Source organism: Ascaphus truei, chromosome 15 (genome assembly GCF_040206685.1).
Source record: "Ascaphus truei isolate aAscTru1 chromosome 15, aAscTru1.hap1, whole genome shotgun sequence".
Classification (NCBI taxonomy): Eukaryota; Metazoa; Chordata; class Amphibia; order Anura; family Ascaphidae; genus Ascaphus; species Ascaphus truei.
In genome coordinates, this window is record NC_134497.1 from 39,484,074 (window position 1) to 39,555,533 (window position 71,460).

Consider the following 71,460-nt stretch of genomic DNA (forward strand, 5'->3'; position numbering starts at 1 on the left):
CCTGTGTCTAGAGGGCAGGCCCGAGGGTCCCATACTCCTGCAGAGACAGGGCCTGTAAGCCAAGTGGTTCATAAGATGAACCCCACCATATACATCAATGCAAAAGGTAGACGCATTTGCTCGCGCTCTACAGAGGCGATCACGTCCGGTGTCTCATCACAAGCGGAGTCAGAGACAGGTACTTCTAGCCCCCTATCAGAGTACGAGCACCGTGACAAGTGGTGGGCACCCCTGTTCACTGGGTACCACGCAGGTATGGACCGCACGAGGTTCCTGTTAATCAGGAACAACATAGTTGATTATTGGTGGGCGGTAGGTGCCTATACTCCCCAGGAGGTGGCAGATGAGTTAGAGCACAGATACCAGGAAATAGAGCAAACACTTCTTCTGCCAAAGGGGTCTAGTATTTTGTATGACGACATTGCTCCTGTAGAACCAGAGTTTTGGGTACTGCCAAGCAGGGCGGGTCATAAGAAGTTGACCAAGTTGAGCCGAGCAGACAGGGCCATAGTGTTCAGGTATAGGCAGTCCCACGGGTACGAATACCCCTATGTGCCTGAGCCTATAATGAGGGAAGTAGAAGAGAACAGAGATAGTTGGCTCAGGGAGGCAGTACAAGAGTACTTGAGAACGAATGCCTTCTTTCAAGAGTTCATGAACGACATCTTCCGGGATGTGTTGGGGACATTTGTCATAATATATCTGGATGACATTCTCATTTTTTCTAAAAATCTCGAGGAACAAATTCAACATACCAAACTGGTTCTGTCTAGGCTCTGTTCTAACCGCCTATACGCCAAGATGGAGAAATGTTTGTTCCACCAGACCTCTACGGCCTTCCTAGGCTACATTATCTCCAACCAAGGTTTCTCTATGGATCCAGACAAATTAAAATCTGTTCTCGAGAGAGGCGCATGCGCGACGGCAAGGAGCATGGCTGCTTAAGATAAGTGCTCCGTGCCTCGCTAGAAGATACTGATAGCTGAAACCTACCGAAACTCATTAAAATTGCCCACACAACACTCCAGAGGACACATAAAGCCCCACTGTACCCCGCAATGTCGCGAAAAACCCCCAAAACAAGCAAAAAAAAGGTGCTGCCAGAATACTTTGGCCGCGCGAGACCCGGCGGTGCAGGAGGAGAAATGGCGCCACATTCAAACGCCGGCTCGGAAACGGAGCCAGACGGAGAAGGAGAGGATAACCCTGCACCGAGGCCGTTGAGACAAGGTGACCTGGACAAATTATATGACAACCTTAAAGCACTGCTACAAGCCGAGCTTAAGGACATTAAGAGAGAGGTTACCGGGCTGGGGGAGAGGACGAATGTCCTAGAAACGAAAATGGACCAGACAATCAGATCCATAAAGAAACAGGACCGCAAATACAGCAATCTCCAGGAGCAAATAAACGAACTGCGGGACCGCCAGGAGGATGCAGAGAACAGGGACAGACGGAATAACCTTCGGGTGAGGGGGGTCCCTGAAACAATCCTGGACTGTGAGGAATTCATCATGAAATGGTTGGAGTCTCTGATGCCTGACACCCCTAAAGAATTATTAGCCCTCGACAGGTGCCACAGAGCCCTGAGATCTAAGCCTCTAATGCACGAGCAGCCAAGGGACATTGTGATCAGAATGCATTATTACCGCTCAAAGGAAGCAGTGCTGCACAAAACAAGACCCCTGCCGATCGTTGAATTTGAGGACGTGCGTATGTCTGTCTACCAGGATCTATCCCCAGAGACACTTGCCCGCCGTAGAGCCCTGTTACCGTTCACAAGGACCCTGAGAGATAAGGGGGTGAGATACAGATGGATCTACCCCTTTGGCCTCCAAGTAACAAGAGGCGGCAAGACGAGCACCCTGCGAGGACCGGATGAGGGGCCAGCCTTCCTTCACAAGTTAGGCCTAGGGGAGGCCCCGGCAGCGGACACCCCCAACAATGCCCTCCCAGAACCGATATGGGACCAACAAGCTACATCCCCGAGAGAGCAGAGGGGTGCAGTACCAACATAATGGTCCCAGAGAAGTAATAAACAGATTCAGTTTAAGGTTCAAAGTTGGTGAAGTTCCATCACCTAAGATGTTTGAGTTACGGGCTACTTGGCTTACGTTAATTACACCACCCCAGAAAAAAAAAAAGAGAAACAGTAACGCACTCCTGAGGGAAAGAACGGAGATCCCCGACACTCCATCAACAGAGGTCCGGTGTCCAGGCAGCCTGCAACGCACTAGAACTCCTGTTGGAAAATAAAAAAAATGCGGCCTGCCTGGCAGACAATGGAGGCCCCAGACACAAGATGGCGAAGCAGACCCAGAAGGAGGGAATCCATCCTGGAACGCAGAAGCCGGAAGAGAGTGGTGAGCGGGAAACAGGAGCAGAGGCGCGCACCTCCGCACTGATCGAAGACGTCTTCCAAAATGGCCGCCCCCCGGATACGCGTCACAGAGGTGGACCGGAAGGTGAGATGCCATCTTGGAGGGGGCGTGAGACGGGCCTTCACTCGTGCAGCCAGATGACGCTACCACCAGAGGCTGAGGCCCGCAGAAGGACCCCAAAGCTGGCCAGACGCTACCGACCGACCCGCGCAGGCCTAAAGTGGCCACCTCACCGGCCCGCCGCGGGCAATTTGAAAATTGAAGCGAAAATGCGCTGATAGACGGCAGGGAAAAGGAAAAAGCGGTAGGATAGCGCCGCAGCGGCGATCCTAGAGAGCGAGCAAGGGCAGGGTAAGTAGAAAAGAGGGAGCTAGGACAGAAGGGGAAAGCAAGTGAAGGCAAGGAAATAAGGCGATAAGGAGACATCTTAGGAGATAAGTACATAAGAAGGAGTAGGGAAGTAGACTTGAATTAAGAGGAATATGAGGGGAAGCCAGCAAGTAAGGTAAAGGAGAAGATGAGCAAGGAGGGCACCAGAAAGATATAGAAAGATGCAAGAGGGACAGGAGGAGTGGTGACTGGAAATAGAGGGTAGGGGGATGTGACGTAAGATGAGAGGAGCAAGGTAGCAAGTGAAATAGGGTCGGATCAGAAGGTTGAGGAAGACAGGGGGAGGGAGAGGAACAAGAAAGCGAGTAGTAAGAAGCAATACGGTTTAGATTGACAGCAGGGGCCAAGAGGGAAGATTGAGAGCAAAAAGAAGGAGCAAAGAAACGAACATAAAGATTCGCAGGCTGTTGAGGACAAGACGCAGAGGGCACAATCGGACATACTAAAGGGGTGTACAAAGCCAGGGCGGATGCTAGTTATACAGAATGGATGATAGGTTTCATTAATCCGAGTTTAGGGAGAACGAGGCAGGAAAGGGAGAGAGAGTGACCTGCTTCTAAACTCCGCATGAGCCAGGCACTAGGGGGGAAGAGGGAGGACCTCCTGGACCCTAGTGAAGTCCTCGGGGACTGGGCGCGGGGGGTGAATAAACCTCATCCCACGTTTCCTCCGGACATTTGGAGAGGAACCCAGTTTCCCAAGGGCGATGATCTCGTCAAGGATGCGGCGGTGCCGAGACGACGAGAATGTTACTGTTTGTTGTCTTGTTTAAATGTTTATGTGTCCCCCCATGTGTTCCCTTTTGTGTGCTCCCCTTTGTGTTTCCCTGTAGGTGGCGAACTGAGTCATCACAACTTGAGAAGGAGAGAAAGTCGGAAAACCGGTCCAGGGACTTCTACTCGGAGCAGAACTCAGCGGCACAGTCGCTGTATAATCGCAAATGAGTAAGGAACTCAGGCTTGTATCACATAACATTAAGGGGTTTAACAGCCCGGCCAAGCGACGTATCGCCTTCCGGGATTATAAACGCAAAGGGGCAGAAATCCTATTTCTGCAAGAAACACACTTCTCCCAGGGTAACAACCCCAAATTTATAGATAGGGACTACCCGACACACTTTTTGTCTTCCGCAAAAGTAAAAAAAAAGGGGGTGGCCATACTAATTCATAGAAGAATACCATTCGTACTCGATAGGTCCTTCAAAGATACAGAAGGAAGATTCCTCATAGTTAGAGGGACAATCCAAGGGTTCCCAATTACTTTAGCAACAATATATGCCCCTAACGAGACAGCCCCAGGCTTTTTCTCTACCTTCTTTGGAAAACTTAATAGAGTGGCCAGAGGCAATATCATTGTCGCCGGGGACCTGAACAGGGCGCTACGAGAGGACCTTGACCGATGCACATCCACTAACATTACACACAGATCCGACATACTAACAATTAAACAAGGCCTACGCGACTGCCAGCTACTCGACATCTGGAGGGAACAACACCAGAGACAGAAAGAATACACCTTCTACTCACACCCACATGACACATATAGTAGGATAGATTACTTCCTTGTATCAAATAGAATGGTCCCTGGGGTCTCTCACACTGAGATCCATGATATTTCATGGTCTGACCACGCATCTATTGAGCTGCGATGCACACTAATCCCACTAGACAGACCTAGAGCGAACTGGAAACTAAACGAAATTCTGCTGAAAATCCCGGCCCTACAGCTAGAAATTGGGGAAAAGATTACACAATACTTCAAAGAAAACGAGGGGAGTGTTGCGACACATTCCACGCTGTGGGAGGCCCATAAGGCTACCCTCAGGGGGGTCATAATGAATCTGGCCGCTAAACGGAAACGAGAGCGGGAGGGAAAAATCTCTAAGCTAGAGGAAAAGTTAGCAGAACTCTCCTCCCTACACAAAAAGAACAAAAATGCCCACACGCTGACTCAAATACTATCCACAAAAACGAGTCTTAACCTCCTCCTCTCCGCCCAGGCTGAAAAGGAATTGACATGGTCCAAGCGGAAATTTTTTGAAAAGGCCAACAAGCCTGACACACTACTTGCCAACAAGCTAAAAAATAAGCTTCCAAACTATCACATTCACGCGATTCGAAACCAAGATGGGGACCTTACCTCCATCCCAGCAACCATTGCAGGGGAATTTAAAAAGTATTATGAAGTACTATACAATGGAGATAAGGTAACCCATAACCCAAAAACAAAGGAAGACTTACGGTCCTTCCTAAAAGAGGCACATTTACCCATCCTGAAGAGATGTGAAAGGGAAGCACTCCAGTCGGATTTCACGATGGAGGAACTCTCTGGGGTCGTTAAAGCACTAAAACCGGCTAAAGCCCCAGGGCCAGATGGCTTTTCAAACTTATATTATAAGAAATACTTAAAAATTCTAGCCCCCCACATGTTGAAATTATTTAACGAAATCTTAGCAGGGGCCTCATTCCCAGCACAAATGCTCCAAGCCTCAATCTCAGTGATCCACAAACCCGGAAAGGACCCGGCAGACTGCAAGAGCTACCGGCCCATTTCACTGATTAACTCGGACCTTAAAATATACTCTAAACTCATAGCCAACAGGGTGGGTAGCGTCCTCCCCGGGTTGATACATACGGATCAAGTAGGGTTTATCGGAGGTAGACAAGCGGCAGATAACACCAGGAGAATTATAGACTTGATTGATCTGGCTCAAAAAGAAAAAATACAATCCATGGTGTTAAGTCTGGACGCTGAGAAAGCCTTCGATAGAATAGACTGGCCCTACCTTTCGGAAACACTGAGAGCATTTGGCTTCGAGGGACGCCTCCTGCAGGCCATCCTGGCACTGTATAAAAACCCAACAGCAAGAGTGAGATATCAAGGCTTCCCCTCAGAACAGTTTGAAATCAAAAGCGGAACACGTCAAGGATGCCCGCTGTCGCCGTTACTGTTCGCCTTATGCATAGAGCCTTTGGCGGCACACATCAGACTTAACCCATATATCTCGGGGATCCCATTAGGAGACCAAATGCACAAAGCCGCGCTATATGCGGACGATGTCATTCTCACAATAACCAAACCTCTCACATCTCTCCCAAATATATTCAACACTCTGGGCAAATTTAACCAAATTTCGGGATTTAAGATCAATCAGTCTAAATCAGAAGCCCTCAATATTAATTTACCAAAAGAAGTTGAAAAACTGATTGACCTCAATTTTCAGTTTAAATGGCAACCCTCTGCGATCAAATATTTAGGGGTGTATCTCACAAGGGAATATAAAACTTTGTATAAAGCAAATTTCCCCAAGATCATAAAGACACTGGGGGAGGCTCTCCGAACCTGGATGAGGGGAAATATCTCTTGGATTGGGAGGATACATAGCGTGAAAATGAATCTCCTCCCAAAGATGCTATATCTTTTCCAGAGTCTCCCTATCCCATTAGTACAGGCGGACATCCTCTCCCTACAGTCAAAAATTATGAAATTTATTTGGAATGGGAAAAACCCACGTATTACTAAAGGGATTTTAAAACGCCCCACACTACGTGGAGGGTTAGCGGTGCCTTGCTTGCAGGCCTACTACAAAGCAGCCCAATTAGGGCAGATTTTCCAATGGCACACAGACCCAAGCCTACGGAGATGGGTCGAGTTGGAAAAGAGATGTTGTGCACCAATTGAAATCCGAAATTTAATCTGGCTACCCAGAGAAGGGGTACGCAAGATGAACAAGCCGCTACAGACCATGGTCAATTCGTTAAAGGTTTGGGAGGCCACGAAGTTTAAATGTAACCTGACAACCAAAGCGTCATTAATGACACCAATAGTGGGCAACACAGACTTCGCTCCGGGCCTGAATAGTAAAAATTTCCTAATTTGGACCCAGAAGGGATTCTCCCGCCTAAAGGATCTGAAGGGCATAACGACTATACAAACATTTGAACAAATTAAATCCTCTAAGAATATCCCAAACAGCGAATTTTTTAGGTACCTTCAGATCAGGGATTTCTACAACAAAACGCCAATACGACCGGCACGAACAAATTTTGAGCAGCTGTGTTCTAGAGATACGGACACTAGGGGACTCACGTCTAGAATGTACAGGGAAGTGATCTGCCAGAAGTCGCCCAATGACAATAGACTGAGTTACATGAGACAGTGGGAATCTGACCTAGGAGAGACTTTAGAGGACGACGATTGGGACAGAATTATTCAGGCGGCGGCAAAAAGCTCAATCTGCACCACATTAAAGGAAAACGCATATAAAGTCCTAATGAGGTGGTATTACACTCCGACGCGCTTAGCGAAATTTGTAAAAGGCTACTCTCCTCTCTGCCCTAAACAGTGCGGAGAGGCAGCAGATCTCCGACATATGCTGTGGTCTTGCACTAAAGTGGCCCCTATTTGGGAACAAATCAGAGATTGGATTCAGCGGATTCTCGATTTGGAGATCCCCCTGGACCCGTGGCTGTTCCTCCTGGGCAGACGGATCAAGGGTTTTTCAAATGCGTCGCATAAATTGATCGCGCATTTTGCCACTGCCACGAGATGTGAGATCGCAGCATTATGGAAACAGCAGGAGACACCCATTATCCCTAAGATCAGAAACAGAATTTGGCATGTTTGCCGGATGGAACAATTAACGAGTTTAGTTAATGACTCCGGCACAAATTTTCTAAAAGTTTGGGATCCATGGTTATCCCAAGAAAAAATCCCAGGAGTGGACGCCTCCTCAATCCTGCATTAACTAAATCAAATGCGTTCTCCTTTAAGGACAGATTAGACAAAAAGACATAGTGACGCACAGCCAACGGACATCCCGATAGCCATAGCCAAAGGGAGACTGGGGGTGAGAAGGGTGAAAGAACCTATGTAAAGCTAGTCAAAACTAAAATTCGTAGCGAGGGCCGAGAAATCAGCAGACAACAAGCCTCCACATCCGCTCCAGAACATGGAAATAGACCACCTCCCCCCCACCCACCACCTCCCCCCTCCCCCCCTCTATCCCTGTCTTCATGTCACGTCAGTCTGGTCTTGTTTGTATTGTCTTAAGTAGTCAAGTCTAAATGTGGTCATTATATGTGGTTTGACAAAATTGGAAATGTAACAACGGGCTGTGAGAAATTGGTTGTATTTGTACTTTCCAATAAAAATTGAAAGTTGAAAATCTGTTCTCGACTGGCCGCTGCCTAATTCGCTCAAGGCTGTGCAGCGTTTCCTCGGCTTTGCCAATTATTACAGGAAATTCATCAAAAAAATTTCTTCTATTGCTCTTCCCATCACCGCCTTGACCAAGAAAGGCGCCAATCCCACCTCCTGGTCTCCTGAAGCTATTGTTGCTTTCGAGGTCCTTAAGAAAGCTTTTGTGTCCGCACCCATCCTACGCCATCCGGATACCTCTCTTCCCTTCACTTTGGAAGTCGACGCTTCGGACGTAGGAGCTGGTGCAGTTCTCTCTCAGAGGTCTTCTCCCCAAGAAAGACTCCATCCCTGTGGGGTTTTTTCGCGGAAATTTTCATCTGCCGAAAGAAATTATTATGTTGGTAATCGTGAACTTTTGGCCATTAAAATGGCTCTTCAAGAAAGGAGGCATCTTTTAGAGGGCACTAAGGAACCTGTGGCTATCCTCACCGACCACAAAAATCTACTGTATATCGAAGGGGCCCGACTGCTGGGATCTCGTCAAGCTCGGTGGTCTCTCTTCTTCTCCCGCTTTCACTATACCATTTCATACTTTCCCGGTACCAGAAATGTCAAAGCGGATGCTCCCTCTCGCCAGTTCGCCACGGAAAGTGAATCTAATGAAGCCACGGAACCTATTCTTCCTGCCAAATGCATAATCTCCGCTAATAATTTTGATGTGTTGGACAAAATCAACAAAGCCCAGGCTCACATTCCGAGCAAGCAGCGAGGATGTAGAGGAGCACAGCAGCGTTTCTTGGCAGCATACCAGCTAGTGGATCGCCAAAATGAGGGTAACTCCAAACAGGGATAAGTATTAAAAGGGTACTTTAATGGTCAGTGCCAATGGGTCTGTCGTGCGCGTCAGTGTAGTTGACCAGGTCTGGATGCTTCAGACACTGGAGCCACACGAGGGAGTTATGCCAGGCCACAGAAATAACCGGTGCAGGGAGAGGGGTATGATACTTCACCTGCTATCCTCCGGTTTGGGGCCCACTCTCCTCGTTGGCTCCTGCGTGCCGCCGTCAAGAGGTATCTGGAAACTGGAGGGAAACGGCGCTACTGCGCATGTCCGGAAAAAAGCTCCCAGGGTAATCTTCACACAACTTTATTGAACACACACAGGGCTACACCAGCATCTCCCCCTCTACGCGTTTCACCCTTTCACAGAGGGCTTCGTCTCGGAGTGGGGAGAGGTGGTGACAGCCTCTTAAATAGCCTAAAAGCCCGCGAAAGCGGATTTAAAAGATGTTAACCACTTCAGTACTAAACAGTTTTTTTACAAGAGTCTCATTACAAATGAATCGTCATATATGCATTGTTCCCTTAAGACATCTCTAGGTATATAACATACCAACCCAGGGGATAACCAGATAATAAACATACATAAAGATAAGACTGTTTGGCTGCATACTGAGGGTGTATAAATGCACTTAAAATGCTAGAAACAACACTGCAGGAAAAAACAAAAAACAAAACATTATCCACATTTCTCCTACATGGAACCAAACTAGTATAAATCCATTATTTAAACTTATAAGGACTTCATAATCTACATAAGCCATAGTTATTCAACCCTATGCCGTTTGGCCACGGAGTGCTGGGAAAGGTTTAAAAGCAAGCAAAAGAAAAGGGGGGGGGAGGGGGAGGGGGAGGGATGTGTGGAAAGGGGGGGGGGGGAAAGGGGGGGGGGGGGGGGGAAGGGATGTGTGAAAGGGGAGGGGGGAAGGGGTGTGGGAAGGGAGGGGTGTGGGGAGGGGGGGGGGGGGCGGGAAACCAGACAAACACAAAAGACAAAGCGGAGGATAACAGTAAATTCATAGTTCACATGATTTCATAATTAAATACATGTACATACATGTCTATGGGCATGCATATCTCAGGTCAAGGTTCACTGAATAATTCTAGAGGAAACATCGCAGATCCCAATCCACATTAAGTCCGTTGGGTTGTAGTGTATTTAAAGTGTGTATCCAGTGTGCCTCTCGTTGATGTAAGAGCTTCTTCCTATCCCCTCCTCGTGGGGGGATGGCTATGTGTTCAATTGCACAGCAATGGAAATTATCTACTGTACCCAACGGACAGTTATTAAAGTGAATTGGTACCGGATGTGTCATGTCTTTGTTTTTTATTAACCTAAGATGTTCTAGAATGCGGACTTTCAGGGCTCTACTCGTTAGGCCCACATATTGCTTTTTACATCCGCATTGTAACAGGTAAACCACAAAATTAGTTTGACATGACATGAACGATTTAATTTGATATTTGTGTCTATCCTCTTTGTTGGAGAAATGCGTAGTCTTAATCATTCTAGGGCAAATTTTGCAATGTCCACATTTATAAGATCCAATCAATCTTGGAAAAAATGAACGTTTGGTTTTGCTATCATTAGTTGTTTTCAACATACTGGGTGCCAGCATGTTCCCTAATGTAGGAGCTCTACGAAACACTATCTTTGGTCCTACACACACCATTTTACTCAATAATGGATCTAGGGACAGTGTGGTCCAATGTTTGCGTATTATGGCTTTGATAGAGTTCGCTTGTTCGCTAAAGTTAGTGATAAAGAATGGCGCTTCTGTGTTCACGACAGGTATGTCTTTGGCACTACCCCCTAATGACATGTTGATAAGAGTATTCCTATCCGTATGTAGTGCATGCTGGTATGCCTGCTCAAGATTCGTATCGTCATACCCCCTCGACAGGAACCTCTCTCTCATCTCATCCGCCCTGTGGACAAAGGCCTCCAACGTCGAGCAGTTCCGGCGTAAACGCAGGAACTGCCCCCTTGGAATGCCTCTGACCAGAGGGCGTGCGTGACAGCTTTTTGCATGAAGTAATGAATTCCTGGCATTCTCTTTCCTGAAAATATCTGATTGGATCTTATACTCAATATCTACATATAAATTAAGGTCCAAAAATTGGATTTGATTTTGATTATATGTATGAGTAAATTTCAGATTCAGTGTGTTTTTTGCCAGGTATTCAATAAACTTCAACAGGTCCTCCTCCCCACCACTCCAGATCAAGATCAGGTCATCAATGTAGCGTTTGTAAAACACCACATGATGCCTGAAAGGATTAGAATCTCCAAACACGTGGGACATCTCCCACCAACCCATGAACAGGTTGGCATAGGAGGGGGCAAACGAGGTCCCCATAGCTGTCCCACGTGTTTGGAGATAAAACTGCTGATCAAAGGAAAAGTAATTATGGGTGAGTGCAAATCTAATACTGTCCAAAATAAAGGCTATGTGTGCTGGAGAAAGAGTGGAGTGAGTGTGCAAGAAAAATTCTGTCGCTGTGAGACCGTGCTCGTGTTGAATGATATTATACAAAGAAGCCACATCTAGGGTAACCCAGGTGTAGTTAGGGTGCCAAATAATAGGTGCTAAAAGTGCTAAAACGTGCTTAGTGTCTATAATATGTGAGGGTATGGCAAGAACAAGTGGCTGCAAAAAGTGATCTATGTATTGGGAAAGGTGTTCACCCAGGGAACCAATAGCTGAAATTATGGGTCTACCTGGGGGTGCAATGAGTGTTTTGTGTATCTTGGGCAAGTGATGGAAAATGGGAGTGATAGGATCTGGAGTGGTAAGGAAGTCTCGCTCATTGGGTGTGAGAACGTGTAACATCTCACCTTCATCTAAGAGGTCCTGAAACTCTTTTATGAACTGGGGAGTTGGATCCCTGTCGAGGGTACGATAGGCCTCCGGGTCGTTCAGCTGCCGCTGTGCCTCGGATACGTAGTACTCCCTGTCCAGTACCACTGTTGCGCCACCTTTATCGGCTTTCCTAATTAGGATAGAATCATTATCTTTCAGACATTTCAAAGCTAACCTTTGTTCCGCTGTTAAATTGTCTCGCTGCATGCCCCTGGTCCCTATACCCTTTGCTAGGAGTGAGAGGTCTCTTTCTATGCCCTTCTGGAAGATGTCAATATACTGCCCCCTCATGTGTGAGGGGTAGAAGACTGACTTCCTCTTAAGGCCCGAGTTTACACTCCCCAGAAAATCAACAGGATCCTCTAAGGTATTATTCTCTGTAAAGAGATCCATTAGATCCTGTTGATTGCATTGGTCCTGGAAACCTAGGGAAATGGGGACAGTTTGGTTAGCATCATAAATGGGTAAAGCAATATTAGACACATTATTCTTGGTGCTGAAAAATCGTTTGAGGGTTAACTTCCTCGTAAATTTAAAGAGATCCACCATGGTGGTAAACAGATTAAATGAAGTACTGGGGGCAAATGATAGTCCGAGATGTAAGATGGACAATTCCGCCTGCGTCAATTGATGTTTAGAAATATTTATAACATTGCTGTCCTCAATACTTAAGTTTTCAGTCTCTTTGAGGGCATCCCGCTGCAAGTCCTTCCTCCTGCCTCTTCTTGTCTTTCCTCGTTTTTTGAGGATCTCTGGCTGGCCGGTCGATTTGGGTGCGTCATCTCACCAGGACCTGCTCTCTCATCACCAGAAGACGGGCAGAAGTCACTCTCCGAGAATGAAAAAGATACAGCATGTGCAGTTGACTCATTGTCCCTGTTTCCCTTCAAGATGGATCTATTACCTCCCCCTTCTTTTAGTGGTTTCTTATTTTTTGGTTTACCTTTGCTCCTAGAGGGTAATTTCTGCCACATATAAATCTGATTCACCTCATAATCAGCCTTATCGCGCTCAAATTTCACTTGCTTGTTAAGCATAATAGTTTTCTCCTGTTTATTGAGCTTGCTGGCAGTTTTGGAATCTAGCTCCTTGAAATTTTCCATATGCGAATAGGCTTTTAATTGGTGCTGCAATTCTGCTATTTGTTTGGACACCATTTTGTTTTCTTCAGATTTAAATCTTATTATTAGGTCCATTAACTTAAATGAGCAGTCATTGAGAATGTGGCACCATTGTTGTTCAAATTCCCTATTGGCAAAGCCAAAGGAGGGGGTTTTTGTATGTCGTAACCCTCTGGGGATGCGCTTAACCCGATTGTAATTCTCCATGGTTGTTATTTCCCACCATATGCGTTGCCGTAATAATAGACATTTCTCCAACTTATTGAAATGTGCCCTGAGGTCTGCAGTGTCCTCACATAGTAATTCAGTTGTATTACTGAATATGGCCTCCGCTCTGTGCACACGGTTAGCAGTGTTGCAACAGCTAAAAATAAAATCAGGATCTGGCTCGGATGCAGTATCCATATTGGTGTAGCCCTGTAATTAGTGTGTTTAAGTAAACCTCACGTGCTATGCACGGGTCAAGTCCCAATTGTCAAGCAAATAACAGGGAAGCGTTAGGAAGAGTCCCAGGAGTAATAAAGAACCTGTATCCACGAGCTGCTGACAGAATGTATAGTGCAAGTGCCAATGGGTCTGTCGTGCGCGTCAGTGTAGTTGACCAGGTCTGGATGCTTCAGACACTGGAGCCACACGAGGGAGTTATGCCAGGCCACAGAAATAACCGGTGCAGGGAGAGGGGTATGATACTTCACCTGCTATCCTCCGGTTTGGGGCCCACTCTCCTCGTTGGCTCCTGCGTGCCGCCGTCAAGAGGTATCTGGAAACTGGAGGGAAACGGCGCTACTGCGCATGTCCGGAAAAAAGCTCCCAGGGTAATCTTCACACAACTTTATTGAACACACACAGGGCTACACCAGCATCTCCCCCTCTACGCGTTTCACCCTTTCACAGAGGGCTTCGTCTCGGAGTGGGGAGAGGTGGTGACAGCCTCTTAAATAGCCTAAAAGCCCGCGAAAGCGGATTTAAAAGATGTTAACCACTTCAGTACTAAACAGTTTTTTTACAAGAGTCTCATTACAAATGAATCGTCATATATGCATTGTTCCCTTAAGACATCTCTAGGTATATAACATACCAACCCAGGGGATAACCAGATAATAAACATACATAAAGATAAGACTGTTTGGCTGCATACTGAGGGTGTATAAATGCACTTAAAATGCTAGAAACAACACTGCAGGAAAAAACAAAAAACAAAACATTATCCACATTTCTCCTACATGGAACCAAACTAGTATAAATCCATTATTTAAACTTATAAGGACTTCATAATCTACATAAGCCATAGTTATTCAACCCTATGCCGTTTGGCCACGGAGTGCTGGGAAAGGTTTAAAAGCAAGCAAAAGAAAAGGGGGGGGGGAGGGGAAGGGGGAGGGGGAGGGGGAGGGATGTGTGGAAAGGGGGGGGGGAAAGGGGGGGGAGGGGGGGGGAGGGGGGGGGAAGGGATGTGTGAAAGGGGAGGGGGGAAGGGGTGTGGGAAGGGAGGGGTGTGGGGAGGGGGGGGGGGGGCGGGAAACCAGACAAACACAAAAGACAAAGCGGAGGATAACAGTAAATTCACAGTTCACATGATTTCATAATTAAATACATGTACATACATGTCTATGGGCATGCATATCTCAGGTCAAGGTTCACTGAATAATTCTAGAGGAAACATCGCAGATCCCAATCCACATTAAGTCCGTTGGGTTGTAGTGTATTTAAAGTGTGTATCCAGTGTGCCTCTCGTTGATGTAAGAGCTTCTTCCTATCCCCTCCTCGTGGGGGGATGGCTATGTGTTCAATTGCACAGCAATGGAAATTATCTACTGTACCCAACGGACAGTTATTAAAGTGAATTGGTACCGGATGTGTCATGTCTTTGTTTTTTATTAACCTAAGATGTTCTAGAATGCGGACTTTCAGGGCTCTACTCGTTAGGCCCACATATTGCTTTTTACATCCGCATTGTAACAGGTAAACCACAAAATTAGTTTGACATGACATGAACGATTTAATTTGATATTTGTGTCTATCCTCTTTGTTGGAGAAATGCGTAGTCTTAATCATTCTAGGGCAAATTTTGCAATGTCCACATTTATAAGATCCAATCAATCTTGGAAAAAATGAACGTTTGGTTTTGCTATCATTAGTTGTTTTCAACATACTGGGTGCCAGCATGTTCCCTAATGTAGGAGCTCTACGAAACACTATCTTTGGTCCTACACACACCATTTTACTCAATAATGGATCTAGGGACAGTGTGGTCCAATGTTTGCGTATTATGGCTTTGATAGAGTTCGCTTGTTCACTAAAGTTAGTGATAAAGAATGGCGCTTCTGTGTTCACGACAGGTATGTCTTTGGCACTACCCCCTAATGACATGTTGATAAGAGTATTCCTATCCGTATGTAGTGCATGCTGGTATGCCTGCTCAAGATTCGTATCGTCATACCCCCTCGACAGGAACCTCTCTCTCATCTCATCCGCCCTGTGGACAAAGGCCTCCAACGTCGAGCAGTTCCGGCGTAAACGCAGGAACTGCCCCCTTGGAATGCCTCTGACCAGAGGGCGTGCGTGACAGCTTTTTGCATGAAGTAATGAATTCCTGGCATTCTCTTTCCTGAAAATATCTGATTGGATCTTATACTCAATATCTACATATAAATTAAGGTCCAAAAATTGGATTTGATTTTGATTATATGTATGAGTAAATTTCAGATTCAGTGTGTTTTTTGCCAGGTATTCAATAAACTTCAACAGGTCCTCCTCCCCACCACTCCAGATCAAGATCAGGTCATCAATGTAGCGTTTGTAAAACACCACATGATGCCTGAAAGGATTAGAATCTCCAAACACGTGGGACATCTCCCACCAACCCATGAACAGGTTGGCATAGGAGGGGGCAAACGAGGTCCCCATAGCTGTCCCACGTGTTTGGAGATAAAACTGCTGATCAAAGGAAAAGTAATTATGGGTGAGTGCAAATCTAATACTGTCCAAAATAAAGGCTATGTGTGCTGGAGAAAGAGTGGAGTGAGTGTGCAAGAAAAATTCTGTCGCTGTGAGACCGTGCTCGTGTTGAATGATATTATACAAAGAAGCCACATCTAGGGTAACCCAGGTGTAGTTAGGGTGCCAAATAATAGGTGCTAAAAGTGCTAAAACGTGCTTAGTGTCTATAATATGTGAGGGTAAGGCAAGAACAAGTGGCTGCAAAAAGTGATCTATGTATTGGGAAAGGTGTTCACCCAGGGAACCAATAGCTGAAATTATGGGTCTACCTGGGGGTGCAATGAGTGTTTTGTGTATCTTGGGCAAGTGATGGAAAATGGGAGTGATGGGATCTGGAGTGGTAAGGAAGTCTCGCTCATTGGCTGTGAGAACGTGTAACATCTCACCTTCATCTAAGAGGTCCTGAAACTCTTTTATGAACTGGGGAGTTGGATCCCTGTCGAGGGTACGATAGGCCTCCGGGTCGTTCAGCTGCCGCTGTGCCTCGGATACGTAGTACTCCCTGTCCAGTACCACTGTTGCGCCACCTTTATCGGCTTTCCTAATTAGGATAGAATCATTATCTTTCAGACATTTCAAAGCTAACCTTTGTTCCGCTGTTAAATTGTCTCGCTGCATGCCCCTGGTCCCTATACCCTTTGCTAGGAGTGAGAGGTCTCTTTCTATGCCCTTCTGGAAGATGTCAATATACTGCCCCCTCATGTGTGAGGGGTAGAAGACTGACTTCCTCTTAAGGCCCGAGTTTACACTCCCCAGAAAATCAACAGGATCCTCTAAGGTATTATTCTCTGTAAAGAGATCCATTAGATCCTGTTGATTGCATTGGTCCTGGAAACCTAGGGAAATGGGGACAGTTTGGTTAGCATCATAAATGGGTAAAGCAATATTAGACACATTATTCTTGGTGCTGAAAAATCGTTTGAGGGTTAACTTCCTCGTAAATTTAAAGAGATCCACCATGGTGGTAAACAGATTAAATGAAGTACTGGGGGCAAATGATAGTCCGAGATGTAAGATGGACAATTCCGCCTGCGTCAATTGATGTTTAGAAATATTTATAACATTGCTGTCCTCAATACTTAAGTTTTCAGTCTCTTTGAGGGCATCCCGCTGCAAGTCCTTCCTCCTGCCTCTTCTTGTCTTTCCTCGTTTTTTGAGGATCTCTGGCTGGCCGGTCGATTTGGGTGCGTCATCTCACCAGGACCTGCTCTCTCATCACCAGAAGACGGGCAGAAGTCACTCTCCGAGAATGAAAAAGATACAGCATGTGCAGTTGACTCATTGTCCCTGTTTCCCTTCAAGATGGATCTATTACCTCCCCCTTCTTTTAGTGGTTTCTTATTTTTTGGTTTACCTTTGCTCCTAGAGGGTAATTTCTGCCACATATAAATCTGATTCACCTCATAATCAGCCTTATCGCGCTCAAATTTCACTTGCTTGTTAAGCATAATAGTTTTCTCCTGTTTATTGAGCTTGCTGGCAGTTTTGGAATCTAGCTCCTTGAAATTTTCCATATGCGAATAGGCTTTTAATTGGTGCTGCAATTCTGCTATTTGTTTGGACACCATTTTGTTTTCTTCAGATTTAAATCTTATTATTAGGTCCATTAACTTAAATGAGCAGTCATTGAGAATGTGGCACCATTGTTGTTCAAATTCCCTATTGGCAAAGCCAAAGGAGGGGGTTTTTGTATGTCGTAACCCTCTGGGGATGCGCTTAACCCGATTGTAATTCTCCATGGTTGTTATTTCCCACCATATGCGTTGCCGTAATAATAGACATTTCTCCAACTTATTGAAATGTGCCCTGAGGTCTGCAGTGTCCTCACATAGTAATTCAGTTGTATTACTGAATATGGCCTCCGCTCTGTGCACACGGTTAGCAGTGTTGCAACAGCTAAAAATAAAATCAGGATCTGGCTCGGATGCAGTATCCATATTGGTGTAGCCCTGTAATTAGTGTGTTTAAGTAAACCTCACGTGCTATGCACGGGTCAAGTCCCAATTGCCAAGCAAATAACAGGGAAGCGTTAGGAAGAGTCCCAGGAGTAATAAAGAACCTGTATCCACGAGCTGCTGACAGAATGTATAGTGCAAGTGCCAATGGGTCTGTCGTGCGCGTCAGTGTAGTTGACCAGGTCTGGATGCTTCAGACACTGGAGCCACACGAGGGAGTTATGCCAGGCCACAGAAATAACCGGTGCAGGGAGAGGGGTATGATACTTCACCTGCTATCCTCCGGTTTGGGGCCCACTCTCCTCGTTGGCTCCTGCGTGCCGCCGTCAAGAGGTATCTGGAAACTGGAGGGAAACGGCGCTACTGCGCATGTCCGGAAAAAAGCTCCCAGGGTAATCTTCACACAACTTTATTGAACACACACAGGGCTACACCAGCATCTCCCCCTCTACGCGTTTCACCCTTTCACAGAGGGCTTCGTCTCGGAGTGGGGAGAGGTGGTGACAGCCTCTTAAATAGCCTAAAAGCCCGCGAAAGCGGATTTAAAAGATGTTAACCACTTCAGTACTAAACAGTTTTTTTACAAGAGTCTCATTACAAATGAATCGTCATATATGCATTGTTCCCTTAAGACATCTCTAGGTATATAACATACCAACCCAGGGGATAACCAGATAATAAACATACATAAAGATAAGACTGTTTGGCTGCATACTGAGGGTGTATAAATGCACTTAAAATGCTAGAAACAACACTGCAGGAAAAAACAAAAAACAAAACATTATCCACATTTCTCCTACATGGAACCAAACTAGTATAAATCCATTATTTAAACTTATAAGGACTTCATAATCTACATAAGCCATAGTTATTCAACCCTATGCCGTTTGGCCACGGAGTGCTGGGAAAGGTTTAAAAGCAAGCAAAAGAAAAGGGGGGGGGGAGGGGAAGGGGGAGGGGGAGGGGGAGGGATGTGTGGAAAGGGGGGGGGGAAAGGGGGGGGAGGGGGGGGGGAGGGGGGGGGGAAGGGATGTGTGAAAGGGGAGGGGGGAAGGGGTGTGGGAAGGGAGGGGTGTGGGGAGGGGGGGGGGGCGGGAAACCAGACAAACACAAAAGACAAAGCGGAGGATAACAGTAAATTCACAGTTCACATGATTTCATAATTAAATACATGTACATACATGTCTATGGGCATGCATATCTCAGGTCAAGGTTCACTGAATAATTCTAGAGGAAACATCGCAGATCCCAATCCACATTAAGTCCGTTGGGTTGTAGTGTATTTAAAGTGTGTATCCAGTGTGCCTCTCGTTGATGTAAGAGCTTCTTCCTATCCCCTCCTCGTGGGGGGATGGCTATGTGTTCAATTGCACAGCAATGGAAATTATCTACTGTACCCAACGGACAGTTATTAAAGTGAATTGGTACCGGATGTGTCATGTCTTTGTTTTTTATTAACCTAAGATGTTCTAGAATGCGGACTTTCAGGGCTCTACTCGTTAGGCCCACATATTGCTTTTTACATCCGCATTGTAACAGGTAAACCACAAAATTAGTTTGACATGACATGAACGATTTAATTTGATATTTGTGTCTATCCTCTTTGTTGGAGAAATGCGTAGTCTTAATCATTCTAGGGCAAATTTTGCAATGTCCACATTTATAAGATCCAATCAATCTTGGAAAAAATGAACGTTTGGTTTTGCTATCATTAGTTGTTTTCAACATACTGGGTGCCAGCATGTTCCCTAATGTAGGAGCTCTACGAAACACTATCTTTGGTCCTACACACACCATTTTACTCAATAATGGATCTAGGGACAGTGTGGTCCAATGTTTGCGTATTATGGCTTTGATAGAGTTCGCTTGTTCACTAAAGTTAGTGATAAAGAATGGCGCTTCTGTGTTCACGACAGGTATGTCTTTGGCACTACCCCCTAATGACATGTTGATAAGAGTATTCCTATCCGTATGTAGTGCATGCTGGTATGCCTGCTCAAGATTCGTATCGTCATACCCCCTCGACAGGAACCTCTCTCTCATCTCATCCGCCCTGTGGACAAAGGCCTCCAACGTCGAGCAGTTCCGGCGTAAACGCAGGAACTGCCCCCTTGGAATGCCTCTGACCAGAGGGCGTGCGTGACAGCTTTTTGCATGAAGTAATGAATTCCTGGCATTCTCTTTCCTGAAAATATCTGATTGGATCTTATACTCAATATCTACATATAAATTAAGGTCCAAAAATTGGATTTGATTTTGATTATATGTATGAGTAAATTTCAGATTCAGTGTGTTTTTTGCCAGGTATTCAATAAACTTCAACAGGTCCTCCTCCCCACCACTCCAGATCAAGATCAGGTCATCAATGTAGCGTTTGTAAAACACCACATGATGCCTGAAAGGATTAGAATCTCCAAACACGTGGGACATCTCCCACCAACCCATGAACAGGTTGGCATAGGAGGGGGCAAACGAGGTCCCCATAGCTGTCCCACGTGTTTGGAGATAAAACTGCTGATCAAAGGAAAAGTAATTATGGGTGAGTGCAAATCTAATACTGTCCAAAATAAAGGCTATGTGTGCTGGAGAAAGAGTGGAGTGAGTGTGCAAGAAAAATTCTGTCGCTGTGAGACCGTGCTCGTGTTGAATGATATTATACAAAGAAGCCACATCTAGGGTAACCCAGGTGTAGTTAGGGTGCCAAATAATAGGTGCTAAAAGTGCTAAAACGTGCTTAGTGTCTATAATATGTGAGGGTAAGGCAAGAACAAGTGGCTGCAAAAAGTGATCTATGTATTGGGAAAGGTGTTCACCCAGGGAACCAATAGCTGAAATTATGGGTCTACCTGGGGGTGCAATGAGTGTTTTGTGTATCTTGGGCAAGTGATGGAAAATGGGAGTGATAGGATCTGGAGTGGTAAGGAAGTCTCGCTCATTGGGTGTGAGAACGTGTAACATCTCACCTTCATCTAAGAGGTCCTGAAACTCTTTTATGAACTGGGGAGTTGGATCCCTGTCGAGGGTACGATAGGCCTCCGGGTCGTTCAGCTGCCGCTGTGCCTCGGATACGTAGTACTCCCTGTCCAGTACCACTGTTGCGCCACCTTTATCGGCTTTCCTAATTAGGATAGAATCATTATCTTTCAGACATTTCAAAGCTAACCTTTGTTCCGCTGTTAAATTGTCTCGCTGCATGCCCCTGGTCCCTATACCCTTTGCTAGGAGTGAGAGGTCTCTTTCTATGCCCTTCTGGAAGATGTCAATATACTGCCCCCTCATGTGTGAGGGGTAGAAGACTGACTTCCTCTTAAGGCCCGAGTTTACACTCCCCAGAAAATCAACAGGATCCTCTAAGGTATTATTCTCTGTAAAGAGATCCATTAGATCCTGTTGATTGCATTGGTCCTGGAAACCTAGGGAAATGGGGACAGTTTGGTTAGCATCATAAATGGGTAAAGCAATATTAGACACATTATTCTTGGTGCTGAAAAATCGTTTGAGGGTTAACTTCCTCGTAAATTTAAAGAGATCCACCATGGTGGTAAACAGATTAAATGAAGTACTGGGGGCAAATGATAGTCCGAGATGTAAGATGGACAATTCCGCCTGCGTCAATTGATGTTTAGAAATATTTATAACATTGCTGTCCTCAATACTTAAGTTTTCAGTCTCTTTGAGGGCATCCCGCTGCAAGTCCTTCCTCCTGCCTCTTTTTTCCGGACATGCGCAGTAGCGCCGTTTCCCTCCAGTTTCCAGATACTTTAATGGTCAGTGCAAAAAAAACAATGGTAGGAACGCACCTACGCGTTTCGTCCGTAAAGGACTTTCTCAAGGGAATTATCACTATATCAATGAGCTATCTATGGTGATGCACCAAAACACCACTTACCTATCTACGACATCACATTCCGAGCAGGTTCAGGGTACCAGAAGGGCGCTTATACGCAGCTCCACGGTTTCGCTACAAGATTCTTCTTTGGGGTCATTCCTCTAGATCTGCCGGTCATCCAGGCTTCAAGAGGACAGCGGATCTTATTAAACGGACATTTTGGTGGCCGAGGATGAACAAAGACATTTTTTACTTTACTAGTGCTTGTCCTGTATGTGCCCAGAGTAAGACGCTCCACCACAAGCCCTCTGGCCTCCTCATGCCTCTCCCCATTCCGGAGCAACCCTGGAAACACATCTCGATGGATTTCATTGTCGAACTGCCCAACTCCAAAGGAATGAATACCATTCTTGTTGTAGTAGACAGATTTTCTAAACATTCACACTTTATTCCCCTCAAGGGTCTTCCTAATTCTGCTACTCTGGCCGATGTTTTTTCCAAGGAAATTTTCAGATTACATGGCGTCCCAATTTCTATTGTCTCTGACAGAGGGTCTCAATTCATCTCTAAGTTCTGGCAGGCGTTTTCCCAGAGACTCGGAATTTCTCTCCTTTTTTCTTCTGGATATCATCCTCAGACCAATGGATGAATCAAACCAAGAAAGGATGAATCAAACCCTAGAGCAATATCTCAGATGTTTCGTATCGGAGTCACAGGACAACTGGGTGGACCTGTTACCATGGGCCGAATTTGCAATCAACTCTCTCAAAAATGAGTCTACCCAAGAGTCTCCCTTTTTCATTAATTTTGGCTTTCACCCCAGCAGTCTTCCTCTCTTTTCTCCCCCTTTTGGCATTCCTGCAGCTGACTCTCATGTTACGACCCTACAGAACTCTTGGAAAAGGATCCTCAAATCCCTACAATCTGCTGTTGCCAAACAAAAAACCAAGACGGATCTTCATCGCCAACCAGGTCCCTCATTCAAGCCTGGTGACAGAGTGTGGTTGTCCTCGAAGAACATCAGGCTTAAAACTCCATTTCCTAAACTGTCACCAAGATTTCTGGGCCCATTCAAAATCGTAAAAAAAGTCAACCCAGTCGCTTATCGTCTTGCTCTACCTCCCACCATGAGGATTCCTTCTGTATTTCATATCTCCCTGCTTAAGCCTTTTATACAGAGCTCGCATTTTCCGGACCCTTCCCGTAAACCCAACCCAGTGTCCACCCTAGGACAACAAGAGTACGAGGTCCAATCTCTCATTAACTCACGCAGGTCTAAAAACAAGCTCCAGTTCCTCGTCCACTGGAAGGGCTATGGTCCGGAGGAGCGTTCATGGGTACCGGCACCTCACATTCATGCTCTGAAACTCCTCCAACAGTTTCATCTAAAATTTCCCCAAAACTGTGGCTGGATCGCTCGGAGATCGATCCTCAAGGGGGGGGGGGGGGGGTACTGTGACAGTTCAGGGGATTCCTTCCCCTTCATGTGTCCCTGACGCCCCACGCTCGCCTATCCTCTCTGTTTCTTCCCCTGCCAGCCTCCCTTCCTTTACCCACACCTGTCCCTCTCCGGCAGCCTCTGACGTCATCCCAGCACCACTGCTCGCTCCCCGCAAGACTCGCGCACCCGCTCGGTTCCCGAGTCCCTGCTGTGGCGTTCCCCACTCTCAGCCCCCCTCGGTCTCTGCTCCTATCCCCTTACCTCCGGCGGCTGTCCCCTCCGTTCCACCCTCGTCCTCTGTGGGTGTCCCCGCGGCGCTCCGCGTGCCTCATGACGCAGACGGTGCGCGCGCACTCTCAGATTACAGAGGGCACACGCACCTCTTCTAGGGTTTTTCAGCCTCCTGGCTCCTCCTCTCATGCCCTGCAGGCAATCTCTCTCACTGGCTCCCGTCTCCTCCTCTTCTCCTCCTCACCTATCCCTGCTGTCTCCCACTTCACCTTATGCTCCTCCTCTCTCTCCTATTGGTGTTCCCTCCTTTATAACCCCTGTCTGTTCTCTCATTGCTCTGCATAGCTCTTGTTACCCCTGTGTGTGCAGTCCTATGCTTGGCTCTCCTCTGTGTTCCAGCTTGTTCCTGCTCCTGCTTATCCCTGGATTTCCCTGGTTTGACCTTTGCTCGTTCTGGACTACTCTGCTCTCTGTTGCCCTTAAACCCTGCCTACGAACTCTACCTTGCTGACCTTTGTGACCCCTGGAATCTGGCTTACGAACTTGACGACTCTGACTTCTGGATCCCTGGACATTGGCGCACGGACACCGCGAGATCGGGAGTGTGGGGGCGGCCATTTTAGTAATTGCGCATGCGCACAGGTGCGCATGCACAGTGCAAGGAGTGTGGCGGCCATCTTTGGATGGCTCTGCAGACCCAGCCGCGGGACTACATTTCCCAGAATTCCTAAGGTGAGGGACGGTGCAAGGGGGTTTCCTGAGCCAATGGCATTGGCGCAGAAAGGAGAGACAGGATATCCTCCGCAAGCAGGGAGTGGGCGAGGCAGTCCTGATGGAGGAGCCAAAAGGAGATGATAGTGTTCAGGGAGCAGTGCTTCCTGGGATAGGCACACCCTCCAAACAAGAGGTCCATCAGTGGGCTGTGGGGTTCCAAGAGTCTCCCTGACACGTGGTCGCTGTGGGGACGTTCCTTGCCGGCACACCCCACAGCAGGTCTTTGCCTCCCTAAGACAGTTTCCTGGTTTAGCCGGAGCCCGGCTCCTAGGCCTAACGTAGGACCATACCTACCGTTGGAGTATAGTCATTGTTGCTGACGGCAATGAGTTAAGTGAAGATGATGGCCTCTGGGCCCTGCATTTTCTAGAAGCCATGCCCACGAGTTGTCCGTAGATATACTCAGACCTACCAATACCAATGGGGGCTTTCAGTTTGAGACCAACACCTGAGGTACCCTTGCGGGCTCAACTACCACCACCTCCGATATCCCCAATGGGAAGACACAAGCCCGAAGTCAGTCCACAGCGGACGGTTGGATTGCCGTAGTAGATGCTCGTCAGGAAGCACGGACGTCGAGGAAGTATTACAGAGATTAGCTGACAAATTTGCGCAGTCCGCCCAGGGTCATCTCTATCGCAAGCTCAAAGCCTTCTCTGGGGTGCGGCCCACGCCGCTGTGAGAAGAGGAGTTTGCAGAGTGGAGAGACCATGCAGTGCAAGTGCTGCCGGAATAGACTAGCATGGATGCTATCAAGAGACAGCGAATCGTGCAGTGTCTACGGCCCCCGACCGCCAATATAGTGCGATTGTATCATGAGTGCCATGCAGAGGCCGTTGCCCAAGCTCTGATTCGGGCCTTAACCAAAGCCTATGGCACTAATAACGACCCTATTGCGTTGCTGGCCCAGTTCATGCCCTCAAACAAAAGGAGGGGGAAGAATTATCGGAATTTCTTCGACGACTGCAGCTGGCGCTTTGGACCCTACTCAACAAGAATGTCTTCTGCGTGGCTGATCTAGATGATTATCGAACCAAGAAATTCCTGCTGGCGCATCGCTTACACACACCCCTGTAGCCAAGATCTGCTGCACTCTCTCTACAGAGAATCCTCCTAACTTAGAGGATCTCATGGATTAAATACAAGATCAAGAGGTCATTCTGCAGTTTCAGACTCCCAAGACGTCCCGGGAATCCTGCAAAGGGAAGAGTAAAGCCACCCCATCCAAGAAGTCTAGTGTGAAGGACAATTCTGAGGACAATACTTCCCACGGTCCTTCACGAAAGACGCCTCGGAGCTTGGCTCCTAACGTGGCTTCAAGGCGACCCGAAGCAACCGTCGCTTTAACTGCCATAAAGAAGGTCATGGCCTTCACAGTGCAGTCGGCAGAACAGCCGTCCACATCCTCAGATAGTGCGCCTGTGCTTAGCCCCGAGCCTATCCGGGCATTTCTGCAAGAAGCTGGTTGTCACGGACGTGCTTGCCACAAACTGGGTCCGGACCGCGGGGCTGTGGTGGGGATGCATATACACCGACCTTAGGCCATGGAGTCAGGTCTGTAGTGCAGATTCCGTGGTCAAACATAGCTGGTTCAGGATTAGAGAAGGCAGAGTAATCCGTGGACAAGCTGGGGTCAGGATTGGAGATGGCAGGGTTAACGATTTCCAGGCTGGGATTCGGCAACAGGAAGGCAGGTGTGTAATGCTTCAGCGTAGAAGCTGCAGCGCGGGAGTGGCCTCTGCATAAGGAGCGGGAGCGGCCCATGATGCAGGCCCCTGCAAGGGAAGAATGCAGACTGCCTAGGGACACTGAAGGTTAGCACTGGGATGCAGCGCTTCAGCACAGGAACCAGGAAGCAGGCCTCTGCAAGAAGGAAATGCAGCAGGCTACAGAAACAGGCCTTTGCAAGGAGGATATGCAGCAGGCCGCAGGTACCAGGAAGCCGGCGTCTGCAAGGAGGATATGCAGCAGGCCGCAAGTACCAGGAAGCAGGCCTCTGCAAGGAGGATATGCAGCAGGCCACTGGAACAAGAATTGGCTAACGCAGGTGTGTTTGTGGCAAACACAGTACATCTAAGTGAATCTTGGTTTATGCTCAGCAATGAGGAAAAGGGAGAGCCCAGTATAAGAAGGGCAGGGAGCCAAAGGACAGGGGTGTGAGGGAATTCCTCCAATGACGGAGCACAGAGACAGAGCTGCAGTGATTGCAAGCACAGGTGATACTGATTGCAGATTTAAGGGGAAGTTGTCTAGAAGCTGCAAAGTTCTGTAAGGAATGGGTTTCAGCCAAACCCAGGAGCTGATTCCTTACAGTACCCACCCCCTTCAGGCAAGAACTCCGGGCGAGCAGGGTCACTCAGGGATCTGGGTGACATAGAATTGTTTCTGAACTGTCTTAGGCGGGAAGTAGACCCGTAATCCACTAGTTCATTAGGGAGTACCATCTTTAGACATGAGAACGGTGGTCCTGCAATTCTTGGCACGCAGAAAGCATCACAGAACGATTTTGAAATCCAGAGCTGTGGAAAAACAGGAGATTCCAGAACAGGAACGTCAGAAAGGCACAAGCCAGGTGCCCGGTCCCCAGTAATAGTCCCAGAGTACAAGACGAAAGACACAGATTGTTGGTCGAATGTAGCAGAGAAGCCTTCTGGAATGGCAATAGTTTGCTCAAATAAGCACGTAGATATTTGTGAAAATGTTTTACTCAAAGGGACACTGGGTGGTGAGGGTAGAGGGCGGGAGTGCTTACTGAAAGATACTGATACAGGGCCCCTGATGAAGCATACTCTGCGAAATGCATAGAGTCCTGATTGTGAGCAGTTAAGCCAAGCGGAGGGAACCCCGACGGTCTGAGTCATCACTTATAGACGCCGACCACAGCAGCGACGGGAACGCGGAAGTGCCGGGTGAAGAACAGCGCAGAGAGCTGACAGCGCATCAACCCCACTGCAGAAGCCTAGCTATCCACGGGACCACTACCTCCATTGGTGTTATCCCGAGAAGTGTACCGTACAAATGCCCTGGCAGAGGGTTACTATGTGAGTGGCCCCCTGTTGCTGTTTTGTTATACGAATACATTTAAGACAGTCTGCGCTATCGTGGGTCTCTTTGATTTCGTTTTTATATCTTACTAGCTGAGAGACCCGGCGTTGCCCGGGATGTAAATGCATAATAGGTAGTATTATTTATAAATCGTGGAACAATAGGTGACTGTTTGTTGTAAAGGTTGGATAATAATATTGAAAAGAAAGATGGAAGAAAATGTAATACGATGTTGTATAAAAATGGTTTATTGTAACCACACCACAGTACAATGTATATTTTGGTGCCATAAGTGATGTAAAAATCTGAGTCGTGTGTCCTGCTAGGGTGTGAGGCGGCGGGTGGCGCGTGGGTTGTGAGTGCTGTGTGCGAGTGGGGGTCCTGCTAGGGTGTGAGGCGGCGGGTGGTGCGTGGGTTGTGAGTGCTGTCTGTGAGTGGGGGTCCTGCTAGGGTGTGAGGCGGCGGGTGGCGCGTGGGTTGTGAGTGCTGTCTGTGAGTGGGGGTCCTGCAAGGGTGTGAGGCGGCGGCTGGCGCGTGGGTTGTGAGTGCTGTCTGTGAGTGGGGGGTCCTGCTAGGGTGTGAGGCGGTGGGTCAGTGATGTCGGTGCGTAGGGGCGGGAGGCAGCAGGTGTGTGTGGCGGCAGGTATGTGTCGAGTGTGGCGGGTGTCTGTTGAGTGCGTGCAGCGGCTGTGAGGCGGTGGGTGAAAGGCAGAGGCGGCCGGAGTAAGGGCGGGTGAAAGGCGAAGGGCGGCGGGAAGGGGAGGAGGGGGTGGAGGAGGGGGGCAAGGGGTGGAGGAGGGGGGCAAGGGGTGAAGGAGGGGGGCAAGGGGTGGAGGAGGGGGGCAAGGGGTGGAGGAGGGGGGGGAAAGGGTTAGAGGAGGGGGGGAAAGGGTTAGAGGAGGGGGGGAAAGGGTTAGAGGAGGGGGGGAAAGGGTTAGAGGAGGGGGGGAAAGGGTTAGAGGAGGGGGGGAAGGGTTAGAGGAGGGGGGAAGGGTTAGAGGAGGGGGGGGAAGGGTTAGAGAAGGGGGGGAAGGGTTAGAGGAGGGGGGGAAGGGTTAGAGGAGGGGGTGGAAGTGTGGGAGGGGGTGGGAGGGGAAAGGGGAAAAAGAGGTGGAGGGGGGGGGAAGAGGAGCGATGGGGGGGGAAGAGGAGCGGAGGGGGGGGTGGAAAGGGGAGCGGAGGGGGGGTGGAAAGGGGAGCGGAGGGGGGGTGGAAAGGGGAGCGGAGGGGGGGTGAAGGGGAGCGGAGGGGGGGTGAAGGGGAGCGGAGGGGGGGAAGGGGAGCGTGGGGGGGGAAGGGGAGCGGGGGGGGGAAGGGGAGCGGGGGGGAAGGGGAGCGGGGGGGGGGAAGGGGAGCGGGGGGGGAAGGGGAGCGGGGGGGAGGGGAGAAGTGGTGGGAAGGGGAGGAGGGGGGAGGTGGTGGAAAGGGGGAGAAGGGGGGAGGTGGTGGGAAGGGGGAGGAGGGGGGAGGTGGTGGAAAGGGGGAGAAGGGGGGAGGTGGTGGGAAGGGGGAGAAGGGGGGAGGTGGTGGGGAGGTGGTGGGAAGGGGGGAGGTGGTGGGAAGGAGGAGGAGGGGGAAGGTGGTGGAAAGGGAGAGAAGGGGGGATGTGGTGGAAGGGGGAGGAGGGGGTAGGTGGTGGGAAGGGGGAGGAGGGGGGAGGTGGTGGGAAGGGGGAGGAGGGGGGAGGTGGTGGGAAGGGGAGGGGGGAGGTGGTGGGAAGGGGGGGAGGGTGGAGGTGGTGGGAAGGGGGGGAGGTGGTGGGAAGGGGGGGGGGAGGCGGTGGGAAGGGGGGGAGGCGGTTGCAAGGGGGGGGAGGCGGTGGGAAGGGGGGGGAGGCGGTGGGAAGGGGGGGGAGGTGGAGGGGAGGTGAAGGGGGGGTGGAGGGGAGGTGAAGGTGGGGAGGTGAAGGGGGGGGTAAAGGGGGGGTGGAGGGGGGGGTGGAGGGGAGGTGAAGGGGGGGTGAAGGGGGGGGAGTGGAAGGGAGGTGAAGGGGGGGTGGAAGGGAGGTGAAGGGGGGGGGTGGAGGGGAGGTGAAGGGGGGGAGGTAAATGGGGAGGTGAAGGGGGGTGGAAGGGAGAAGTGGAGTGAGGGGAGGTGAAAGGGGGTGAGGGGAGGTGATGGGGGGTGAGGGGAGGTGATGGGGGGTGAGGGGAGGTGAAGGCCGCTCACTCAGCCGTCCGGCAGGTCCCACGTGGATCTGAGGCGGGAGGCAGCGTGTTGTGGCCGCTCTCCCGCTGTGTCCCGGGCGCTCGCTCCCCCGCTGACTGTAGCGGCGCCGGGGGGGGGGGTATCGGGGAGACACTGACACTGGAGGGGAGGGGGGGTGGAGGGGAGGGGAGGTGAAGGGGGGGTGGAGGGGAGGTGAAGGGGGGGTGGAGGGGAGGTGAGGTGAAGGCCGCTCACTCACCCATCCGGCAGGTCCCACGTGGAACTGAGGCGGGAGGCAGCGTGTTGTGGCCGCTCCCCCGCTGTGTCCCGGGCGCCACCATCTTGGGCACTCGGCGCCGCGAGGCAGCCTGCCTGGCCACTGGCTGTTCCCCCGCCGGGGAAGGGGTGAGTTGTAGCGCCGGGGAGGGGGGGGGCATGTATATGTGTGTGGGGGGGGAGAGGTGGGAGATATAGAGGGGGGGTCTCGCACGGCCGCTGACACTGGGTGGGGGGGGGGGGGGGGGCGCTGAAGGGCTAATAATAGTGTGTGTGTGTGTGTGTCCCGCTGACTGTAGCGGCGCCGGGGGAGGGGGGGGGGGTCGGGGTGAAAGCGCGGGAGACACGGGGAGAGGAGGAGGTGCGCGCGGGTGCTGCTAACACTGTGAGCCCCGTGTGTGTGTCCGTGTGTGTGTGTCCGTGTCCGTGTCCGTGTCCGTGTGTGTCTGTGTGTGTGTGTGTGTGTGTGTCCGTGTGTGTGTGTGTGTGTGTGTGTCCCTGTGTGTGTGTGTCCCGCTGACTGTAGCGGCGCCGGGGGAGGGGGGGGGGTTGGGGTGAAAGCGCGGGAGACACGGGGAGAGGAGGAGGTGCGCGCGGGTGCTGCTAACACTGTGAGCCCCGTGTGTGTGTCCGTGTGTGTGTGTCCGTGTCCGTGTCCGTGTCCGTGTGTGTCTGTGTGTGTGTGTCCGTGTGTGTGTGTGTGTGTGTGTGTGTGTCCCTGTGTGTGTGTGTCCCTGTGTGTGTGTGTGTGTCCCTGTGTGTGTGTGTGTGTCCCTGTGTGTGTGTGTGTGTCCCTGTGTGTGTGTGTGTGTCCCTGTGTGTCCTTTGGCCCGTCACTCCGCATCAGGCCAATGAGAGGTGTGCGGGGGCGGGCCAAGGGACCAATGAGATTTCCCCTAGGGACACTGGACATCCAGGCAGGCAGCAGGCATGCATGCATGCAGGCAGGCAGGCAAACATACAGTGCTTTCACTAATATAGTATAAGATACGGGAGACAAGGGGAGATTCAACCCATAGCAGTCTGCATCATGATGTAAACCTTTGCCTGAAGTCTGAGAAGTGTATCGATGCCCTGACAGAGGGTTACTATGTGAGTAGCCCCGTTTCTGTGTTACTTCACGAGTTTCATTTAAGACAATCTGCGCTATTGTATGTCTCTTTGTTTCTGTTTACTGTACATATCTTCTATGGGAGACAAGGGGGAATTTTAACCCCTAGCTGTCTGTTTCATGATGCAAACCTTTGCCTGGTCTTGAGCCAGCATACATTATTTTATGTGAGTGTACATTTTCTCAGCGTTTTACCAAGTTGTGCTTCATTATAATTATTACACTATTCTGTATTATTTTTTTTTCAACTTCAATTTTTATTGGTCTTCAACATAAGTACATTATATCACAACCTCTTGTACTGTGTACCAACCATTTGAGACAATACCACAGAAGACATACAAGACATCTACTAGGGGACTACTTACGACATTGGACGTGACTTACGAGACAAACCAGACGGCGGACATGGGGGGCAAACAAGAGGTTGGGGGCAGGGGGGAAGGGATGAGGGGTGGCAAATGCTTCCTTTGCCTGGATTCTGGTTTCTTCTCCGGTTCCTCATTTGTTTTGTATTTCTTAAAGGGTCTATCCGCCTATTCCATGCTCCGTTCCTGTCATCATGTTGTTAGTACCGTCGTTACCGTTGGGCCTACCTGTCCGTTATTGCGTAGTGCTGGGACTCTTACCCTCAAAGGAGAACGCATTTGCTATTATCAAAGAAATATTTCAGCGGCATCCACCCCTGGGATATCTGTCTGGGCCAACCACGGTATCCAGACTTTTAGAAAATTTAGGCCGGTGTCATTAACCAGACTCATTAATTGCTCCATCCGGCAGACATACCAAATCCTGTTTCTAATTTTGGGGATGATTGGTAGTTCATTTTGCTTCCATAATGCTGCAATCTCGCATCTCGTGGCAGTTGCGAAATGCGCGATTAGTTTATGCGATGCATTCGACAGACCCTGGATCCGTCTGTCCAAAAGGAACACCCATGGGTCCAAGGGGGATCTCCATATTGAGTATCCTTTGTAACCAATTTCTAATTTGTTCCCAAATCGGGACCACTTTTGTGCAAGACCACAGCATGTGCCGCAAATCAGCCACTTCCCCGCACTGTTTTGGGCAGAGCGGCGAGTAGCCCCTGACAAATTTGGTCAGTCTTGATGGGGTGTAATACCACCGCATAAGGACCTTATATGCGTTCTCCTTTAAAGTGGTACAAATTGAGCTTTTTGCTGCTGCTTGTAGGATCCTGTCCCATTCCTCGTCCTCTAACGTCTCCCCTAAGTCAGATTCCTATTGTCTAATGTAATTGAGTCTCATTTCGTTAGGAGTCTCAGGACAGATCGCTTCCCTGTACATTCTAGATGTGAGTCCCCTTGTGTCCGTTCCTCTAGAACACAGCTGCTCAAAATTCGTTCTAGAAGGTCTAATTGGGGATTTGTTATAGAAATCTCTGATCTGGAGGTATCAAAAGAATTCCCTGTTTGGTATATCCTTCATGGATTTAATTTGTTCAATTGTTTTGATAAATTATCTTCCCTCCAGATCCTTAAGGCGTGTAATGCCCGACTGAATCCAAACTAGTAGATTATTTCTATTCATCCCTGGAGCGTAATCCAGATTACCGATAATCGGTGTCATGAGAGTTTTTGGAGGTTAGGTTACAACTGTTTTTAGAGACCTCCCATACCCGTAATGAGTTGACTGTGGTCTGAAGCGGTATTTCCATCTTACCCACTCCTTTCTTAGGTAACCAAATCAAGTTGTGTAATTCGATTGGTGCACAGCAGTTCTTCTCCAGATCTACCCATCTTTTTAAATTTGGGTCTGTGTGCCATTGGATAATTTGGCTCAATTGGGCCGCTTTGTAATAAGCCAACAAGCAAGGTACTGCTAGTCCTCCCTTTGTAGTGGGCCTCTTCAAGATACCCTTTGAAATTCTTGGGTTCTTCTTATTCCAAATAAATTTCATTATTTGTGACTGTAGGGAGAGGATGTCCGCATTTACTATAGGTATGGGCAAACTCTGGAACAGATATAACATCCTTGGGAGGAGGTTCATTTTCACGCTATGTATCCTCCCAATCCATGAGATACTACCCCTCATCCATGTCCTGAGATCCTCCCCCAGAGTCTTTATCAACCTGGGAAAATTGGCTTTGTATATTGTTTTGTAATCCCCTGTGATATATACCCCTAAATATTTGATAGCGGAGGCTTGCCATTTGAAATTAAAGTTTATCTCTATCAATTTTTCCGTCTCTTTGGAAAGATTGATATTGAGGGCTTCCGATTTAGTTTGATTGATTTTGAATCCCGAAATTTGGTTGAATTTACTCAAAATCCCCAAAACATTGGGCAGGGATGTGAGAGGTTTTTGATAATGTTAAAATCACATCGTCTGCATACAAGGCAATCTTATGCATCTGGTCAGCTGCCGAGATTCCCGTTATGTCTGGGCTGTTTCTAATGTGCGCTGCTAGGGGCTCGATACAGAGAGCAAACAGCAGTGGGGACAACGGGCAACCCTGCCTTGTGCCGCTTTGTATATTAAATTGATCAGAGGGGAAGCCCTGATGTCGCACCCTTACCGTCGGGCCCTCGTATAGCGCCAAGATGGCTCCTAATAGGCATCCTTTGAAACCAAATTCACCCAGAGTTTCTTTAAGGTAGGGCCAATCTATCCTATCGCTAATTGGTAAGTAAGGTATCTGGCTTGTTTGCTTTTTCGTAGAATTTAGGCCTTGACCATGCCATTTCCTTCTCGGCTTGGGAGGAAAGGAGGAGATTGAGTTTTGTTTTAGTGTCTAATAACTGTTTCGGAATTTGTTCCTGTTTGCTCATTTTGTGAAGGGTTGAGAGATCTGTTAATTGTCTTTCTAGGTCTTTAATCTTTTTTTCTCTTTCCCTTTTTCGTTTGGCGGCCAGATTCATTAAAATCCCCCTAAGGGTCGCTTGATAGGCTTCCCACAGTGTGGTGTGTGACGCCACACTCCCCTCATTCTCCTTAAAATATTCTTTAATTTTGTCCCCCACCTCTCTTTCCATATCCGGAACCTTTAGTAAAATCTCCTTTAGCTTCCAGTTCGCTCGAGGTCTGTCTAGCGGTATTAATGTGCATCGCAGCTCAATTGATGCACGATCAGACCATGAAATATCATGTATTTCTGAGCAGGAAACCCCTGGAGCCAGTCTATTTGACACAAGGAAGTAATCTATCCTGCTGTAACTGTTGTGGGGGTGAGAGAAGAACGTGTATTCCCTCACCCCCTGATGTTGTTCCCTCCATATGTCCAGGAGTTGGCACTTTTCTAACCCCTTAGATATTGTTAGTAAGTCCTGTCTGTGGGCCTTGTTAATGTTAGTACATCTGTCCAAGTCAGTGTTAAGTGCTCGGTTTAGATCACCTGCCAGAATGATGTTTCCTTTTGCTACTTTGTGTAACTTGCTAAAAAAATTGTTGAAAAAATCTGTTGCCTTTTCGCTTGGGGCATAAATTGCTGCTACTGTGATGGGGTGATCTTGTATCGTCCCTGTGACTATGATATATCTACCCTCTCTGTCCATATGTGTTCCGTCAACTAGTAAAGGTATTCTGTTATGGATTACGATGGCCACCCCTCTTTTTTTAACCTGTGCCGAGGACAAGAAACTCATCCTGAAACCTTTGTCTAGAAACGTGGGGCTGTTATTTCTTGAAAAGTGTGTCTCTTGTAAAAATAGAATTTCTGCACCCTTACGTTTGTAGTCCCTAAATGCAACCTTTCTTTTTGCTGGGCTATTAAACCCCTTGACATTGTGTGAGATTAATACTATGTCCTTACTCATTTATGGTCTTCTGCCTTTTTTTCTGCCGCATTCTTTTGTTTCTCTTGAGGGATTTTCCACTTCTGAAACCGCTATCCTTCATCGCTGTTTTCTTCCTGCTACGCCCCTCTGTGGAAACAAGGAGTGGGGAACACACATAAGGGGAAACCTGGGAGTACATAAACACAAAACATCTCACATATAATGACATTTCTCTGTGCTTTTCCTCCTCTTTTCCGGCTCCGAGACCACTGCCTTTGGGCTCCCACTCGATCTGCTGGGCCCCTTCTTTTGACTTGTGGTGTACTAAAACCCCTCCAGTTGCTTTGGCCCAAAGGACTTTGTTAGGTATATGAAGAGTCTCTCTCCTCACTCCTAACAATCGACCCATACGGACTCTGGAGTAGGTCCCCTCCCACTACTCCCGCCCCGCTCTTCCACTTAACCTTAAAACTAAAACCACTCAAACCGCTTTTGTGTCCCGTTGTTGTGTGTCACAACACCAGCTCTCCCCGAATCAAGCCCCTCCCCTGACCCACTCTCCCATTCTGGAGTGTTTGTTGTGTTGTAGCTGTCCAGCTTGTACTTCAGCTCCCTTAACTTCTTTTGGGCTTTTCTAATTTCCTCCCCCTATATGCCTCCTTCCCGTTATTCCTGTGGCCCTATTCCTGCGTTCACTAGATAAGTTACGTTGTCCTTGCCCACTTGTCTTTGCCCGCTTAGCTGCTGTCTAAACCCTCTCTGCGTCACCACTTGCGGTCCCCTTTCTCATTACTACCCTTCCGTTTCACCTTCTTATGCCGATTTCTCTTCCTGCACTCCTGACTCCATCCGTAGCTAATTTGGCCCCATCCCTGCTTGTCTGACTACTCCACGTGTACTTACTTATCTTCCTCCTAAACCTCATGCTTCCATCCATCTGATATGTCTTCATCTCTGCTAACCCTACGTGCTAAATCTCCTATCACTTGTGTTGCCCCTTCTTCTAACTTCATATCCCTTCTGATCACATGCTTTGCCTCTGTCTTATCTTCATCTCCCTCTTAACCTTCCTAACTCCATCTGTCACCTCCCTTTTCCCTTCCTTACCCCAAACCACTTGATCCCTTCATGTTCCCTCCTCTGCCGTAGTCCCTCTATATGTCCTCCACCACCCGTCTCTTACTTCTGTTTTCCTCTTTCTCCAACTTCCTTTAACTTTCTCTCCTTCCCAACCTCTTCCATAACCTGCTTTGCTTCCCTTCTTGCTCCCGGCCTCTGTCCATTAACTTTCCCTGCGTCTCGCCACTGGCCACTGTCCCTTCCAAGCTTCTGGTGCCGGTCCGGCGCTACTCAGCCACCTCCTGGGTCCTTAGGGTCGCGGCTTCACTGTCGTCTGACGTCATCTGCCTCGGCCGTCCTGTTTCCCGCTGTGTATGCCACCTCCAAGATGGTGCCTGCCCTTTTGACACTGGGTGATGACGTCCTTTTGATGTAGAGTTCGATGTTTAGCATTTTTCATTATATAAAATGTGTGCCGTTATCGTTGTCCAAGCGGGACGTTGGATTCCACAGGGGGGAGGATGTAGCCGTGACCCCTGTTTTACCCCGAAAGAGCGGGAGGTTGCGCCTGCACAGAGTGTTACAAAAGCCCGCGAAGGAGGGGAGCACAGTTGGTGGGAGGCAGACGATCCTTGACCCAGCATTGTGAATGAGCTTATTGAGAAGCTGGCCGCATGTGTAGTTCATTGTTGTTGCGCTTTAGGTGGCTATGGCAATGAACGTGCGGAGGCTGTCAGAACGGGCTACGTCAATCCCTATTGGCCAACTAACCAGAGGGGAGAGTGGTGAGTGCTGGAGCAGCGGAAGTCATGTTCACGGTGATTGTAAACTGTCGCAGCTGGTGTTTTCACAGAGTCTGTCCCTATTGGTGGTGAGTAGGAGTGTGCGCAGGTATTATGGGTATATATGTTTTATGTGTAGCCGTGACCCCTGTTTTACCCCGAAAGAGCGGGAGGTTGCGCCTGCACAGAGTGTTACAAAAGCCCACGAAGGAGGGGAGCACAGTTGGTGGGAGGGAGCCAATCCTTGACCCAGCAGCCCCGCGGGGAACGTCATGCACGGGAGAAGATAAAGGGAGGTGGTTGGGAGAGCATGTAGGAGAGGAGAGGAGATGGAGTGTTGGTGTAGGGGAAGTTTAGCCGCCCCTGGCATAGGCTGTGTGCCCCAGGCCCAGTTAGCCCTGAGTCATCGTAGAGACAAGCGGAGCCAGGGATCGCCCTAGTGAGGTTCATGTTTCCCTAGTAATTGTAGACCTTGTTCGGGACTATACCGTTGAGCGGGAGGTCTGGGCTCAGACCCCTCGTGGTGTTACCGGAGTCCGGGTGGGATCGCCCGGGACGAGAGAGAGAGAGAGAGAGAGCGAAAGGAAGGTATCGACGTGCCGAGACCCTTTTTGAAGATCGTAGCGGTTCCGAGTACTGGAGTGCTCGGTAGGTATTTCAGCAAGGGCACCAAAGGTACCATTCACTCATTCAGGACTCACTGCATTACCTGGAAGAAGGTCCCATTCTGAGGACTGAAACGTCGGATGACTGTGGTGCTTATGTTATGTTATGTACATATTATATTTGGACTACCTCGTGTGCTGTCTTTTTGCCAGCTGCCAATCTGGTGAATGTGGAATATGGTTACTATATGGGATGAACATCTATCTTGAAGATTTGGATGGTGTTGCTAGCCCTTCCAGTGCAATCATTCATCCTTGAGAAAGTCACTGTGATGAAACGCATATGACGTGTGACGTCATCACGCAGTGACGCACGGACGACAGGCGGGGCTTTTGTTCAGGACTGAGTCTTGGAACACATCTCCAGGAAGCACCACACATCCCGGCTACCCTTTTCTACCCCTCTCCACTCCTCGTGGCGCCACCATTACTCACGGCCAGCTGAACATTGTTCTCGTCACCTTGACACTGTGTGGCTTATCCGTGATGAGGTAACTTCGGTTACTAGGGGCACAGAATATTGTGTTACACATATCCGGTGGGATTAGTGTTGTGGTGCAGCTGGGATTAGTTCTATTGAAAGATCATTCTGGGGATTGTGTGAGATTTACCATTTTCCTCATCAGGTGGATGTGACCCCATGTTCCTGGCTATCTGCCTGACTGTCCACACATCAGCGTCTATCTGCAGCCACAGATTGTCTCAACCGAATGTGTTTTTTACCCACCATGTGAGTATAGGTCCTGCTGACTACTCCATGTTTAAATAAAGTATTCTATTTTACAGTATTATGCTATGGAGTTGGCGCTTCTCTTCTTTTATGATATCATACCGTACCTTTCATTTTCCCGCCCAAACTCCCTAGCCACGCCGTACAATCACAGCCCACATCTGCCTGGTAACACAAGGATCACTTTCCCGCCAAAACTAAACTAGCCCCAAGCAAAGGCCATAGGTGAATGAAGGGCTTCCACAGTCCCTCCCCCCCTCCAGTCCCATGCCTCCTCCCACAGTCCCATGCCCACCCCAGTCCCGAACCCCGCCACACATTCCCATCCCTCCACAGGACAGGAAGCACAGGAACCAATCCACAGGTAAGCCATAAAATAAAAAACCATAACAAATCCACTGTCTGTGTCTTCTTTCTTCTTTGGGGTCTTTTGGTGTCTGCTTCCGTCTTTTGGGGTCTTCTCCGGCTTCTTCCATCTTCTTACACCACGCCCTTCTTCTCTTCTTAGGAGGGGAGATGGTCCTTCCTCGGCGACTAGCTTCAAAATGAGGCGACATAGGCTTTTATAGGCCTATGACGTCACATTTTGGTCAAATGTTTCTCACGGTCCTGATGGGCCGTGAAAAACATGTGATTTGGCCGACCAAAAAAAAAATGATGACGTCATTTAAAGGCAATGAAAGCACAGCCAATCAGAATGGCTTTGCTTCAATTGCCTTTAAGATGACGTCATTAAAAGAAACATGGCCGGTCTCACATGGTACGGTAGCCAATCAGAGCGTGGGAAATACATCCCAACTCTGATTGGCAGGGGTCTAAATGAACAACAACATTTCAAATGCTTTCTTGACAGAAGGTAGTCGAAGAACTCTGTAGAGCACTGTGCATCTTGCCATGGACCCTGGCGACCCATTATGGAACACTATGCTGCTCTGAGGATTTCTTCTATATATGCATTATTTATTTATATTATGTATCATTTCATGTTTTTTCATGTCTATACGAAAAGCTGCTAGCATAAATACAGTTCAATACCTCTTTTAAACACTTTATTAGGTGACATTATGTTTTATTGGTTATGATATACACCTTTTTGCCTACTGTAGTTCTCTTTAATGTATTAAAGTCTCACTGCACTTGTTTGTTAATGTAAGGGCTCTCACCCCCACGTGATTATTCAGGTCCCCTTGGGCATCGGGCTGTCTTTTCTCCACTCTTAGGCAGGTCTGATGCCTGGACGTCTGACGTCATCGCGTCACGTCATGAGGGCACGCTGACATCACCAGGGGAGTCTCGGCTTCCAGTGAAGGGGCTGCTCTCTGCAGATCCTACATGCTGCAGGATCGCCTTCTTTGCCTGTTACAGGCATCAGGGAGGCTGTCTCTTCACAGATACCCATGATCCCCCTCTGGTGGTGCATGACATCATCACGCCACGTTGTGGGCATCGACATCCAGGAGCATGGCAGCAGCAATCATGGATGGGTGAGTACCCATTAGTGTATAAATAGTGGTGTGTTAAGTATATCCTGTAGCCATCTCCTTGATAAAGGCAATTTTTGCAGAAACGTTGGACCTTTTGGTGGCACAATAAATTGCACCCTCAAAAAGACCGTGTGCCTGCTTCCATTTCCTAGCTGATTACCTTTCGGATGTCTGGACCTCCCTGGACACAGTGCACCGGCAGATAAGTACCCCCCTCTAGCACCTATTAGCGGTGTGCATGTACTTCTATATATGACTGTTTCTGTCTCACGCTGTCTCTCTCTCTCTGGCTCACTCTCTCTGTCCCTGTCTCTCTCTCTCTCTCTCTGTGTGTGTCTCACTCTCTCTGTCACACTCTCTCTCTCTGTCTCACTCTCTCTCTGTCTCTCTCTCTCTCTGTCTCACTCTCTCTGTCTCACTCTGTCTCACTCTCTCTCTGTCTCACTCTCTCTCTCTCTGTCTCACTCTCTCTTGTCTGTGGGCCTCCCGGCACTCCTAGCCCCTTCGCATGCTCAAAGCACCTTGCAATGGCGGCGCCCTGAACCGCGAGCCACCGGGACCTCAGCAACGCGACCGCGGCCCTAGCAACGGGCCGCTCGCGTCCCCAGCATCCGGCCGCATCCACAGGAGAGTCACGCTATGCTAGCGCACGCCCCCGCACTTCACCTGCTGCCCCATGAGTAACCGAAGGGGCTCTGAGCACTGACAGGGGCCCTGGCTACAGCCTCACCCTGGTAAAAACCCCAACATCCTCGCTTGGGACACAACTCAACCCTGTACAGAATTTATATAATGAAAATGCAATTCAATCATATAACTTAGCACATGCATTGACTCTAAACGATATTGCACAACTCTGTGAGCATCACAATCACAGATTGGATCTTGCTCCGAGACCACTGCTGAGCCTCATAATGGGGTGCCCCAATTTGATCATAGGTTAACCGAGTTGGAGGCTACCTGACTCTTTGGCTCCTTCGGAGCTGTTATTCGGCAACTCCCTCGGGGGAGTAATAAACACAGTCCTGAGGCTCAGCCTCTTCCCTTGAGGGGAGAAATGTCTCTGAACAGTCTCTGTTAGGCACAAAGCACGGGCTCTGTGGATCCAAAGGCTGGCCTGTTGGTGCCACCTTAGTAGGCATTGGCCTACGGGGCCCTTTACCCATAGCTCCTCCGGGAGATGCCCCTTCTGTGAAGTAGTCCCTTTGAGAGGGTCCTTCCATAGGATCTTCAGGAGTTTCAGAGTGGGTTTCATTATTGACAGTCTCTTGACCCATCTCTGATAAGTCGGACTCACCGTTGAGCGGTGTGGCCAGTATCTCTGCTTCCTCATCTCCCACTTGTGGAATGGGGAGAAGATGATTACGGTGCCATACCTTTACCCAGCCTTCGGTGTCCTTGATGCGATAGACTGGGAGACCAGGCATCTGAGATTCTATTTCATATACCCCGTCTCTCCATAGGTCGGCCAATTTGTGTTTTCCCGGGACTCCCAGATTCCGAAGCAACACGGCATCCCCAGGACGAAGTTCCCGATATTTGACCTTATGATCGTATCGCCTTTTGTTTCCCGCGTTCAGCTTAGCTGTAGCCTTCTCAGCTTGTTGATAGGCCTGCTGTAAACTGTCTTTAAGTCTTTGCACGTATTTGAAGTGGGTAGCATTGTGTATCCCATCCGTCGAGACTCTAAGACGTACATCCACTGGCAGTCTCGCCTCTCGCCCAAACATGAGGAAGTATGGAGAGAATCCAGTTGACTCGTGTCGGGTGCAATTATACACATGCATCAGGGCCTCCACGTGTCGACTCCATTCAGTTTTCTGAGCACTATGTAGAGTTCCGAGCATGTCCAGTAAGGTTCGATTAAATCGTTCTGGCAGTGCATCTCCTTCGGGGTGATACGGGGTCGTTCGTGATTTGGCGATGTTCAGCATTTTGAGCAGTTCTCGGATCAACGTGCTCTCGAAGTCCCGACCTTGGTCTGAGTGAAGGCGGTTGGGAAGACCGTAGTGCACGAAGTACTTCTCCCATAATATTTTTGCCACTGTGATGGCTTTCTGATCTTTCATGGGGAAGGCCTGGGCATACCGGGTGTAATGGTCCGTGATGACCAGCACGTTGCATATTCCCCGGCTATCGGGCTCAATGCACAGAAAGTCAATACACACAAGGTCCATGGGGCCAGAACTCTTCAGATGGCCCATGGGGCTGCTCTGGTAGGCAGGGTCTTGCGCTGTATACACCTAGTACAACGGCGACAGTGGCGTTCGACGGCCTCTCGCATCTTGGGCCAGAAAAAGCGTCTCTGACCAACCCAAAGGTCTTCTCTACTCCGAGATGTCCATGCTCATCATGTAGGGACTTCAACACCATGTATTGCAAGTTCTTAGGGAGGACTAGTTGTCGCCTATCCAGGTGGTTGTGGTATTGCACCACCCGATAGAGTAAGCAGTTGTCTATTTCGAATTTGTCCACTTCCCTCATGAGCAAGGCCACCAAGTCATTGGGCGCACGCTTCAGAAGGGCTGGGTTCTTCTTTTCAACGGCTTGCCTAATGATACCAACGACAGGGTCTCGTATTTGGTAGTCTACCAGATCCTTCCACCGTATCACCTTGTCATGCGTTATGTTTATCCCTTTTGGATCGCAGTAGGCGGCTGGGACAGCCTGCGACTGGCATCCCAATGAATCTGCCACCCTTAATTCTGAGAAGGCCACTTGGTCGTTGATGATGGCGGCAGTGCCACACATAGCTCGCACTCCGGTTCCTGGGAGTTCTTCCCATTCCTCATCATCTTGAGTAGCAATTAGCCCTGGACGTCGGGAAAGGGCGTCAGCCCCGACATTCAAGGGTCCCGGCTTATACTTCAGGGAGAAGCGGTAATTGTTCAGAGCGGCCAGCCATCGGTGTCCTGCTGCATCTAATTTGGCCGAGGTATTGATGTACGTGAGGGGATTGTTATCCGTCCTTACCTCAAACCTCACCCCGTAAAGGTAATCGTGGAGCTTCTCGGTGATCGCCCACTTGAGAGCCAGGAATTCCAACTTGTGGACGGGGTACCTCTGTTCACTGGATGTCAGACTACGGCTGATGTAGGCGACAGGCTTAAGGCCCTCGGGGTGCTTCTGGTGCAGGACGGCACCCAGTCCATTGAGACTGGCATCTACATGCAGAACGTATGGTTGTTCGGGATCAGCATACGTAAGCACCGGCGCTTCGGTCAGACATTTCTTCAATTTCAGGAAGGCCTGTTCACACTCAGACGTCCATTTATCACCAAACGGTTGGCGAGCCGATACGACCTTCCTTCCGGTCTCTTCGGGGTTTATTTTCAACAGATTGTTCAGGGGTTTTGCTCTACTAGAGTACCCTTCCACGAAGCGACGGTAATACCCACAGAACCCCAGGAAGGATCGTAGTTCTGTGACATTCTCTGGACGCGGCCAGTTCACGACCGCTTCTACTTTGGCTGGGTCGGTGGCGATCCCTTGAGCCAACACGATGTGCCCCACATAGGTCACCGAGGTGTGACAAAACCGGCACTTGTCTATGGACAATTTCAGCCCTTCCTTCCCAAGACGGTCTATTACTTTAAGCAGCCTTTCTTCATGCTCCTCCAGAGTTTTTCCGCAGACAATGATGTTGTCCAGGTATACCAGACACTCCCGAGGGCTCTTGTCCCCGATAGTCTTCTCCATCAGTCATTGGAAGGTAGCAGGGGCCCCACATATACCTTGGGGCATACGTGTAAATTGGTAGAATCCAAGGGGGCAGACGAAGGCTGTTTTCTCCTGATCCTCTGCATTCATAGGTACCTGATAGTACCCAGATCGTAGATCGAGCACGCTGAACCATTGGCTTCCATTCAGAGCATTCAGGATCTCTTCAATGCGCGGAAGGTTGTACTGATCCAGTATCGTACGATTGTTCAGAGTTCGATAGTCGACACACAGTCGTACGGATCCGTTCTTTTTCCGCACCACGACTATGGGTGACGCGTAGGGCCCCTGAGACTCCTTCAAAATCCCAGCGGTTTCCATGTCCTGTATGGCGTTCCTCACATCGTCCACATCCCACGGGGCGATGCGACGAGAGCGTTCCCGGAACGGGGTGGTATCACTTAGTCGAATGGCATGTTGGTAGCTGCGACTGCACCCCACATCCATCTCATTCGTGGAGAACACAGTCCGTTGTTTATTCAACTGGGTTGTCAGCCGTTCTTTCCACTTGGTGGGCAACGTCGACCCGCCAAAGTTGAAGTCCAGATCGACTAACCGCTCATTCACTGCCGCCACATTCACCTGGGGCGTTTAAATCGGTGATCCTCGCAGGACAATATGTATATATAACACAACAGCATATATAATACAACCAATGACTTTACTTGCGAGCATAGAACGTACTTGCATATGATATCAACAGGTGTCCCTCCCTAGAGGAGACACTAACTACTGCATCTCGGAGGACGCTATCCCCCTTCACCGGGTGATCCTACCCCGTGTCCAGTAACCCCACACAATGTCCCACAGAGAGAGAGGATATGTGTGACTGCGCAGTCACTATTAAAGCTAATAGGATTGTTGGTGCACTTGTTGTTATGGATTACCTGCCGAGCACTCTAGTGCTCGGGCCTGCAACTGGCTTCACAAAGGCTCCGATGAGCGAAGACACCGGAACCAACATCCAGGGCGATCCCACCCCGGATGACTGCTGCAGCCGCAGCGGAGGTCTGAGCCCAAACCTCAAGATGGAAACGCAGCATCCGCTGTGTCCCTAACTTTCTCTAGATACTGATAAGGGGCAGGATCCCTAACCTGGGGCCTGTCCCTACAACACTCAGCTACTGTGACTCAGGGCTATCTGGGGCCTAGGGGCTGCTGGCCTAGTGCAGAGAGTCACGGACTCCTGCACCCTACCTCCTTCCCCTAGCTGCTCCGGTCACCAACTGAAAAACGTGCTGCAAGCCCGCAAAAATGTATCAATCTCCATGCAGGGAGATGCTGCAGCCCTATTGGCTCCCTGGGGTCATGTGGCTCTGTCCCTGTGCACCCAGGGGGCTGACTGCCCTTCACTGCGCATGTGCGACCTGTCTGTGGGCCTCCCGGCGCTCCTAGCCCCTGCACATGCGCAACGCATCTTGCAATGGCGGTGCCCTGAACCGCGAGCTGCCGGGACCTCAGCAACGCGACCGCGGCCCTAGCAACAGGCCGCACGCGTCCCCAGCAACTGGCCGCATCCACTTCTCCTGCTGCCCCTTGAGTAACCGAAGGGGCTCTGAGCACTGACGGGGGTCCTGGCTACACTTATACAGGGGACACAGACAAAGGCAACCACTATTAAAACTAAAATAAAACAGGGTGCAGAGGTAAAACAAATACAGAACCCAACTACACCAGTAAGGAAGTGGAGAGCTCAGGCTAGTAAAGAGACACATACAAAGGTGAAAAATAATTTAAAAAAACATGCACAGTTAGCCACAGAATATGATCATCAAAAAATAGATCTAAGCAAATAAAATTATACTTAGAAAAAATATATAATTGCCAAAATGACCAAAAAATGCAGCAAAAAGTGTCCAAAATCATATATAAAAAGCAGCCCAGCTTCAGATCTTCATTTAGGCCACAGTTCTCAGCTCATAAATTAGCCTTGCCTCCTGTTGCAGAGGAGCTTTCCTCTGTCACCGCCTCAGGGTGGTATTGCCACCTGCAGAATAGGCATACATCTAAGGGTTGCCATTGTGTCGAAATTCTTTAAAATGGCGTGCCATAGGGAGGCACTTCAGATCCAATGCATCGGTCCCACATTGCAATGCCCTCCTGAAGGTCGAACGATGTAACGCCATTCTCTCCTTCATCATTCTTATCGTTTTACTGATATATAGTAACCCAAAGGGACATCTGATAAAGTAGACCAGCGTTTCCCAAATGGAGTTCCGCGGAACCTTGGGGTTCCGTAGAACAGACCCAGGAGTTCCGCCTACGGATGCCCCCCCCACCCGATTTTGCCAAGAGCAGAGAGAAAGCAGTCTGTAGCTGCAATCTCTCCTTCCTTCAGCCATTAGGTGGCGTTGTGCTGCACAGCTCATGCAGCACCTCCTTGCTGCATGCAGCTGTGATAAGGTGAGAGATTGAGTGTGTGAGTGTGTCATGGGGAGGGGGGTGAAAGAGAGACGTTGGGAGGGGGTGAAAGAGAGACGTGGGGACGGGGTGAAAGAGACATGGAGAGGTGGGGGGATGAAAAAGAGACATGGAGATTTGGGGGTGTTAAAGAGAAACATGGGGAGGTGGGGTGGAAGACGCGGGGGGTGAAAGAAATGGGGAGGTAGTGAAAGAGAGACATGGGCAGAGAGGGTGAAAGAGAGAAATGGAGGGAGATACACTGGCTGGAGGGAGAGACACTGGGGGGAGGGAGTGAGAGACACACTAGGGGGAGACAGTGGTGGGGGTATTTTAAAAATGTATTTGGGCAGTGGGGGTATTTTTAAAAATGTATTGGGGCAGTGGGGGTCTTTTAAAAATAATCTTGAACCAAGAAACTTTTCGCCTGCGTCGCATTTTTTTCCCCCATGTGCTACGTTAAAAATATTTAAGGGGTTCCATTCTGTTTTACAAAATATGAAAGGGTTCCACAACTACATTTAATTGGGAAACACTGAAGTAGTCAATGTACTTAGATTCACAGTCCATGGCTTGCTTGATTTTTATACTGTAGGTACTCCGCTGCGTGGGTGATTGTACGTCAAACTCAATTGCATATATTGGCAATTGTGCAGCCATGACAGCGGTAGGAGCCAGGTTTCCTTGCTAGCCAAGATCCAGATTGCATATATTTATCTGTGGTATTTGCGCTAGTAATAAGATCCCCAATCGAGGGCCCCCGTCGGAAGCAAAACAGCGGTGGCTCCTGTGCATATGCCCCAATCTTTGCATTATTGGCTAAAATGTGCCAGGTTTTTTTTACACTGCGTTTAATAAGATTCGAGGCAATACTAAATGTGCTGACAACATTCAAACGCTTAGCCTTTTGTTCTTTGGCAGTTGTAGTGAGAAGATCATTTCTGTTAAGGCGTCTCACCTTGGCCAGGGTCCCCTGTACATCGTCTTCATCATAGCCTCTGTCCGTAAATCGAGTCGCCATTGCTAGTAGAGCCCCCACCACAGATTCTGGATCACTAATTATTCTTTTCACCCTAAGCAGCTGGGAATACGGTAAGCACCACTTTAAAGGAGTAGGGTCGTGGCTAGATGCATGTAGAAGGGAGTTCTTATCCGTTGGCTTACGATACAACTTTGTGGCTAGAGCACCATTGGATTTATATACCACAGTGTCCAAAAATGAGATTACGATAGTGCTATAATGCAAAGTGAAACGGATGGTTGATGGTATCCTATTTAGAATATCGACAAAAGTTAATAATTCATCCGCACTCCCACCCAGAGGATAAACACATCATCGATGTATCTGATGTATTTCTGGATATGGCAGGCATACGTGTTATTAAACAGCACATGTGTGTGCTCATACAAATCCATGAACAGATTTGCGTATGCCGGTGCCATGTTTGACCCCATGGCTGTCCCATTAAGTTGCAAATAAAATGTATTTTCAAATTTGAAGAAATTCTTGTGGAGTATCACATCTATAAGGAGTAGCAGGTATTTAGAAGGTGGCCCATCCAGTATTGTGGAGTTATTTAGCTTGGAACTAATTGCTTCCAATCCTTCCATATGCGGGATGTTTGTATACAAACTCGTGACATCAAGTATTACAAGTAGGGTGTCAGTGATATCAGACGTCACATCGGCCAGTTTGGCCATAAAGTCCGAAGTATCCCTTATATACGCATCCATCCCCACAACCAGAGGCTGTAGAAAGAAGTCGACCAATTGTGAGAGCGGATGAAATAATGACTCCCGGGCCGATATAATGGGCCTCCCTGGCGGAGCTGTAGTTGATTTGTGTATTTTGGGGATGGTATACAATACAGGAATCTTTGAATGGTCTTGAACAAGAAACTGACTTGATTCGTCTGAAATCCAACCATTCGTCACCCCGAGTAGGATGATGGCATCAATTTCTCTTTTATATTCCACTGTCGGATCACATGGTAAATGCCTGTAATTGTTGCCCACTGACAGCTGGCTCTCTATCTCCTGTTTGTAATATGTATAATCCAAAATAACGATCCCACCGCCTTTATCGGCCGATCTCACAATGATGTTCTTATTCTTACGTAACGTCTTGAGGGCCGTCTGTTCCTCTCTCGTCAAATTACGAAAGCTGGTCTTATGCGTACCAATTTTGGTCCAGGTTTCGTTGGTAACTAAATCCATAAATGAAGAGATGTTATGATTTGTGGTCTGCGGTTCAAAGGTACTTTTCTTCTTAAACATCTTGTTCATTGCAGGTAAGTCTCCCCATATATCCACCACATCTGCGGTCCTGCTAAAAAAATCTTTTAGTTTCAATTGCCGATGTAGTTTAAAAAGGTCGACTTCCCAGTTAAAGGGGTCCTGCGTGTTGGTGGGTATAAAAGACAGACCCTTTTGCAAGACTTTTATCTCCGCTGTTGTAAGAGTATGTTTCGATAGATTGAAGATCATCTCCTCTGTGGTTGCGCCTTCGCTCCCCTGCCTCGTGTTTTTTCTCTCTCGCTGGATAGCACCGTCCTGCGGCCACCTCTTCTGGTTGGCCATTGTTTTCCCCGGTGTGGCCACCACTGCCCCATCCTAAAAAAGACTCTGCACCAGCATTGTCAGCAGCATCCGAGTGGTCGGTATCACTAGTTGTGTATCCAGTTGTACCTGATATTCCTCGTCTTTGGTGTGGGGGCAAGTGGCGTCGCCCACCACTATTCTTAGTGGTTTCTGTCTGTCCCAACAACCACCGGTACACTTTCCGCTCTTTGTAGTCTGCAACAACCAGGCATAGCTTGTCTCTTTTGTATTTTGTCAAATTGTCAGTATAGGTGTCCATAGTCGTTTGAATTTTGTCGATCCAGTTAGTACTCGTATCTGTCGACAATATTTCATCTTTGTTGGTCATAACATCATCTATTTCCTTCTTAATTTTCACTATTTCTTTGCTGACTTGATCTATAACCAAAATCACGAGATCCAGTGAACATTTGTTCAATATGGCGATCCATTTCCGGCAAAAATCTGGATAATTTCTGCCGATAGTTGGTTGATTTTTCACCCTAAAACCATGAGGTAACATTTTCTCCCTGTGGTAGTGAGTGAGCGTGACTCCATGCAGATAATAATCAACATTGCGTTTTTTTCAATTTTATTAGGTCATTATAGACATCAATCGCTTTATCTGGGCCCACCGCAGCTTCAAATTAATCCGTGAATCTGATTTTGGCTATCTCAGCCTCGCTGTAACTAGCTGACTCAGTCAAAGAGGAAAAAACTCCAGCAATATCAGAAAATTCATCCATGGTTAAAAAATATAGATATTACGTAGAAAAAGGCACAAGAAGTAAACCCAGCCATGCTGATCAAATAACAGCTACATGCCGTGGCAATGTCATGTAGCAAAGTCTGGTAAAATTGGAATATGGTAACTATATGGGATGAGCCTCTATCTTGAAGATTTGGATGGTGTTGTGCATTGCTGGACTTTTATATGTATACACCTTATGAGTTTTTGCACCCCTCTTTGCAATTGACTTTGCTACATGAATAAACACAGGTGGTGAGGGACAAGGAACACAGGGATTCCTTGTTCCTGTGCTCCTTGTCCCTCACCCACCTGTGTTATAGGGTCCATTGTTTACCCACTAGTGCCACATCACTCCAAGTTTAGCTATATGGTCTTGTGCTGATATTAGATTATTCACTTTTTATTGGCATTTACCTTGGTTGATCCGTTATTCTATAGTCAGTGAGTCCTGGAACGTTAGTTTATATTTACTACGGTTAGAATGTTTTCCAATTCATACAGATAATCTTCTGTAGGATTATTAGATACTCTAATGTAAATTTCTGTATCATTAAGCAGTCTAAGGGACTCAGCAATGTAGCTCTCCTTATCAAGGATCACTACGCCTCTGCCCTTATCTGCTGATTTGATAACTATGGAATTATCATTTTTCAATTCATTAATTGCGTTACATTGTTCTTTATTCATTTTGCTTAATATACTTGTTTTGTTTCGATAGTTTGTCCAAATCATCTTGTACAAGTTTCTCAAATAAATCAAGGCAACCACCTTTCAAATAACTGGGTCCCTGGGTTGTGGTCGGTTTATTTGCATCCCTTCCTCAGCCCTGCGGGTCCGCCTCCTGATTTGAGACGAGCACCGTCACAGTTATTCACACTTAACATCGACTATAAGAAGCTGATGCGAGTCTCTCCTACATCCCCTCCCCCATTCACATATAGTGTACATGTTGCAAACCAAGTTTATTTCATTTTATTCTTATGTTTTGGGAAAACAATTTTTATTATTTTGCTGTTTTGGTGATCAATAACTTGTATTCATGTGTACTATTGGGCTTTTTAATTATTTTATTGTTGGGGTGTTTAGGTGCTTGTGTATTTCTTTTATTATTGTGTATTTTGGCCGTAATGATTTGTATTAGGTTGACCATTGAGTGCTAAAGAGGCTTATCATGCCCATATTATATGAGTATGTGTTACAGAGCGGCCTTGTAGATGTTGTCAGGAAGGAGCTCACACATCACTTTCTTGTATCGAAAGTTCTTTATTCCCTGTATCAGGGGTTGCAGTAATCCGGTAACAAAACAAAATAGTCTTTAACTTAAATAGCATACATCTGCAAAACAACCGGACAGTACCTAATCGCTAGTATCCAAAAGGCAGTTCAGGCTCTCCAGGCTCTCCCCCTGACAGGCTCTCTGCTGCCCTCACAGGTTGAGAGCAAAATGAGCGAGAGTGTAGGAAGTTTGCTGCCTGCCTCGTAAACCTCCCCTTTCCAATCAGCTTGCAAACCTACAAGCCAGGGTGTGTTTTTTCCTGTTCTTCTCAGGTGAGAGAGCTTTAACCCTATACACTACCTCACATACCTCCCCCCTCAGAGTGTTGCTTCTCACACACTCACCCTTTGAAACAATCCCTCCCTCCCGGGACAAAAAGTCTGCATTCGCAGCCTTATGTTGTACCTGGAAGAAGAAATGAAGGGAGAGGTACCAGTGAGTGACTCTCGGGTTTGTGTCCTTTATTGTATGAAGCCACTTTAGGAGAGCATAGTTTGTTACCAGGGTTAATGAGGTGCCCCGGAGATAGTACCTGAGTGGCCTACTTAACCGCTAAACACTCCTTCTCTATTACTGCATAGGCCTGTTCTCTTTTTAAGAGCTTCCTACTAAAGGTACATGACCTGACACTCTTCCCCGTCAACGTCTTGAGACAAGATGGCCCTTAAACCTAATTCTGAGGCATCCGTCTGCAGAATGAAGGGCGTCTCAAAGTCAGGACTCTGTAAAACCGTCTCTGAACAGAGTATTTTTTCACTCCCTGAAACACCTCCTCACACTGTACTGTTGTTACGCTTGTGCTCCCCACACAAGTGGTAGAAAGGGAAGGGACCCAATAGTGAGGTGGGGAATCCGCAGGAGACACGAAGGGAGTGAGTTGCCGCGCAGCTGGGGATCGGCTCACGTAGTCACGTAAGCGCGCCGCGCGTAGGAGAAAGCACAACGCGTCCGGAGGTGCGGAGCCAAGCTCAGAGACACGACTAATCTATCTGCATGTATGCGCATGCTCTGGCAGCAGAGCGGGGATGCGCGAGTTCTCAGGCACCAACGCAGGGGGAATCCAAAGCTTCAGCACAGGAGTCCGGAACAGGCCTCCGCATGGAGAAAAGCAGCAGACGCCAGGAACTCGGGACACAGGCCTTAGCGTGGAAAGTAGCAGTACTGACTTCAGCATGAAGAGTAGCAGCAGGTCTCAGGAAACATGGTACACAGGCCTCTGCATGAATCGCAGCAGGCCTCGGGATACACAGGAACACAGGCCTCTGCATGGAGGGTAGCAGCAGGCCTCAGGAAACTCAGGAACTAATAACGAGAACTAGAGAGGAGCCGGGGAGGATAGAGTCCAGAGCACAAGGTCACAATAGAAATTCTACTTGAAGGACGTCCAGCTTCCTTAAAGGCATAGTGCCAGTAACAGAAGAGTGCAGCAAATACTAAGTTCAAAGTAAGGGTTCTTTAGTTGAATACTTTGGCCAAGGTATTGTAAGCCTGCTACCACGTCAAGGTAAACCCTAATCAGCAGGTCCTACACTACCCGATGGTAAACTAACCTCAGTAGTAAATGAGTGACTGTCCCAGTCTTCCGGAATCCAAAGGAGATGAGTAAAGGTCCCAAGGAAGTCCAGGCAGGAACAGCATGCGATGGTACTACTAGCAGGAACCAGGGCAGGCAGCAAATGACAAATAACAATGAGAAAGTCAGAGAGAGGCGTACTTCCTGTCAGGAGGAAGAGGGCATGATTTGCCAGAAAGCAAGATGGCGTAGAAAGCTTCAGGATACTTAAAGACACAGGATCTTGACTCGCAGCCAGAGGGCGGCGATCAGAAGTTCAACAGGTAAGGAAGGAACACGCCGCAGGGGGAGTGTTCCGCGCATCGTAACAACTGTCCACTGGACTTTATTGGGCACTATGTTTCTTATTAGATTGGTGAGCGGGGCAAGGACTGTGGAAAAATGTAGTACAAATTTTCTATAATATCCTGCTAAGCCCAAGACAGCTCTCACCTGTTTTTTTGTTGATGGTACTGGACAATCCATAAACATCTGCACTTTGTACTTTGTGTCACTTCTCCCTATTGAGCATTTTGCTGTATTGGCAGTCAGGCCTGCCGACACTTTAGCTAAATGTGTTTCCCAATCTGTGGAATAAGTGACTACGTCGTCAAGAAAGGCTGCTGCATATTTGTTATGGAGTAACAATATAACAATATCTGATCCATTAACCTCTGAAAGGTAGCGGGAGCACTATGTAATCCAAACGGCATGATCCAAAAGTGAAACAGACCAAATGGAGTGGCAAAAGCAGTCTTTTACTGTGACTTTTCTGTTAAAGGGATCTGCCAATATCCTTTGGTCAGATCCAACGTTGTGATATACTTGGCTTTCCCTAGCCTCTCCAACAATTCATCCACTCTGGGCATCGGGTACGCGTTGAATTTAGAAACCGCATTTACTTTTCTAAAATCTATACAAAATTGTGTATACCCATCAGTCTTATGGGACTAATGTGTTGGGGCTACACCACTCACCCCGTGCCTTTTTATCACACCCAATTTTAGCATGTTTTCTAGTTCAGTTTCTACAACTCCCCTTAATTTTTCCAGAATTCGGTAAGGTCTCTGTTTCACTTTCTTTCCTGGTTCCGTTTCGACATGGTGTGCAATCAAACATGTTTTGCCTGGTAATGGAGAGAACACATCAACAAATTATTCCACCGTATTTTGTGCCTGTGTTTTCTGTTCCAAGGACAGATTTTCCCCCAGTTGGACACTCTCATTTTTCCTACCAGGGCCTACTTGTGCTCCCAAATCTAACTCCTTCTCTTCTATTGACACAAACAAACTTTGAGCTTTCCAGGGCTTCAAAAGATTTATATGATACATTTGTTTTTCTTTTCCCTCGCTGTAATATTTCGTAGTCTACAGGTCCAACCTTTTGTGCTACCTCAAAGGGTCCTTGCCATTTTGCCAACAACTTAGACTCGGTAGTTGCAAGAAGCAAAACCCTATCCCTTGGCTAAAGTTATCTTGTGCGAGCCCCCCTTTTATAATTGCTTTCTTGTGCCATTTGTGCCTCTCGCAAATTTTCCTTTGCAAACACCCCTAGTGTGACGATGGGGAGGATTTGGCCCGGAATTAAAGGGGTTACACCCCAATTGGCCACCCTCTACCCTCACCTGGGAAGCAAGGGGTTAACTGGACTGAGGTCCAGTAATGTGTTTTTACCTCGCTTCAATATCCAAATGCTTATTCCCCTGTAAAAAATGTATTGTTTCTGGGCCAGTGTCTGCACCACATACACTGGGGCTTAAGGGGTTAATGAGCTGCAGTTTAGGAAAATACATTAAAATGCAAATGGTCAGGAGAGCGACCAAATGGGTAGGAAACAGCCCTGATCAAAGGACCAGCAACTCTACCTGTTTGCAGGAAGCTAGAGTGGGTTGTGAGCGTTAAAACTCACACTTACAAACCAAGGTATCCTGCAAGAATAAACATAACACAGGTGACAAATGTCCACTACCCAGGGGTCCCTGCTTCAAAGGATTTCTTGAATGGGGCCAGGGGTGTGGTTACACAGGGAGAGATCGGAATGAGTGTCCTTATTAAATATAAGAATATTATGAGATGTCCTTGGCTGAACATGCTAAGAGTTACATAGGTGTATTCGTGGGACTTACTCGCAACTAACGAATACAGACACCTGAGGTTTAACAGATACTAAGAGGCAGATATTAATATCTCTCTTAATTTTAGTATTACACGGTAATATTTAGTCACATTGGGAGCTTCATGTGTGACGGAATGTATTAATATGGCTTGCGTGCCAGCAAGTACTACTGAACTGAAGTTATGAAGTTATTTACAGTGTATATGGAATTTTGGTTGTGTTCTGGAAACTGCAGACTCCCTCTGTTATAATAATGAGCAGGAAGGACATCTTGCTAGAATTTACATAGCCTGGTGATCAAAGGCTAAATTGCCTAATTGTTTATGTTGGAGGCAGGAACCAAGAAACTGAATGTTTTTTTAGATGTGATACTTCACACTTCAATGGAAGCCAAAAGCGGCTTCAAAAAGCTTCAAAGAGATGTTTGCTAGACACCTCGGTGCCTTGAATGTAAGAGAAGGGTGGAAATGGTATATAAACCAGAGACCCCCCTTACTCAGTGCTTCATGCTTCATGTCTTCATGTATGGTCTTCATGATCTTCGTGTATTGCTGTGATGACTACATCTGAACCTGAATTATGGAAGAAATGGGCCATCCTGTATCCTGATGGCTTTCTTGTCCTAATCTTTAAGTAAGTGTCTATATTTTGCCTGTTATTTGTACATTTTGTGTGTTCACCTTTATCAAGGAATAAATTATATTTTATCATATCTAAGTCTCGTACCAGTTCAACCCAGTTATATATATTATATTTACATTTCTGGGTGAATCTTTAATTTATCCGCTGTTCCTGTAAATGCCATTTAAATTCCCCAGCTCACATAATTTTAAATGTACCTACACCAGGGCTATGCCCGTTTATACATTTATACACATGGTACAATTAACAAACCCATATCAATCTGAATGACTACCTCCTAACCCTTTGCACATGAAAAACTAGAAAGCTAGGACATTCCTAACTAAAGTTATACCTTTAATTGAGTAAGGGCTTTGATGTGGTATGTTTAAACATTTCCCCCGTCTGTGGTCTGCGTTCGAGACTCAATGTATCCGTTCCCGGTTTTACTTGCTAACCGCAGACAGACTTCATCAAGTGACCTGTATTGACACTAACCACATCATACATTGTTGCAATTCGGAAACACTTAACTAACCACAAGTCATCCACTAGACTCTGTGGTTAAGGCTGCTTCCCTGCTTGTCTTGTGGTGAGTCAGTGATACAATGTTTTATTCTCCACTGCTCACCGCAAACCACAGGCACACTTCTCCAATTAACCCCTTAAACACAGGCTAGCAGGCCCTTATTCCCCCCGGGCACATTTTAAACAGTTTAACATACATTTTTAGGACTGCAGTCAACTCTGGGCCGCAGAACTGACACTCTAAAAATACATTTTATGACTCAGGGGCACCTAGCCGGGTAGAATACCTTTATGGTACCCCTTCACCATCACACCCTGCAGCACTTTTTTCCAGTGGGCCTACAATATCCACACCTATCCTTTCAAAAGGGGTCTCTACCAATGGGATAGGCACCAATGGGACTTTGGTGTTCCCTTTTGGGGCAACCATCTTGCACTCAGGGCACCAATCACAGAAGTCCCTTACCCTCTATAAATTTCTGGCCAATAGAACCGTGCCTTGAGGCGAATTCTGTTTTTCTCCTTTCTCCGATGACCTGAACAAGGAAGAGTATGAGCTAACCGCAATACCTCTTTTCTATAAGGTCTTGGCACTAGCAGCTGCATGTGTGTCTTTTGAGTTTGTTTGTCTTTCTCCACTCGATATAAGAGGTCATTATGCAACTCAAAATGAGGAAAAATGCTGACCCCCTGGCGGTCTATTACTTTGTTGTCTACCACTGCCACCTGAACAAAAACAAAAGGTAATCCGACTCCCACCAACAAAACCTCTGAGCGTCCTCCCACCGTTAGTTTCACCCTGGCACGAAGTTACTCCTTCACATCTCCATGTATACATTCAATGCTTACCTGGGCCGACCCCTTAAGTTTATTTAAGGCCACAAGCTCCCGATGTACCAGTGTCTGACTACAGCCAGAATCCACGAACCCCTCCACCTTAATTCCTTCTATTTTCAAAGATATTGGGAATTTAGTTCTAGCAGGGTCTAGCACCTTGCCCAGGGTCAAGTAGGCATGAGCATAGTTACAGTTCATGTGGGGACAATATCTTGACATGTGTCCCTGCACACCACCGGAAAAAACACACTATGGGCTCCGAAGTGGACACCGACTCCCTTCCGGCTTCCGGAGTCTCTTGTAGGCCCCCATGAGACACTCCCAGAGTATGGCCTGGTTGGTGCATATTAAGTCCCATATTGAATGCAACCAGAGCCATCCATTTGGTCCCTGAGCTTCTGCCCGGTGAAGAAAAATTGCTTTTTCTGAATGTACCGGGTTTTTTTAACGGCCACCATTCCCCCCCCTCCCCTGGACCCTGCGCACACGACTGTTCTGCAGCTAAAAAGTTCTCCATTTGCCCAGAGGTTTCCCGGAGGGTCTTGGCCAAATGCCGACAAACCCACTTCCTTCTGCCTAGGGATAAAACACGCAAAAACTGTTCTAGGGAGACTGACTCCATGACCTCGCTGGAGCTGCGGGTCTCTGATTTTAGCCAGCACCAGCCCTGTATACATTAGGCTAGGACTTGGGGGGTCGCATACCTGAGGAATATTGCTCTTCTCTGAAGAGTTGCCGATAGGTATCCTCATATCCCCATGCGATCCAGGATTGCCGCCTTGACTTGGGCGCAGTTGTCACGGTAGCTTGTGACAGGCTGTAATTTACACCAAAACTATATATAAATATATATATGTCACGACTGTGCTCGCCACAAACCTGGGTCGGACCACGTGGCTGAGGTGGGGTTGTAAAAGCACCGACCTGAGACCGCGCAGGCTGATCCGGATTGCGCATTTCGTAGTCGTACGTAGCAGGATCAGGATAGGAGAAGACAGCATCGTCGGTGGACACGCCAGGATCAGGACTGGAGACATCAGGGTAAACGTTGTTCAAGCAGGAGTTCGGCAACAGGTAGTCAGGAGAGCCCCGCTTCAGCTTAGGAGTGCGGGAGTGGCCTCTGCGCGTGCGGCGACCATGGCCCATGGTACTGGTCTCAGGAGGTGGTAGACAGACCAGAGTAGCACACCGCCTAGCTGCACTGGTAAACCAGTGCTTCAGCGCAAGAGTCCTGAGCGGGCTGGGGAATCCTCCGATTCAGCGCAGGAACCAGGACACGGCCTCTCTAGATTAGGGAAAGAGTAGGCCCCAGGAACCAGGAAGCTGAAGATACTCAGGGAAACCTCCGCTTCAGTGCAGGAAACCAGGAACAGACCGCTGCATGAATATAGCAGCCGGTCACAGGAAACAAGGAGCTGAAGTAACGAGTACTCAGCTTCAGCACAGGAAACAGGAACTGACCGCTGCATGAGACTAGCAGCCGGTCACAGGAACCAGGGAGCTGAAGACAACAAGGAGAGTACTCCGCTTCAGCACAGGAACAGACCGCTGCGTGACACTAGCAGCCGGTCTCAGGAACCAAGGAGACAGACAAGACAAGGCTTATGGCAGAACACAGAGACATCCAGGAAGGACTATGCTCGGCAGGGGGCATTATGGGAAGGCAACACTTAAAGGTCAGAGAACCAATGGCAGAAGGGGCGTGTGGCAGTATTGCTTTGGTGAGTGAATCCAGGCTGCAGTAAATATCCGGGAAAGTGTTCCAGGACTGCACAGGTCTGCAAGTTAAGGCAAACATTAAACCGAGGAGCGGATTCCTTACAGTACCCCCCTCTTCACGTGAGACCTCCGGGCGAACAAGACCACTCATAGAGTTGGGGGACCAGGAGTTGTTCCAGAACCGTCTAGGATTGGTGTTAGAGTCATGGTTCAGAGACTCGTGGTCACTCCTTTGTGTACCCCCACTCCCCGGAGAGAATTGCGGCCAGATAGGGCCATCCATGGGTCTCGGGGACATCGAGTTGTTCCTAAAGTTTTTTAGGCGGAAAGGGTATCCGTAAACGAGCAGTTCCTTGGTGAGTACTGTTCTAGGATATGAAAGTGGTGGTAGAGATATCATTGGTACCTGGCTCGCCCCGCGAAATGGCTTGGGAATCCAAGGCTGTGAAGAACCAGAGGGTTCCGGAGCAGAAACGGCAGAAGAACCCCCACTGGGAGCCCAGTCTTTAGTAATGGGACCAGAATTTAGGATAAGCGGCCTTGATAGTTGATCGAATATACCCAGGCGACCTTCGGGACAGACAAAGTCTTGGCTGACCTCTGCATGTAGGAATTTGAGAGGGACTTCTCCTCCAGAGGTCTCCCAGGTAGTGGTCAGCGAGGGTATAGGGTGGGTGGGAGCATTTCCCGGTATTGGTATGGAAGGTGACAAGGCAAGCAGTAAACCAGACATAGAGACCGAAATCTTGGGGTACATACAGAGTATTTCCAACTCAAAGGAAATAACAGGGGCAACAGAAGGTTCCGAGGGGGAAAAACATCGTTTCACAGAGGCAGAGAAGCCCTCAGCAGTGGAGCTCTCAAATACTGGGGAACCCTCAGTGGGAGATAGTATTGTCTGGGGAGTAGGAATAGGCTTTGGGGCTCTAATATCAGAAACTTGAGAATCAGGCAGAGCAAGGGTAGCAGAGGGAGGGGAGCTAACCTCAGAAGCTGAAGTCTGTACTTCAGTGACAGGGACCTGAGAGACTACAAAAACAGCAGCGAGTAAAGGAATTGACTCCGGAGCTGGAGGCTCGGAATCCATAACAGAAACATCTCGCAAAGCAGGGGTACCGATAGGAGAACTAGCGTCAGGAGCTGGTGCCTGGGAATCAGTTACTGGTAATGGGAGAGTAATGATGGGAGTTAAAGAGACAATAAGCGGTAAGTTGGAACCGTGGAAACTCTTAATAGCAGAAACCTTTGAAGTAAAAGGAGTCTTATCCAAAACTGCAAGGGCCCTAACAACAGGGGTGCTTGTCATGACAAAAACAGATTTAGGCGTGTTTACTAGTGCAAAAATTCTGATAACGGGACTCCTAGCCAGTGGTGAGGGTGTCAGGGTTTGACTAGTGAGAACATCAGATATAGTGATAAGTGACTTAGAATCAATCACTGAGGTTCTATGTTTGCTGGACATGTGTGAGAAAGTACCCTTTAGGACAGGAATTTTAATTTTTACCCCGAGTAACCCAACGGTTGCTGGAGCACGTTTAGCTGCAGTGCTGAGGGACTGAGGTTTAGCAAGGGCAGTAAAACTAAATAGCTCAGATTTAAACACCAGGAAATGTAATATAAGCAGGGTGGTCTCAGACTGTACTAAGGGGGTAACAACCGATATGCTGATCCCTGGAGGGTTTGCATGGGCAGAGAAATCAGGGAAACTAACAGCAAGGACGACCTCTATAGAAAGAGATTCTGAATCTGAAGGGAGGTTTTTACCTCTCCGAGTATCAGGGCCGACAAGGCAAATTTCAGAGAGAGGGGAAACTGTGTGCAGGTTTCTAGCTAGCACATATGAAAAAGCGTCGCTTTTAAGTGAAAACAGTGTGTCAGCAAACATTCCTGGGAACACAACATGAACCCCAGGAGGGGCATACTGACCACTGTACGGTTTTAACACTAAGCTTTGAGAAGGGGAGAACACAGACAGTACACGGGGGGTAATCATTACAGTACTGGTCTCTGAAGTGGGTATTTGGTAAGGAGTGTCTGGGAAACCAGAAATGACTGCAGATTCCACGACGTGGGGACTATGTGCTGAAGCAGGGATCATCGCTCTCTGGGTGACAGACTGGTTCAGCGAAGTACCTGGAAATGGGAACTCTGCGACCAAGCTTAGGGAAAAACTTGGTAACTGAATACATTTAACTGGAATCAGAACTTTAGCCGAAGTTTCAGGGGGCACAGCAGCTGAAACTTGAGCTGAAGCAGGGGTTTTATAGCAAAAACTAACTAAGGATTCAGCAACCTTGGGGAAGTCATTTAATGCAACCTCTGCTATAGGACTTGGGGACACATTCTCTGAGGCTAGAACGAAGGCATTAGCTTGGAGGCAGCAAGAATTTACAGGAGTTAAAGCAGATAATACCTGAGAGTAGAACATAGAGAGTTTTTCCTCTGTAATAGGTGAGACAAGGGATTCTTCCTCTGGAGCTAGGGACGTGACCATGGCTGGCGGAGAACAGGGGGTTACAAAAGGGGACTCAGAGAGCTGCCCCACAGGGTTTAATACAGGAATGACCCTGGGAACAGAACTTAGAAATTGAAGCTGAGTACGTGGAGGTAGGAGGGACTTGTTCCCTGACAGGGAAGGCATGCAGAAGTGCCTAGCAGGGGTTAAAGCAGGAAAAACTTCGAGGGCTGAAAAGGGAGATTCAGAGTTAGGAATAGAGGGAAAAAGGGACTTGTTCTCGGATACTAGAGCCTTAGTGTTGGCTAGAGAAATATACGTATACTCCAGGGGAACCTCACAGGACTGATCAGCAAGGGTTAACGTAGACGTATCATTGGTGTCAGAGTACCCGGGTGTACCATCAGGGCTAGGGACCGTGGCAGCATCTATGTTAGGGGGCAGTGATAGTGGGTCAGTTTGGTCATTTCCTGGAGAGGGAGATACGTCCCCAGGTTTAGCGACAGGACTGGCAGCACAGGTGGACTGCCAAGCGGCAGCGTAGCTGGCGAGGAGAGGGTCCTGTTCCTTTATGCAAATGTCCAAAGTCAGGGAAAGTACACGGAGTGTGTCTTGAGCATGAACCACCATGAAGAGAGGGTCCTGTTGTACTAGGTGAATGTCCAATGATAAGGCCAAGGCAAGGAATGCATTTCGGGCGATGGCAAGTTTGATAGGGTGCACATTATCCCAGGTTAAAGGGGAACCAGAGGAGCAAACACAATCGGCCAGAGACTGTTTTAAGTCCTTGAGGCAATAAGCCTTACTAATGAGATCGTTACGGCATTGTCTTTGCAACGGGGTTAAACCTTCATACATAATCTGATCTTCAATCAGGGGTAGTATTTCGCACAGATACTGGTTTTCAAACTGGGACTGGTCTACAGGCCGGGACAGGATTTCAGACAGAAACATACCAACCCTCACCACAGGGCGGTCCGAGTTTGTGGGGCCGAGCATACTGTCACGACTGTGCTCGCCACAAACCTGGGTCGGACCGCGTGGCTGAGGTGGGGTTGTAAAAGCACCGACCTGAGACCGCGCAGGCTGATCCGGATTGCGCATTTCGTAGTCGTACGTAGCAGGATCAGGATAGGAGAAGACAGCATCGTCGGTGGACACGCCAGGGTCAGGACTGGAGACATCAGGGTAAACGTTGTTCAAGCAGGAGTTCGGCAACAGGTAGTCAGGAGAGCCCCGCTTCAGCTTAGGAGTGCGGGAGTGGCCTCTGCGCGTGCGGCGACCATGGCCCATGGTACTGGTCTCAGGAGGTGGTAGACAGACCAGAGTAGCACACCGCCTAGCTGCACTGGTAAACCAGTGCTTCAGCGCAAGAGTCCTGAGCGGGCTGGGGAATCCTCCGATTCAGCGCAGGAACCAGGACACGGCCTCTCTAGATTAGGGAAAGAGTAGGCCCCAGGAACCAGGAAGCTGAAGATACTCAGGGAAAACTCCGCTTCAGTGCAGGAAACCAGGAACAGACCGCTGCATGAATATAGCAGCCGGTCACAGGAAACAAGGAGCTGAAGTAACAAGGAGAGTACTCAGCTTCAGCACAGGAAACAGGAACTGACCGCTGCATGAGACTAGCAGCCGGTCACAGGAACCAGGGAGCTGAAGACAACAAGGAGAGTGCTCCGCTTCAGCACAGGAACAGACCGCTGCGTGACACTAGCAGCCGGTCTCAGGAACCAAGGAGACAGACAAGACAAGGCTTATGGCAGAACACAGAGACATCCAGGAAGGACTATGCTCGGCAGGGGGCATTATGGGAAGGCAACACTTAAAGGTCAGAGAACCAATGGCAGAAGGGGCGTGTGGCAGTATTGCTTTGGTGAGTGAATCCAGGCTGCAGTAAATATCCGGGAAAGTGTTCCAGGACTGCACAGGTCTGCAAGTTAAGGCAAACATTAAACCGAGGAGCGGATTCCTTACAATATATACCTGGGTTTGAACTGGGACGAGACTTAGATATAACAAATTGTATTTATTCCTTAGGATAGGTGAACACAACAGATATATACAAATAACAGCAAAATATAGACACTTACTTAAAGATTAGGACAGAAGGCCATCAGGATACAGACTTGGCCATTTCTCCCATACTTCAGCTGACATCACAGCAAGACAGGCAAAGTTATGAAGCACATGCAGGACTTGGAAACATGAAGCCTTTGCATGCAGGCATCAAGACATTACATGAAGACATTTGCATGAAGAACATGGGTAAAAGGTGGTTCTGACTTATATATAATTTTAACCCCCTCTTCCCCAGTTACGGCGCCGTGCCGTCTAGCAAAAGTCCCTTTGAAGCTTTTCAAGCTGACTTGGGACTTCCATTGACCAGTGTGAAATGTTACACTTAAACTGGTTAGTTCCTTTGGTCAGTTGGGCCAAGCAAGCAATTAGCAATTTAGCCTTTGATGACCAGGCAATGTAAATTCTAGCCTTTCCTGCTCATTATCATAACAGGGGGGTGGCAGTTTCTCAGAACTCAACCAAACTTTCATATTTACTGCAAATCACTGCCTAACTTCCGTTCCGTATACATACAGGCAGATGAGACCTATTAATACATTCCGTCACACCTGACGCTCGCAGAGAGACCAAACATTACAGTGTAATATGAAAATTAATAGAGATATTAATATCTGGCACTTAGTAGCGGTTACATATACAGTGTTTAGACTCAAAACGATGGGCTAACCCCACGAATACACATATGTAATTCTTAGCATGTTCAGCCAAGGACATCTCATAATATTCTTATATTTAATAAGGACACTCCTGATTTCCTGCTGACAGGATACCTTTTGCTGTGAGGTGTGAGTTATACGGCTCACCCCCACTCTAGCTTCCCTGGGTCCCGCATAACAATTAGGTAATTACCTTTTGCTCACAGGGGCTATGTGTCACACCTAAGCCCAGACCTGAATCCTCTGGGTCCCTTTTGATATGCACTTCCAGAGAGGAAGCTTGCATTACAAAGGGCAGGCAGAGGAAATTAGCATTCGGCCTGTACATTTTAAAAACTGCAGAAAGGCACTTTATCAAAAATATATGTTCCTCTTATGACAAAGTTATATATTTAATATGTGGGTACTTGGGGGGTTCCCCTGAGGCTGCACCCCAAGACTCAGGGTGCTGGCTTACTCCGTTCCCAAATTACCAGTTTTCAGGTAACTGTTTATTCAGCACTGCATATAAGATTAACCCCTTAAGTCCCAGAGGGTGGGTTATGCAGACACTGATCCAGCAACAATACATTTACACAGGAGAATAAGCATTTTCATGTTATAACAAGGGTTAATTCACCTTTCTGGACCTCGGCCCAGTTAACCCCTTGTCTCCCTGGCGAGGTTAGAGGGGGCCAATTGGGGGGTAACCCCGTTAATCCCGGGCCAAACCCTCACGATCGTCACAGTAGTCAAGTGCTGCAGTATTCTCAAGGGTGCGATATCTTGCCTGTTCTTCTCCCGTTAAGTGCGGGGCCAGGTGGGAGGTCCACTCCTCCTTGAGCCATTGTGAAAAAACGCAACTTCCTCAAACGTGATAAAGTAGGACTCTGTATCGTCATCAGGTCCCCTTTTTGGCAGCCTGACAGGTCCACTTTCTTGTAACGAAAGTTCTTTATTCCCCATATCATGGGTTGCAGTAATCCGGTAACAAAACAAAAAAAGTCTTTAATTTAAATAGCATACATTTGCAAAACAACCGGACAGTACCTAATCGCTGCTATCCAAAAGGCAGTTCAGGCTCTCACCCTGACAGGCTCTCTGCAGCCTGTTCCCTCACAGGTTGAGAGCAAAATGAGACAGTGTGGGAAGTTTGCTGCCTGACTTTTAAACCTCCCATTTCCAATCAGCTTGCAGACCTACAAGGTCCTCAGTGGTATAGTGTATAGAGTTCAGGGAGCGTAATTTACCGGAAAATACATGTGAATATAAAAAAGAAAAACACAGAATAGTGAGGCGCATGCGCGACGGCAAGGAGTATGGTTGCATAGGCTGAATGCTCCGTGCCTCACTCTACTAGAATAAAGTACAAAAACCACAAAACAGGGAATAAATAAACGCCAAATATCTCTACCGAAGCACTACAGGCTCAGGATGTCAAGAAGAGGAGTGAAAGCTACCAAAAAGAAGGGTCTCCCGGAATATTTCGGGAGACCCCGGCTGAGCAGCGTGGGTGCAGAAATGGCGCCCATTTCAAACGCGGGATCGGAGACGGAGCCAGAGGGAGAGGAGGAAGATCCAGACAGCCAAGCCTTGATGCCGGTGCGGCAATGTGATTTTACGAGGCTGTACAAGGACTTGAGAGCAATGCTGCAGGCGGAGATGAAAGATTTAAAAAAAGAAGTGACAGGGCTGGGAGAAAGAACAAGGTGGTTCAGTCCATTAAAGCCAAGATAGAAAGACAGCAGACCTGCTTACGAGAAAGACAGGAGGATGCGGAAAATCGTGATAGAAGAAATAACCTGCGGATCAGAGGAGTGCCAGAGGCAGTGGTAGACTGCGATGAGTACATCACCCGTTGGCTGGAGTCGATGCTACCTGAGACGCAGAAGAACTTCCTTGCTATGGACAGATGTCACAGGGCATTAAGGGCCAAGCCGATGCAGAATGAACAACCGAGGGACATAGTGATGACTGTGCCATTACCGGACGAAGGAGGCAGTGCTTCAAAAAACAAGGCCACTGCCAGTGGTAGAGTTTGAAGGAGCCCGCTTATCAATTTTCCAAGACCTAGTGCCGGTGACACTTGCAAGAAGAAGAAACTTAGCTCCAATAACTAAGATCCTCAGAGAAAAAGGAGTCAGGTACAAGTGGACCTTCCCTTTTGGGCTTCTTGTAACTCGAGGTGGCAAGGCAGTTACAATGAGAGAATTAGAAGAGGGGCCATCCTTTATGCACAAACTGGGGCTGGGGGAAGCCCCCGTGTCTACGAGCCCCACGGAGTCTAGCCGTGTCCCCATGTGGTCGCAAAACTCTAAATCTCCAAGAGCATAGTGTGACACATACTAGCTACGACTTCAACAAAATAAGGGGAAAAAGAAAACAAAGTTCAACGTTAAAGGTTATGCAGTTACAATGAGAGAATTAGAAGAGGGGCCCTCCTTTATGCACAAACTGGGGCTAGGGGAAGCTGGAGGAGGTGTGAGTACAGTTAATCGCCTGCTGCCGATGGGGGGCGGAGTCAGCAGCATGGGAGGGCTGGTAAGAAGATCGGGTGCGTGCGCGTGCCCCGGTCACGTGTGGGAGGATGTGGCGTGTGCTGCGGAGGAACGGCCTGGTGTGGGGGCAAGAAAGGTAAGAGGCAGAGGGAGCGGGGAACCGGAGCTGAGAGCTCCACTGGGGGTTGAGGTGATGAGGACCCACTGAGAGGTGCGTGTCCCCCGATCCGTTACAGTACCCCCCTCCTTCCTCCCAAGGTTTGTGAGGAAATTTCCGACGAAATTGTTTAAGAAGAGTTGGAGTGTGAATATGATGACAAGGTACCAAGGAGCGTTCCTCCGGGCCATATCCCTTCCAATGAACGAGGAACTGAAGTCTGCCCCTGGACCAACGTGAATCAAGGATGGAATGAACTTCAAATTCCTGTTGTCCTTGTATTACGATGGGATTGGGTCTCTGAGGACGGTCCGGAAAATGTACATTTTGAACGAAGGGTTTCAGAAGGGACACGTGGAACACAGAGGGTATCTTCATGTTGGGAGGTAGCGAAAGTCAATACGCTACAGGGTTGATCCGTTCGAGGACTTTGAAGGGACCAAGAATCTAGGAGCCAGCTTCTGGGAAGGAGTTTTGAGCTTGATATTTTTTGAAGATAGCCAAACTCTGTCTCCAGGTTTGTATTCTGGGCCCACCTGACGTGGCCAATCTGCTTGCGTTTTTTTGTTTTTGGACGGCCCCTTGCAAGGCTTTTTAAATCTTCTTCCAAGAGTTTTGTAGATTAGAGACGTGAGTATCTGCTGCAGGAACACCAGAGGGGAGGGAGGAGAGGGGAAGGCTGCTGGGATGGAACCCATAGTTAATGAAGAAAGGAGACTCTTGCGTGGACTCATTCTTCAGTGAATTAATAGCGAACTCCGCCCAGGGTAATAGGTCCACCCAGTTGTCTTGAGATTCTGACACAAAGCATCTGAGATACTGCTCCAAGGTTTGATTCATTCTTTCCGTCTGGCCGTTGGTCTGCGGGTGGTAATCCGAGGAGAAGAGGAGGGAAATGCCAAGTCTCTGAGAGAACGCTCGCCAAAACTTAGAGATGAATTGAGTACCCCTATCTGAAACAATGGAAAGTGGCACGCCGTGTAACCTGAAAATTTCTCTAGAAAAAATGTCAGCCAAGGTAGCTGAATTGGGGAGACCCTTGAGGGGTATGAAGTGTGTGTGCTTGGAAAACCTGTCCACTACCACAAGGATCGTGTTCATCCCCTTGGAAGTTGGAAGTTCCACAATAAAGTCCATGGAAATATGCTTCCAAGGCCGTTCCGGAATAGGAAGAGGCAGGAGGAGACCGGAAGGTTTGTGTCGGGCGGACTTGCTCTAGGCACAGACTGGACAAGCTCTGGTGAAATAAAAATTGTCTTTGTTCATTTTAGGCCACCAAAAGGTCCGTTTAATAAGATCCACTGTCCTCTTGAAGCCTAGATGACCAGCAGATCTAGAAGAATGCCCCCACTCTAGGATCTTGTGGTGAAAACGTGGAGCAGCATACAAACGTCTTTCTGGCACCTTAAATCTACTAGGGATATGAGCCTGGGCTTTATTGATCTCATCCAGGATATCAAAATTATTGGCAGAAATAATATACTTTGCGGGGAGAATAGTCTCCGAAGATTCGTTAGATCCTTCCTCCGTAGAAAATTGGCGAGAAAGAGCATCGGCCTTGATATTCTTGGTACCCAGAATATAGGAAATCGAGTAATTGAAACGAGAGAAAAACAGTGCCCAACGTGCTTGAGGGGATCCCAGGCGACGAGCCCCCTCAATGTACAATAAGTTTTTGTGATCGGTGAGAATAGCTACTGGCTCCTTGGTACCCTCGAGGAGATGTCTCTATTCTTGCAAGGCTAACTTGATAGCCAAAAGTTCATGGTTCCCGACATCATAATTTCTCTCGGCCGAAGAGAATTTCCTAGAGAATAATCCACACGGATAGTCTTTCTTGGGGAGAATATCTTTGTGAGAGTACTGCCCCAGCTCCCACATCAGAAGCGTCAACCTCCAGGGTGAAAGGAAGGGATGTATCCGGGTGCCGGAGGATGGGAGCGGAAACAAAAGCTCTTTTGAGGTACTCGAAGGCTTTGATGGCTTCAGAGGACCATGCTGTCTGATCAGCCCTTTTTTTGGTAAGAGCAGTAATGGGTAGAGCTATAGTGGAGAAATTACGGATGAATTTTCGATAGTAGTTAGGAAAGTCAAGGAAACGCTGAACGGCTTTTAGGGAATTCGGCAACGGCCAATCCAGAACAGCCTTCAATTTCTCACAGTCCATGGTGAAACCTTTATCGGAGATTATATAGCCAAGGAAGGCTGTGGATGATTGGTGGAAGAGACATTTCTCCATCTTCACGTATAGGCTATTAGCACGAAGTCGGGAGAGAACCACCTTGGTGTGACGAATGTGCTCTTCCAGGTTCTTGGAGAAAATGAGGATATCATCTAGGTATACTATGACGAAAAAACCCAAAATGTCCCAGAAGATATCATTCATAAATTCTTTGAAGACGGCAGGGGCATTGCAGAGGCCGAACGGCATCACTAAATATTCATAATGACCCGAATGCTTGTTAAATGCAGTTTTCCATTCGTCACCGTCTCGTATTCAGATTAAATTGTAAGCTCCTCTCAAGTCGAGTTTGGAAAATATAGAGGCTCCTTGGATCCGATCAAAGAGTTCCGAAATTAGAGGAAGAGGGTACCGGTTTTTAACTGTAATCTTGTTAAGCCCACGGAAGTCGATACAGGGTCTTAAAGAGCCATCCTTCTTTTTCACGACGAAAAACCTGCCCCGGCAGGGGAGGTGGAATTCCGAATAAACCCCTTCTTAAGATTCTCCTGGATGTAGGTCGCCATAGCCTCGGTCTCGGGCACAGATAGGGGATACGACTTAGACTTGGAGAGTATGGCTCCAGGAATTAATTCCATGGGGCAGTCGTACGAACGATGAGATGGTAGGACTTCAGCCTGAGTCTTGTTAAAGACGTCCAAAAAGTCATGATATACCTCCGGCATGGTAGAGACAGAAGAGGAAGAGGTGTTGAGACCAGCGAGCACGGCAACGGGAGGAGTGACCGTCTTCTTCAAGGTAGAGCCCCACTGAATCGGTAGTTCGTCTTTACAATCAACACGCGGGTTGTGAAGCTGAAGCCACGGTAATCCCAAAATGACCTGGACAGTAGGAGAGTGGAAAATATTGAAGATAATGACTTCAGTATGACCATCCGCGGTGGTCAGGGTGAGGGGGACAGATTCCCAAATAATGTAGGCTGGTTGGAGCGGTCGACCGTCGATAGCCTCAAGGCCGATGGGTGACTTCTTCTTGACTAACGGGATTTGGTTGTTGCAGGCATAATCGTGATCCAAGAAGTTACCACCAGACCCAGAGTCGATGAAGGCTTCCACCTCTACCCTAACATTGGGACCCTCAAGAGTTATGGGTAGAAGAATTCTCTTTGGAAGTTCTTTGGGGGAAGAGGGGCAAGGAGAAATAGGGTTGCCTTTCCAGCCACTGCATCATACTCTCGCTGATTACCGGGGATGCCACCTTCCTGACCATCCTTCTGCCCTGCTCCCCTAAAACTGCGTCCTCCCTCCCTGAAACACTTGGCCTGAGAATGCTGACCCAAACAGGGTGAGCAGCCATGACTGAAACGGCACATGTACTCGCAATGGGCATTGTTGTATGCCCAACAAACGCCGATGTGCCTATCATGTGCCGTTCTGCCCCCACCACCTACAACTGCTGCAGGGGGCCGTCTCGCCACCCCACCCGCTGCAAGCGACCATTCCGCCACCCCTCTGCTTGCAAGCACCTCAGACGGCCATCTTGCCACCACACCACTGCAACTGCTGAAGGCAGCCCTCTCAAATATTTCTGCCACCCTGCCTCCTAACACCACTGCATGAGGCTGCCATCCAACCTTTGGCATCTTCCTGCTGAATGCACCCATTGCAGCCAGCTGCTGTACCCTTTGCAGCATATCCCCACTGCCTGACTGCCTAGCAGGCGGCCGTCTTCCTAGCTGGAGCCACCCTCATCGCTTGACGACTGCCAACACCAGCGGGGGTGTATTAACCTTGTCCACCCTCATGGTCCTGACCGCTCCCATGGGTTTGTGTGCTCGCTAGCAGGCCAGCCAGCTGCCTATCCATACAGCCTTCCTCCCGTCTCAGTGCCGCTACCTGGAGCCAAATAAATCACTCAGATAACGACATCGTTAATGGTAAGGCCCTGCTGGTATCGCTCACGAGTGGTAGCTGTGTATGTGTGTGTCTGTGTTTGCATACTTGTGATCGTTGGCCACCGCAGTGTGTGCGCGAATGAGCTACCATATCATCCTCTTAGTTGGAAGGAGCGGTGAGGGTTTTTTGATTGGCTACTGCTGGTCCTGTGATCGTTCTCCATTGCTGGAACTGGGGATTCATTCATCTCTATGTTGGCACCCCTGGCTGTAATTGCCTTTGGTACTATATATGGTACAGTAAAGCTCAATAGGGTTGCCAGGTGGCTTGCTCAAAACTGGACAAAATGGTGAAAGGTGCGACACGAACGAGAATCGTTGTTGAGGAAGAATGTTATTTATAAATGACCAGACTGTTATGTCATTTTTCTAAATTTCACTCCAAGCATTCACCAATTTTTATTCTGTTTCGTAAAAAATCTTGGGAGGGAGTATCCTTCCGAAGATTTTTTTTTAAGAAATAGAATATGAAATAGTGCAAATTGGTGCATGCTTTGAGTAAAATTTAGAACAAATGACGTAAAGGTCAGATAATTTATAAATAACTTACCTGCATTCATAATGTACATGGCGAGCAATACTGATCTTACTGCTCCTCCCTCAAATTCCAAGATTTTTGCACCCCTCCTCATCCTCTCTCTCTCCCCTTATCCTATCACTCCCCTCCCTTCATCCTCCTCACCCCCCCTTCCTTTATCCTCCCCCTCCCTTCATCCTCACCCTCCCTTCAACCTCACCCCCTTCCATTCATCCTCACCCCCTCCCCCTCCCTTCATCCTCACCCCCTCCCCCTCCCTTCATCCTCACCCCCTCCCTTCATCCTCACCCCCTCCCTTCATCCTCACCCCTCCCCCTCCCTTCATCCTCACCCCCTCCCCCTTTCTTCATCCTCACCCCCTCCCTTCATCCTCACCCCCTCCCCCTCCCTTCATCCTCACCCCCTCCCCCTCCCTTCATCCTCACCCCCTCCCTTCATCCTCACCCTCCCTTCATCCTCACCCCTCCCTTCATCCTCACCCCCTCCCTTCACCCTCTCTAACCCCCCTCCCTTCATCCTCTCTCCCTCCCTTCATCCTCTCTCATCCCCCCTCCCTTCATCCTCACCCCCTCCCCTTCCCTTCATCCTCTCACTCCCCATCCTCACCCCCCCGTCCCTTCATCCTCACCCCTCGCTTCATCCTCACCCCCTCCCTTCATCCTCACCCCCCTCCCCCTCCCTTCATCCTCTCTCATCCCCCCTCAATTCATCCTCACCCCTCCCCTTCCCTTCATCCTCTCTCACTCCCCATCCTCACCCCCCATCCCTTCATCCTCACCCCCCATCCCTTCATCCTCACCCCCCCCATCCCTTCATCCTCACCCCCCCATCCCTTCATCTTCACCCCCATCCCTTCATCTTCACCCCCCCATCCCTTCATCCTCATCCTCACCCCCCACCCTGTCATTATCACCCCCACACGACAGCGAGAGAAAAAACACACACACACACACACAACAGTACAAGTACAAACACTCACACAGAAAATAGAACAAATACACACAATTGAGACAGCACGCACTGCTCCACGCTATTCCTCCGCTCTATGGCCCCACCCCCAGGCTCCTGCCACCTCCTTCTGATTGGCTGTTGCTGTGTAATGCAGCCAATCAGGATGGAGGAAGCTGCCCAGTCCCCTGGCAGCAGCTCTGCTCTATCCCTTCTCAGGGGAAATCCTACAATTGGTTACTAAGTCTGGAGACATAATACCGCACACATACATGTCTCCCCCCACCCCCCACACACATACATGCCCCCCCCCCGCACACATACATGCCCCCCCACTCCCGCACACATACATCCCTCTTCCTCCCACTCTCCCCCCGCACACATACATGTCCGGTATCATCTCTCACCGGACAGAGTAACCAAATACCGGGCTCAATACCGGATACCTGGCAACCCTAAAGCTAAATGGAATTCGTATTAAATGTCGATGAAACATTGTGCATCACAGTACAGTCGCTCACATTACCATCTGGTTCCGTTTCGTCTCCTGCCCCCTTAGCTGAGCTGTTTTCCGGTTCAGTAAATGCTGAGGTGTATTGCAGCAGACTTACCCCACACTGAGAAACTTCTTGCATCATTCGGAGGACAGAACTTCACACCCTCAGCCGGGAGTCAGACATACTCTATGTTGCACACATACTCTTACTGCGGGCACGTCTTTCATAGTCATGTTATTCCATCCATGTTAAATGTGACATTTATACGTCAGATTAAAGTGATCCCAGGGTGGGACCGCAATGAGGTTCACAGGACCACACTCGGGAAAGAGACTTTTAGAGCCTTGCTTATGAGATATATGGAAGCCGATACACAATATAACTTAACACTTAGCAGGGGAACCTGGTTAAA

The 71,460-nt window shown here is 48.4% G+C and overlaps 2 protein-coding genes across 5 annotated transcripts; both read right to left on the minus strand.

Moving 5' to 3' along the window:
• Positions 1 to 7,912: 7,912 nt before the first annotated feature.
• On the minus strand, positions 7,913 to 16,211 carry LOC142466845 (uncharacterized). Of its 2 annotated transcripts, none has more exons than XM_075572363.1 (3): positions 16,125 to 16,211; positions 11,593 to 13,505; positions 7,913 to 8,290 (listed from the first exon to the last, which is right to left on the minus strand). In XM_075572363.1, exons 2-3 carry the CDS (start codon positions 12,164 to 12,166, stop codon positions 8,229 to 8,231), a joined length of 636 nt encoding a protein of 211 aa, XP_075428478.1. In that variant the 5' UTR covers positions 12,167 to 13,505; positions 16,125 to 16,211; the 3' UTR covers positions 7,913 to 8,228. The 2 variants fall into 2 exon arrangements, with proteins under 2 accessions (XP_075428478.1, XP_075428477.1); XM_075572362.1 differs by lacking the exon at positions 7,913 to 8,290 and adding an exon at positions 8,778 to 8,995.
• On the minus strand, positions 14,256 to 34,495 carry LOC142466834 (uncharacterized). Of its 3 annotated transcripts, none has more exons than XM_075572333.1 (2): positions 34,322 to 34,495; positions 14,256 to 18,037 (listed from the first exon to the last, which is right to left on the minus strand). In XM_075572333.1, exon 2 carries the CDS (start codon positions 16,696 to 16,698, stop codon positions 14,389 to 14,391), a length of 2,310 nt encoding a protein of 769 aa, XP_075428448.1. In that variant the 5' UTR covers positions 16,699 to 18,037; positions 34,322 to 34,495; the 3' UTR covers positions 14,256 to 14,388. The 3 variants fall into 3 exon arrangements, with proteins under 3 accessions (XP_075428448.1, XP_075428447.1, XP_075428449.1); XM_075572332.1 differs by lacking the exon at positions 34,322 to 34,495 and adding an exon at positions 20,657 to 20,743; XM_075572334.1 differs by lacking the exon at positions 34,322 to 34,495 and adding an exon at positions 20,657 to 21,390 and having other exon boundaries at positions 16,711 to 18,037.
• Positions 34,496 to 71,460: the final 36,965 nt, after the last annotated feature.

What these genes read in the sequence shown, in the direction of transcription:
- LOC142466845 (XM_075572362.1), bottom strand. Translation starts at nt 12,166, where the DNA reads ATGGTGGATCTCTTTAAATTTACGAGGAAGTTAACCCTCAAACGATTT. An exon ending in TCAGGACCTCTTAGATGAAG is followed by an intron (nt 8,996 to 11,592) that starts GTGAGATGTTAC and finishes GTTTCCCTCCAG; the next exon opens with TTTCCAGATACCTCTTGACG.
- LOC142466834 (XM_075572333.1), bottom strand. Translation starts at nt 16,698, where the DNA reads ATGGTGGATCTCTTTAAATTTACGAGGAAGTTAACCCTCAAACGATTT.